The sequence below is a fragment of the Ceratotherium simum genome, chromosome 6, assembly GCF_057802395.1.
Source record: "Ceratotherium simum simum isolate JZ-2026a chromosome 6, ASM5780239v1, whole genome shotgun sequence".
Taxonomy (NCBI): Eukaryota; Metazoa; Chordata; class Mammalia; order Perissodactyla; family Rhinocerotidae; genus Ceratotherium; species Ceratotherium simum.
The window spans coordinates 50,724,401-50,796,489 of NC_141905.1; the positions used below are offsets into that span (position 1 = coordinate 50,724,401).

General features: G+C 42.2%; 2 protein-coding genes across 5 annotated transcripts; both read right to left on the reverse strand.

Annotated features, from left to right (window-relative positions):
• Positions 1-5,936: 5,936 nt before the first annotated feature.
• CH25H (cholesterol 25-hydroxylase) lies at positions 5,937-7,196 on the reverse strand. The gene has a single exon (XM_004439979.3). The coding sequence runs from the start codon at positions 7,173-7,175 to the stop codon at positions 6,363-6,365; it is 813 nt and encodes a 270-aa protein (XP_004440036.1). The 5' UTR covers positions 7,176-7,196; the 3' UTR covers positions 5,937-6,362.
• Positions 7,197-15,673: 8,477 nt separating this feature from the next.
• LIPA (lipase A, lysosomal acid type) lies at positions 15,674-55,136 on the reverse strand. 4 transcript variants are annotated; one of them, XM_087432232.1, is made up of 11 exons: positions 54,965-55,136; positions 51,666-51,708; positions 51,304-51,415; positions 49,415-49,532; positions 32,196-32,394; positions 30,943-31,052; positions 29,382-29,518; positions 25,291-25,437; positions 24,385-24,456; positions 18,011-18,082; positions 15,674-17,119 (listed from the first exon to the last, which is right to left on the reverse strand). In XM_087432232.1, the coding sequence occupies exons 3-11, from the start codon at positions 51,412-51,414 to the stop codon at positions 16,886-16,888; spliced, it is 1,200 nt and encodes a 399-aa protein (XP_087288358.1). In that variant the 5' UTR covers position 51,415; positions 51,666-51,708; positions 54,965-55,136; the 3' UTR covers positions 15,674-16,885. The 4 variants fall into 4 exon arrangements, with proteins under 4 accessions (XP_087288358.1, XP_087288357.1, XP_087288356.1 ...); XM_087432231.1 differs by having other exon boundaries at positions 51,666-51,718; XM_087432230.1 differs by lacking the exon at positions 51,666-51,708.
• Between the last annotated feature and the right edge of the window lie 16,953 nt (positions 55,137-72,089).

Consider the following 72,089-nt stretch of genomic DNA (forward strand, 5'->3'; position numbering starts at 1 on the left):
CGGGAGAAGCAGGAGGAGCACAAGTCCTTTGAGTTCCAGCCCAGTTGTATTACCCAGGCGAGGTCATTTCCCATCTCTGAGCCTCAGTTTCCTTATTCACAAAATAGGGAAGCTGGAGAGCGGTGTCTCAGCTTTAGCTTTCATAGACTCTCCGAGCCTGACAGTGTCAGTGAGCGAGCTGTCTTCCCTCGGTACTGCTGGCTCTCAGGCAGATCAAACCCACTGCCAAGGATGAGCTACTCTTCTTATCTCCACCTAACAGGGAGCTCAAACTGCCTAGTAAGGGGTGACTTTTTCCAGTTAGTGTCCAACACCGAAGGCTTCTTCTCTCAAAAGCCCTTTGCTGCCAAATTCTAGCAGGCTGCACTTCTTGGCTTGGAGCTCATCCTTGGTAGAGAAAGAAGGAAGAGCCCTCTCCTGCCATGTTTCAGATTAACACTACTTCTGATTCTGGCACAACTACTACTGCTTGGGCTATTTCTGCAAACTGCCCTGCCCTGGGGCCAGCTTCCTCTAACTCCCGTCCCTCTGAGGCACCCCTCCTCTCCTATATCCTCCTGAGATTCAGCAGGGAAGCCATGACGGAGAATCATCATGGCAGAGATGGAAAGAGATAGGTGCTGGAACACCTTCCTGCCTTCATACGTGCCTAAGGTCCACATTGTCACAGTCAACATACAGAGCATCCATTCATCCACTCAGCATCTTACTGCTCCAACTCATTTGATCTCACAGCAGCCTGAGGAATCAGGCAAGGCCAGTTATTATTACTCCAACATCCACCCATTTTACAGAGAGGGAAACTGATGTTCAGAGTGATTCTGTGATTTCCCCCAAAACAAAAAGTCAGGCAGCTCGACCCCAGACTCTTCAGGCTCCAGACCCTAGAACCTCACTCCAGAGACATTTATTGAGCAATTTCCAAGTGTAAGATCCTCAAGGAATGAAAGATCTACAAGACACGGCTTCTCCTTTCAGAGAACTTTTACTCCAATAGAGAAAGCAATTGCTTCACGAGAAGGCAGAGAGTGCAGGTACTGTAAGAGGTGCCAGTGGAGAACTGTAGAAGAGAGAAGAGGAGACAAGGAAAATCTTGCTTTTCCTCTGGCCTGCCGTTTCAAGTACAGATCAGTCACACCACCAAGCAAGCCTTCCACAGAAGCTGTGCCAGAGAGACAACTTAAGTTTCTCTTCTTGTTTTGATTAGTGATCAAAAGGTATAGAAAAAGGAAATAAGTGGAAGACATTTAGAGGGAGGACATGCCCTTGGGCCTTTGTCTAAAGAATTTAACTTGCTTTTTTTTAACTTTTAAAAACCATTTAATGCATCCCAGCTGAAAGAGAGAAAAAGAGAGAGATACTGAATGACTGACTTTCTGGTTTGGCACCCAAAAAAGGGTTAACTTTGATTATGTCTGCAGTGGGAATAAATAAGTTCATTGAATGGGGGTGGAAGTTACTTCTTACTTCACACTGTTCTCTAGGGTTTGAAATTTTTCCGTGAGCATGTGTTACTTTTACAAAAAAAGAGAAATCCATTTCTTCCTCCCCACCTCATCTCCATTTGTTTTGGATCAGGCTTATTATCTCTCATCTGTAATCATAACACATTGGTAACTATTTACAGAATGTTTGCTATATGTGAGGCAGAGTGCTAAATTCTCTAAATAGCTCCCTTACTCCTCACATCGATTCTAAAGGCAAGTACTACCACCCTCTTTCTACATATGAGGAAATTGAGCCTCAGAGAAATTAATGAACTTGCTCAAGCTCACAAAGTTCATACGCGGTGGAGCCAGGATTGGAATCCAGGCAGAACTTGCAATGGTCTCCTAACTGGAATCACTACCACCATACTCTTCTGCCAGTTCTCTTCTTACACCAGATCTAATCACATCACTCCTTTGCTTTAAATCTGTGGAGCTCTCACCCCACTCCCCCTCCATTGCCTAGAGAATGCACCTAAGCTTCTTGGAATGTCATTTCCAAGTCCAGTTTTCAATGCATTCATCCATGTACTCATTATAAATCAACAAATAATAGCAAGCCCTAACACTGGCCTCAAAGTAATTTTATATACAATCTCCCAAAGACCCTGTGACACAGGCAGGTGAGCAAACAGTTCCAAGCAGTTTCAATGGCTTGACAAGTGGCAAGACAATATGCTTTGGCGTTCCTTCTTTGTTCGCACAGTGCTCTGAGCTTCCTCCCATGTTTCAAGCATGCCAAGTTCTTTCATTCCTCTCTGATTTGCGGTGCTGTTTCTTCTGCCAGTATGCCCTTCCCCTGCCTGGTGAATGCATACAAATCCCTCACGATTTCTATTACTCAAATGACCCATCTTTCTTTGGGATCCCTTAACAACTTGTTACTACTTCCCATTAGAGCACTGACGACCTTAGATTAGATGCACTTGTTTGCCTGATTCTCTTTTCCAGTAGACTATGACCTCTAGAACAGAGATTATGGGTTGTGAGTATAGCCTTAGTTAGGAAGCTGGGATGGAGGATGGAATGGATGAAGAAAGACATGATTAATGACAAAGCTGTGTTTCTACTGCTTATGGGATTCATGCAACACTGAGTCAATATTTACCAAGAATGAAGCATAGTACTAGGGGCAGAGATAAATGGTAAACAGGACAGAAATGGTCGTATGTGTATGTGTGTGTACGTGTGTGTATAGAGAGAGAGAGAGGAGGGGGTGTATATATATATATATAGTGTGGGTTTACATAGTGTTTCTCTCTATATATACATATATCATGTTTGCATGTGTATATATAGTGTGTGTCTACATAATGAGTATACATACACATGTATAGTGTGTATAAAGTGTGTTCATACATATATAGTGTACATACATGTATAGTGTATGTGCATATATACATATACATACATAGAGTGCAAATGCATGTCTGTGTATATATAAGTGTGTGGACATATGGTTTGTGTGTGGTATGTACATATATAGTACATACATAGTGTGTATGCAGGTACAATGTATATATGCACAAACACATGGTATGTGTACGTATACGTTGTGTGTGTGTACTAGAATGCAATGTAAGTGAAGATTTAGAGAGTGCACAAGAAGATGGTAGGAAGGACATTCATTACATACAATATAAGTATTTTTTAATAAAAAGAGAAGCACTTTGAGCCTTGCCTCCCTGCTGAGGAGAACGTGGAGCCACTGAAGGAAGAAGAAACATCTGGAGAATTAGAAAGGAAATAGTTTAGAGAAACCTCACTAAAACCAAGCAAGAACCACATTCTAAGAAGAGGCTGGTTTGCAAAAACAAATACCTTTAAAAAAAAAAAAAGCCAAGGAGATGAAAAACGAAGGGGGAAAAATGATGGACTTGATAATGAGGAAGATGGCAGTGAACAGGGAGTGAAAGTTTCAGGAAGAGGGGAGGGCGGGTGACTCAGGAGTGAGGAAGTAGAATCAGACAAACACAGACTTCTGCCTCTTTCCAACAATTTGGCCTTGAGAGGATGACGAGAGAAGCAGCTTTGATGGAAGCAGGATCAAAAACTCAGCTTTATCTCATTCTCTGTAAGATAGGAGAACTCAAACACGTTTGTGGACAGGAGGTTACGGTCGTGAACTGCGGGCCTGGTGCTCGCATTGTGAGGCATCAATCATAGCAAACACAGACACAGCCAGACCTCCAACGCATCTAGCACTTCACATATAGTAGCTCAAATTTCTCTCAAAACAACGCTGTGAGGTAGGTTCTATGATTATCTATATTTTACAGATGAGGAAGCCAAGGGACAGAGAGGTTAAGTAATTTGGCCAGAGTCACTCAGCTAATAAATCCTAAAGTCAAGTTTCCCCCGAGGCAATCTGGCTTCAGCACCTGTGCTCTTAGCTGATGTGCAATGAGGGACACAGAAAACAGAGCCCTTGACCTGCCCTATGCTTTCCCAAGGCCTGCTTAGACTGGCCTAGGCCTGCTTTCCCTGGCTTTCTCCCCTCCCAAGCAGAGGCTTTGAGTCCGGGGATATCCACATCACAGTAGTGGGCCAGAGGGATGCTGTGTTTGAGGGGCAGTGGTTGAGGAAGAATAGCAGAGAGAGGCCATTTGTTGGAGTTGCAGGGTTTGCATCTCTCTGGCAGTTGTGAAGATTATCATAAGCATCATCACAAGAGACATATAGTGTACGCTGTAAGAGCTAAGTTCGAGAACTGGCTCCAACTTCTAGTATTTTACAATCTGGAACAAGTCACTTAACCTGTGTAGGGACCAATTTTCCACCCACAATATGAGATGATGATAATAATAACTATCCTACATCCCTTGGAGGGTTGTTGTAAGGAGCAAGTGAAACAATGCGGGAAAGTGCATGTAGATGTGAACTATTTCATCATCATTAGTATTAGGCTCTCAAACTATCTGAAAAATTGGTCATACTCTCCACTCCCCCACTTCCACCTGCCAAGATACTAAAAACTGATAAGACAACCTATTCTGAGAAAGTATTTCTAAACCCAAGTGATTTCCATGAGTACAATTTGCCCCAAATGCAAAACTCCCTGTTACAGTGAGTCAACATGACGCATTTTAAAAATTCTCTGAGAGTGAGCTGTGATAAGCTGTCATTATCCAAGATTTGCAGGCAGCTTTTGGGCGCCTGGAGCTGCTCGAAACAACTAATAGTACATGTTCCACACCTGCCTGTTCATCCTTCTTTTCTTTCTCCACTCAGCATGTTGATCATGATATTAATGTAATACCTCCAACGCAGCATTTTCCCCTTACATTTCACTACCTGCTTTCACGGATTTCACTTTTATTCATCAATATAATCTTTCAGTCCCAGCACGGTCCTGCTGTGGACAGAGGAGGAGGTGACTTCAGCAAAGAAGCCAAGAGGACACACATTGGGAAGGAATATGACAAAATCAGCCAAGCAGCCAGCCATTCTGATTGCATTTTGCCAAAGATTTGGAGGGCCTGAACATATTTCTCAGGACTCTCATTTGGCAGACTGTGGAGACTAGGTCTTTAGATGGATTTTTCACTTTAAACAAGATAGCTTGGTTCATATATAATGAGCCTAGAATTACACACAGAGCTGCTGTTCTTTATACTTTTCTGTCTAAACTGTCTTGATTTTTTAACTTTACTCTAAACTATGTTCCAAAGATAAAATTAAAACAATTAGGCAGAAGCCAGATGGGGTACATGATGGATGACAGGTATGTGGTCAGTAATAGGGACATTTACTGTCACAAGTAATCTACAAGAACATTTCGGACACAATCTCCTTTTACAGATGAGGAACTAGGGATCTAGGGTCAAATTTCACTTTTTTTCCTTTGAGAAAGGGGTATGCAGTTTGCATGTATGTTTTAATTAAGAAAAGTGATATACAAAAATCCCAGATTGCAGAGGCAATGTGTATGATGGTCATTTGTACTAGATGGCTTCATGAAGAGGGGGGTTACTCGGAAGACCTTTCTCTATCTATCAGCCCTTCTAAGGCACACACACGACTTACCAGTTTTGCAAAGCAAGACACTCCACTAATTCTATTCATCCCCCACCACCACCCCCACTCCCCAAATAATCAAATAGTAATTCAATCAGTCGCCTTAGAACAATAGTGTTTTCCCTCTGTGAAATCTCTAGACCAAAGCAGACAAACAGACCCTTTCTCCTGCCTCCTCCTCTCCTGCAACCTCCCACAACACACCCCTCACCAGATTCCAATCTTTCCATGGTAGGAGTGATGGAGGCTCTGAAGAACACCCACCATCCCAGCTCCCTCTTTCCATTCTAATTTTTATCAGTCAAAATGCCAGTGAAACAGGAGCCAGTACTTGTTTGGTGTTATGTTCTTTTTTTCTTTTTTAAAGCACAAATAACATTTCTTTCAATATAAATATACAGTTCTATTAAAAAAATAGAAAAAAAAGGTACATTAATCTTGGTCACTGTCCAGCAGGAACATGGTTCATTGTTTATAGAGTCAGAGATCAGATTCTCCATAAAAATAGGTTCTTTTAGCCTCATTCTAGGACACTTGCAAACATAGGAAATTCCTTGTTCTACAAGAAATTCCTTTTAGAGGTGACTTAAATATGCCAGTGATGAATGTCTGCTACATATCCAAGAATCAAGGCTACTGAAGTGATCTAGACTTCTACACCAAGAATACAATTGTTGATATACAAACATTATATATATTACTTTATCAGATTTTATCCATAAGTTTCCATCAGGTAATAAGTTACTTTAAAAAAAAAAGTTCACATGTGTTTCTCCTGAGTCAAGCATGAAATGCACAGAGTCTGAGGGGCAACCACTGCCCACTGCAGCCACACCACCAAGCCAGGAGGGGTGCGTGTTACTTGGTGTAAGCAGACCGCAGAGTTCCCAAAATTTTGTCCCAGTGTGTGAAGTAAGGGGCAAAGTTGCAGTTAAACTGAGAGTGATGCAAGTCATGGTGTGCCACGCCCCCGTACCACCCGAAAGGTACCAGTCTGTGCGTGGACCAGGGGAAGTCGTAGCCCGAGTGGTCCTCCACCGACAGCCAGATGTTGACCACGTGGAAGACCAGGACGGTGAGCGGATGGCATTCGAGCAGCGTGACGTTCACCATGTCAAAGAAGCCCAAGGAAAACAGCTCCCAGACGCTCATGTACTGCGTCGCCAGCGCAAACGAGGACGAATTCTGGTGGTGCATCTTGTGGAAGGTCCGGTACAGCCAGGGCACCTTGTGGTGCAGCACGTGCCACAAGAAGAACTCGGCGTCGAAAAGCAACAGGCAGAACACGACGTGACGCGCCATCTGGAGCAGCTCCGGGGCTTCAGGTGGCAGGAGGACCGGTCCGCGGGCCCAGTGCAGCAGCGTCACGGGGAACACGAACACCACGTGCTGGTAGAGCGTCTGCCCCAGGCAGGGCAGCAGCTGGCGCGCCGAGGGCGAGAAGTCGGGGTGGATCTTGTAGCGCCGCAGCGCGGGCACCCAGGGGTACAGGACGTCCAGCACCACGAAGGGCAGGCAGAAGCCCACGTAGGTGGTGATGGAGAAGATGACAGGGAAGAAGGGCGACTGGATGAGGGCCTCCCGGGTCCTCAGGCGGTCCCAGAGGGGCTGCAGGAACAGCTGGCCGGAGCTACAGAGGACAGGGAGCTCGGAGCTGTTGCGGCTGCTCATGGTGAGGCTGTGCCTGGCAGCTGCCGCGGCTCGCGTTCCACCGACTTTTCTTAGGACTTGCGGCCCCGCCCCCGAGTGATGTCAGCCGCCGCTTCTCTCCCTTTCCCCGCTACGTGGAGCTTGCATAAATAAATAACCCCAGAGAATTGCGCTTAGTTACTGTAAATACACATCTACAGCTGCACTTAATAGGCACTTATACATGCAATATGCGATGGCACTTAGTAACTTTTCACATGCATGCAGAATTTTGTTCTGATTTTTCCTTTGACGTAGAATTTACACAGAACACAAGCCACAGAACTTCAGCGTAGAATTTCTGTGAGATTTGATAACTCAATTCACGTGTCATCACCATCCCCAAACAAGATAGAGAATATTTCCATCACCACCAGAAAGAGCTCCTTTGCAATCAATGCAGAATTATTTGTATTTTTAAATATACATAATTGTGTGTATCTGTTTTCATAAAGGCGCAAATGTAACTGCATTTATAAAAAAATTTTAAAGCGACATACCTTCTGTATTTCGGATCTTTTCTGTCTGAGCACCCTGTATTGATCTAACCAGCAGCGAGTGGCAAACTAACCTTTCGCAGAGGGAACCGCGGGTCCCCTGCCGTGCGCAGCGACCCTCAGCGCAGGAAATCAGACGGGACCGGTGGCGGGACGGAAACCTCCCCTAGTTCCAGTGTCTCCCAAGAGGAGCTATCCCCGCCGATTAGCGGCAAGCTCCAGAACACGCACGCACACTCGCCCGGCGGAGTCCGCAAACCTGGGCCTGCGGGCGGTCCCTCTGCAGCGCCCCCGGAGCGCCCAGACCAGCGACGAGAACGGGGAGACGCGGTGGCAAGAATGGGGACTGCAACTGCTAGGCTTTGCTTTACCAAAAAAAAAAAAAAAGTTAAGCGCTAGGTTTAACACCCAGAGCCTACCCAGATCTGGCTAAAAAGCAGCTGCATCTCAGTTTGGGTGGAAGCAATGAAATTAGTAAACCGCCCACTTCGTTCCTCAAGGGAATACTTGTGCGGCCCTGAAGACTTCCGGGAGACTGTTGACCAGGATGATGTCGCTCCTACCCTGCCCTTCCCTCGGCTGGCTTCGAGACACCAACTTGCCCCTCGTCCTCAATCCCCATCCCTCCAAGTCATCCCTGGCCCAGAAAGCAGGACTGTGCGGCCGGCCCCATCCCTGCGTTTCTCCGCCATCAAAGGGGTAGACTGACCCAGGATTGAGGGCAGGGAGGTCGGTACTAGGAGAGCTCTGGGGAGACTCCGGACTAGCATAAAAAACGCCCTCCGCGTTTGATCTGTTGGGCTGACACTGACACTAAAGATGCCTAGAGGATAGATGTTTCGGACAAAAACTTTGAAGCCAGGGACCACTCCTAATCCTAGCTTTGCCTCTTCTTGTGTCTGTGATGTTGGGGCCAGCGCTTCACTCCTCCTAACTTTGCATTTTCGTATCTGCCCTGCCCTATGAGAAATAATAATGGAAGCCATCTCATGAGGCTATTTTGAACGTTAAATGGGAAAATAATAAGGCTACCATGTAATGGCTGCCAGGCATTAGCAAAGTGTTTTGCTTGAAGTGATTTCATTGAGTGCTTAAAAGAGCTGAGTCCCTCATGCTGCCAAGAAATAGGCATTATTATAATAGCTGTGATCTTACAGAAGTAAAAGCGTAGTGCCTGGAACACGGTAAACATACAAAATAAGACCCACATTACTTTAAATTTGTACTCAACATTTTACCTAAAGAATAATTGAGGCAGTTTGCAATTAAAATCAAATAAAATTATGTAAGGAGAAATAAAAGTTATAAAGCCATATATTATGAGAAAAGAATAAGCACAACAAAAATATAGACCAATATAAGGGCCTAGAAATATAATAATATATGGATATGTATATATGTAAATACTCTATATATTATGCATATGATATATAATAGGCTATTCACAATATATAATTATATAATATAGGATATATATGGGATATATAGGATATTATATACACACGCACATCTATAATAGGCCAATTCATAATTCAGAACTTCCCAACTGGTGTGTGTCCCTGAACTGCCACTGATGAAACACCGATATCCCTCAGATGCCCATTCTCCAGAGCCCCCAGCCTCTGGCCATACTGAGGCCGTCTTTTTTAAACCTCAGTGTGCCATAAGAATATTATTATGATATTCTGCTTATGTATTGATGAGATAAAGGTTGAGAAACAGCTTTGAGCTTCTTGATAGCCAACGCAAAAAAAGAAAGAGAGTGAATTTTCTAACGGTGCTTGGATATCTAGATGGTAGCAGAGACAGGTATAATGCAGGCTCTTGGCCTCCCTGCTGGTAGGTTTCTTCCAGTTAGACAAGCTGTCCTTCCTAGGCTCCTCTTCAATTTTTCCCTTCCTCCAGTGCTCTTTCCAATTGATTTTTAGGGCAACCCAGGAACTCTCTTCTTTCTCATTCCTGGTTGACATCACCCTGCCCTTGAACTTTGCATGGCTCAAGCAGCATGTCAGAGAGAAGAGGAAGGACTTTTTCTCCTTCACTCTTGGGCCCCTCAGTGCTCCAAAGGGACCATTAAAGCCCACTTTCTCAGGATTACAAATGAATTCTGCTCACAGGTAAAATATTGCTCAGATTTGCCCTCAACAGAAATTGAGTCAACCCTCCAATTTCCATTCAGCACATGCTGTGCTTTTCTTGGGGTGTCAGCTATCATGCTTGGATGCTTTCACAGATTTTTTTTAGTGGGTGACCTTGGCAGGTTTGCTTAATTTGGACTTAGCTATTAGATTGCTTTCAGGACTGTCTCCTTTGAGCCCTCAGCCCCAACCAACCCATTCTTTTCCTTCTTTGGTTCTTCCATCCTCTATCACTAAGAATATTCTCCATGGGCTGGTTACATAAAGCCCTGTGCAGCAAGACCTGGAAGCCACAGCTTCAGTCTGCTTGGGCCAGGCTCTCCCTTTACTCACAGCGCTTTGAAGAAGAGCCACCAGCTTCTCTGCCTTTCCACCCAGGAAAGAAGTTTGTGTCCAATATACAAGAGCAACCATCTCAGAGAAAGTAGCCAGTTAAATCTCATCAGTTGTCCACTCTATGTCATGGAGGTGTTGGGTGACCAAAAACAGCATCTCTTAATGGACCCAAATAAAATTGAACCCTATTTAATCTTGACTAAAGTGGTGTCATTTCTTGAACTGGCAAACATGCACCTTTAAACACTTTACATTTACACAAAATTTATTTAACAGCTTGCTAGATTAATAGGTCTTTTTTTTTTTTTCCTGAAGAAGATTTGCCCTGAGCTAACATCTGTGCCAATCCTCCTCTATTTTCTATGTGGGTCGCCGCCACAATATGGTCACCAAGGAGCAGTGTAGGTCCATGCCCGAGAACTGAGCCTGGGCCGCCAAAGCGGAGCATGCCAGACTTAACCACTAGGCCATGGGCTACCCCCTTAGTAGGTCTTTTTAAGGCACAGAGTGTATCTTCTAGGACTTTCTCCCACAGTGCCAGGCATCATACCTTGCACATAATGAGTGTTCAAAAGATATTTGTGGACTCAGTGCTCATTTTAAAAGATATTGACTCTTGGGCCGGCCCCATGGCTTAGTGGTTAAGTGCACGCGCTCCGCTGCTGGCAACCCGGGTTTGGATCCCGGGCGCACACCAACGCACTGCTTCTCTGGCCATGCTGAGGCCGAGTCCCACATACAGCAACTAGAAGGATGTGCAACTGTGACATACAACTATCTACTGGGGCTTTGGGGGTAAAAATAAATAAATAAAGTTTAAAAAAATAAATAAATAAAAGATATTGACTCTAAATCAAGGCTAAAAAAAACTAGAATCTTTTTTTTCTGGAGCACTACTTGATGTAATTTAGGTCTACTTACCTACTGGGATGGTTTTCCATAGAAGAGGGCGTTTGCTGATTTCTGATGGTATTAGGACTTTGGCCACACTATTTCTTGTGCTTCTCCAGTTGATTATCACTTTCTGTGTATCATTTTTATCTTGGCATTGTCTTTCTGACACGTGTCTAGTATTTTCATTGTAAGCACCTTTGCTGCAAGAATTTTTGCCGCATAGCTAACTGGCTGTAAGGCAATTTTGCTGTAAAAGATAAAGTAACAAAAAATAAAAGAGGGACACTAAAAAGGACACAATAAAACACGTAGTATATATCTAAACTACATTTAAATGTTCCATCATATGCCCAGTCCTTATATTTCACCGAATCATCTAAGCCAAATTCTGTGCCAAAAATCAAAATTCTGTTCACATCATATTCTCCACTATAAAATAGCAAAAAATTTTCACCATTTTCAAGAAACATATTCCTCAGGAATCACATAACCATTTCTTTTGCAGGGGGAATAGGAGGAGGTTGATTCTTCTTTTGCCTCCGACTTCTTCTAGTATTGCATGATAAGTTTACTAGAGAACAAGCTGTTGTATCTAAATTAGCTAAAGAATCAATAATTAATGCTCTTGAAGACTGTTGTGAATGATCAGCCACCTCTTTTGGTTTTTGGGGAGTTTTTTTGGTGAGGAAGATTAGCCCTTAGCCAACATCTGTTGCCAATCCTCCTCTTTTTGCTGAGGAAGATTGGCCCTGGGCTAACATCTGTGCCCATCTTCCTCTACTTTATATGTGGAACGCCTGCCACAGCGTGGCTTGATAAGCAGTGCACAGGTCCGTGCCCAGGATCCGAACCTGTGAACCCTGGGCTGCCGAAGCAGAGTGTGCGAACTTAACCACTACACCACTGGGCCGGCCCCAGCCACCTCTTTTAAATTTGGCATAGCTTAGTAAGTTTTGATGAGTGGGAGGGACTGACTGTGCTCAATGAAGGATTTGCAAACTGATGTGTTATCATTTTCTCATACAGTATACAATCCGGCTTTACACTCTTATTTCACACTTCCAGTAAGTTTTATCACCGTATTTTCTAGATGAAACCAAACTGTCAACCAGTTATTTTATCTTTTATGGCAAAATTGCCTTATGGCCCATTAGTTACGCAGCAAAAATATTTGTGGCAAAGATGTTTATGGCAAAGATGCTTATAGTGCAAGTACCTAGAACTTTACAGGAAAGCTTACAGGGTTGGAGGACAGGAATCTTTTCTTCTCTAGCTATCCCAGAGATCAGATTACTTTTCTGAGAGTACAACAATCAAGTCTGTGCATATTTAACACAATCTCAAAGTTATTTGGTACCAACTCACCAAAAGACTTCGGATACTGCCCCCACCCCCAAAAAATAGAACATGTAGCAGGCAAAGCCCAATACCAATGACATAATCTCTTTTTCTGTGTGACCTTTATGATTTTTTTTTCTTTCCAAAATTAGGTGAGACTGTCTTGGCATCTATCTAACCAAAACGATTATTGCTGGATATCAGATGTGAGAAGTGTTCTAACACCTTACAGCAGTAATACGTAGAGAGTGGAGTAATCTCAAAGATCAGAATCTAATTCCTCACTGGAAAGTTGAATAGTCTCAGTCTCAGAAAAGTCAAGACTAGCTAGGGTTAAATAGCAAGTTACAGCCAAACTGAGAGCAGAACCTGTCAGTTTCAAGGTAGGTACCTCTATAGGAGGAGTTTAGTGGTGGAATGGGGCATCAAAGTTGCATTTATAGGACACTTTACAAAAGACTCAGAAAACATCAACCACCCACACCAAAACAGTAAGGAATGCAAATGAAGAATATAGGGGATTTTAGCTCCCACAAGAGACTCCTTGATGCCGTTTGTCACAGATGCTGCTGCGTATTTGGTTTTGAAGTTTATTTTTTTATTTTTTTGCAGGGGAAGGTTCGCTCTAACATAACATCTGTTGCCATTCTTCTTCCTTTTTCTTCCTCCCCGCTGCCCCCTCCAAAGCCCCACTACATAGTTGTGTATAGTTGTCAATTCTTGTAGTTCTATGTGAGCCGCCACCACAGCATGGCTACTGACAGACTAGAGATGTTGTTCCGTACCTGGGAACTAAACCCGGGCCACCGAAGCAGAGCAAGCCAAAATTTAACTGCTAGGCCATCAGGGCTGGCTCTTTATATTTTTTATCCATCTGGGTCACATGTAAGTGGGTGCTTCTACTGACATTGTTGAACTCTCATCTACCTCTTTAAAATATTTAAAGCTCATAAAATCATTCCCACTAAAAGGCATACCACTGCCTGTAAAGCAGAGAAAATACTCGCCTCACTTCTCAAAAGATTGTTACAAAGATCAAAGCCTTACGAGAAGGCTTTAAAAACCTGGAAAGCACAATGTAAAATGCAAAGTATTTGTTTTAGTAATATTAAAACAAGTTGGCAGAGAGTTTTACTTGCTTAGCTTGGAACTGAACTTGAAATCTGCATCTAGCACAAAACAATACTCAATAAATATCCTTGAATGGATTACTGACAAACTTTTAAAACTTACATTATTACAATAATTATTTGTTGCCTTTCAGGGGTCACATTTTGAAAATCTCTCCATATATTCAAAAGTAAATGACAAGTTAAAATTACAGTATATTTTAAATGTATACACTTAAATTAACAAAAACCCACAAACACAAAATAATCTTCGTTATTTGGAGATAATACCAATAGCCTAAATTTTGGTCCTTAATAAGTGTGAGGTCCAGGTTAAAGCCTTCTTCACTTCCTCTGCCATGTCTGTGTTTACCTATTAGGTAACTTTTTATTTTCATGTCATATTTGGGGCACAGCTATTCTTGAGGACATTTTTCAGATATTATGTATTCGGCAAGAATTAGTAATAATCCTGGATAGAAATGACCACAGACATGGTCGCTCTTTCCAGTCCTCAAATTACCAACTGGCTCGTAAGTCAACAACATTCTCGGCCTTTCCCAGAGGAATGGACTAGACAAAGGCTCCTTATGAAAAGAAAATGTTTGGAAGCAAAGCCATGAGTGCCCTCTTATGGCAAATGAAAAAAATGAATTCATTCTTAATTGTGACTTCATTGGGTGGCTTTGCCCAAGTACACACAGTATTCTTCGAGTTCCAAGAAGGCAGAATATTAACTATCTTCTCCTTGCCTAGAGGTCTGTGGAGATCTTTGTGTTCTGCTCAAAAGAATATATACCAAACCTAGTTGAAAAGAACAGAGTTAGAACTCTTACCAACTTGTTACAGGACTTCTTGAGGCACAAGCTCCAACCTTGTTTTGCACCCTCAGCCAATGATGAAACAAAACTGCATTAATACAGCCAGAGTCACAAGGATGTAAAGGACCTATGCAGCTATGTCAGGAACAAGAGACCACCACCCAGGACAAATGTGCAATGTAACCCAACTGTCGGAAGAACGGCTATGCAATATCTCCACTTCTAGACTGGCCCACACACTGAAGGAAAATCTCCAAAGTTTAGAAAGGAAGAGAAAAGCATGCCAATAAAACGTAGACTCTATAGAATGTGGCCCCTGCTCATTCCTTTCATCTGGTATGTGGGAGCTTTACTGACCACAAGTTCTCAAGGGCATCTATGGGAGCCCCCTAGCAGCAAACAAGGCTAGAGAAACAGGTCACTTACGGCACTGAGACCATTCTCTGGCAAGCTCTCTCCCACTATTGGTGGAAAACAATAAACAAAAACAACTACTTACTGTCCCTTTGTTTCTGGCCCTACCCAAGAATCTTGTAGCTGGTTGGCCAAGCCTATTTGCCTTGGTCAAAGGAGAAAGAAGGTTTTTTAGGGGAGATAAGGGCCGCGAGGAGAGTGGCATCCCCCTAGGAACGTATATCCTTTGCATCTAGTACAGTTTTACTCTTTCCTATGAGTGCCACGAAAAAATAGATTCCACTTCAGTCCTTAGACCCTCCCAGACGTTATTTGTGCATCTAATTTCCTTTAGCTAAATGGCAAAGTCCATCGTTTTTCGCACATTTTGCCAGTCCACATATATTTATTGACTCACTATACTCCAGGCTTTGTGTTAAATTCTGGGTATACCAAGATAAGTAAGATATATCTTCTGCTCTCAAACTCACAGGGTAGTGGGAGAGATCCCATTAGACTCCCAAATCTATAGTTTGGAGGCTCTATGGCATGACTTGTCTCTACCAACTTCAGTTGCTTCATTTGTTCAAGGAGGGAGTTGGATGGACAGTCCCTGAATCCATGGTCCTGCCTGCAGCAGGCCACTCCCTGCAGATGAAGTTAATCACTGCTTAGTCTCCACTCACAGCCTTGCTCAATGGACCCTGCAGGATAACGCTGAAAGCCAGTATTTCCAAACGGTCCCCCAACCCTCCTGAGGTTTGAGACCACTCTCACCTCACCATGGGAAAGGATCAAACATTCATGGGCAGTATCATTGAAATTTACAAAGAGGAAGGAGAAGGAGGAGAAGATGAGAAAGAAAAATCTAAGTCCTGCTAAGAGAGAAAGGGAAGTAGAGAATGGCTATTAAATAAAGGAGGCCGCACACACACACACAATCCTTCAGGGCTGTGAGGCTCATTGCGTTTTATTGAAAAGTTTAAAAAGGAGTTTTTAAATGTTACAAAGTAGTAGTATGCTATCAGCACATTTTAGCCAATACCAAGTATTATTTATTATTGCAGCTAAAGCAACTATATCAGAAAAACATATCAATTGTCATTTTGCCCATCTGACAGTATTGTAAGGAAATAATGCCGCAAAAAAAGCAGGTAAATATGGGCTTCCTGACATGGGGACGCAAATCAGGAGCATTAAAAATATGGACATATACAAAACTAACAAAACAAGTCCCTGAGCTTTAATCTTAAAACATTCACGCTCGCATTGCCTTTGTGTGAAAATGAATTAGGACGCTCCTCATGGGCAGCCTCGGGGCTCCTGCTTCACATACGTCATCACTGAGCTATAGCAGCTGGTTAAGACAGTACATTAATTTCAGGAAAAATAGTGATATTGTCTCTCCACAGGACTTTTCTTCTCAAACAAGGGGTTTTATGGCCTGCCATACAATTAAGAGTTCATGAACACAGATGGTTGAATGCATCAGTCTTCAAGCTATTTAAAATATAGTTGTTTTTTTAATGAGTGTAATTTATTTTTGAAGACTCCAGCAAATTATTTTGCTTGAGCTGAGCAATTTAAACATTTGCTAAATAACAGCTATCACAATTAGGTTGTTAACATTCATTACGGAATCATTATAACTGGCACAGCTGGGGGGTCACTGGATTTGATGCTGCACCTACTGCATGAGAACATGAGAAAGTGTCACTTAGATCCCTGAACACAAGGCCATTCAACTGGAGAGCCCTTTAAGGCAAAGAGATGAGAACTGGGTACTTATACACCACACTTTTTTCAAGTCAGTGCCAGCACACAGCTTAAAAATTCCAACACATATGTCAATGCGTCCTGTGTGGGGGTAAAAAGGCAATATAGCATATATTTTAAATTATAAGGTTAAAGAGAATGGTAATGACCTTTTCACAAGTGAGTGGTTTTATAAAAGACTTAAAGAGACTACACATTGGTTGAGACACTAGCTTCATATTCGGCCATGATTAAACAAAAAAGGCAAGTGTGTTTCTAATCCTAACTAGAGAGAATTGAGCATCTTCAACATCATAATTTTCTTGGATATAAAAATGCAAAAGAAAAACAAGTATTTTAGAGAAATTAACTTGATCATTGACTTGATGGTAAATTTCTCCAGCCTGGCTTTCACTGGTATTTCCTCATGAGATTCACCATTTCATTATAGAGCCGCCATGGAGCATCCAAACCCCAGATAAAGTCGAGATGCTCCCATTCAGGAATGTACTTGTGATACACCAAGTTGGTGATCTGGGTCAGTAGGACACTGATGTCCTTGACGTCCGCGAGACGATCCTGGCCCCCGCTCCAGACGGCAGTCGGCACGCACATGTCTTTCACGTTGTAAGTGGGAGGGGAACTCTATAGCGAAAACCCACAGAAAGCTTTGTTGTTATTTTAATTTACTAAAACAGAATCAACACAATCTCCATTAAGCACTGATTAGTAAATTTGATCTGAGAATAAAAGACTAATTTTGAAAATCACTCTCAGTTTACTTTTCAAGTTGCTATCATAATTACCAGAACAAAAAGAAACCTAACCCACAATGAAAGAATATTGACTATAATAAGTGCCAGCTCCCGAGCTGTTACCCTGTGCTGGGCACGGTAACAAGTGTTGGATCCCCTGAGAGGAAGGTGCTGTTCTCCAGAGAGCAGATGTGAAGCCACAGACCGAGTGGTCAGGAAGGGGCTTTGGAGTCACATCCTCCTACTTTTCCTCCCTCTGGCGTATAACACAAGTCACAGAAATTCTCTAAGACTAGTTTCCTCATCTTTAATAATAATAATAATCACATCTGTGCCACAGGGATTTTGTGAGAATTAGGTAAGAAAAACATGGGCAAAGCGCCCATTTTAGAGGACTTAGCTTCTAAAGATGGTCAATTCATTTATATACAGAAGAAAAGCCTTAGGCATTGTAATTTGGCCAAGGCCCCCTAGCTACCAGGTAACAGACGTAGGCTTGTCTGACTCTAAAGCCTGTGTTCCTGACCACTATGAATTACATATGACAGTGACAGCTGTTATACAGTGCCAGAGAACGTCAGAGGGGAGGCCCAGTTCACAACACCAACCGCAAAGCTTGGGCTGTTCTGAAATTGACTTGAGGGAAAACAAATGCTATCCCATCAACTCCCTCCAACATTTCCACAGCACCTGAGCCCAGCCAGAACCCTGATAACTCAGGCTGGCTTCCCTGATGAGTCTTCAGGGTCCAATTTAATTCTATAGACCTTTAACACTTTACCTGGTTGTAATGAAAATAATTCTTGGCACTGCTTCCCCAGTCAAAGGCTTGAAAGTTGTGGAATCTAACAACCTAAAAAGAAGATAATTTGGAAAAAAGTTATCTGACAAAGAAGTCTGAGATAACATCACAGGTTGCTAGAGTTAGCCACGTCCTCAGAAATCAATTTTACACTAATATCCAGATTTACTCTTCATTTCCAAAGTGTAATTTAAAATAAAATGGCATTATTTTGCTCTCCTTTACTAAATGACTCAATTTCTCTTTGTATGATTGGAAAGTAGCTATTACATGACACAATACAGCAGCTACACACACATGCTGTGAATTATACCAGATCAACGTCTGTACCCATTGGATAAACTTTATGTTGCGGTTTTTTACTGAAATTTGAATCTTAAACTTAGAGTTAACTATCTTACTTAGGAAAGAAATAGATATTACATATAATATATGGATTAATATAGATTTACATATGGATTAATACATATTTCTATGGATTAATATAAATACACTTATGTTAGTATGTAAATACATTAATTATCTATTTACATACCTTAGGGATTAGTGTAAACACTATATTTATATTAATATATAAATTAATATATTTATATAAATTACATATAATCTCCATATTTTCTATATATCCACTCTACTAGTTATATTATTTAATATTTTAATGATTATCTGACACTTTTTCTTGAATACCAGTATAATCACCAAGTTGTACCGCACACCAGCACAATTCTAACTAGTTGGAGATACTAGAGCCATGGGATGATATTGTATATGAAATTTAAATTTATGCATATTTAGAACAGTATGATATAAAAATATTAAAAAAAATTCACCTATTTGTAAATTTTGAAATAATGGAAATCCATACTCCCTCGATACCCCCAAATTAAAAATATGTCAAGAATTAAATCCAAAATTGGCAACCCAAACGAATTAGAAACTGTTTAAGCTTTGGCCAGATGGTGGCGCCTGGTAAAGAGGAAAAATCTAGACATTCTTTGTCAGAACTGCTTTTAATTCATGTGAAGTTTCAGTTCTTATCAATTGCACAAAATTCTCCTGTTTGATGTAATAAAAGACAGTGTGAGATTACACACTGCAGGAGAAATGTTTAGCATCTGCTTTTGTCATAGGGAATGACAGATATTAATCCCTGTGGCATATTGAACAAGCAGAACCAAGTATGGATTTACAGTACCTGTCAGTGTATCCGTTCCCCAGCTCTAGTTGTCAGTGAAAATAGATCAACGCAAGCTGTTCTGCCACTGTAGGCAGACATCAATTTATCACTTTCTCACACACATCCTGGGGCCTTTATATAAAGCACCCAGAATGAGTATAGAATACAAAAGAAAAACTTGCCTAGAGCTCAGACTAAACTTCAGACTTGACTTTTGTGCTCAGAGGCATAGGACTTCAGACTATCCATTTGAAAGGGCATCTCAGAAGGAGGGAAATGTGAAGATTATTTATAGTAACAAAAACCTGGGAATAAGCTCAAGTCCAATAAGAGATATTTGGTTAAATACATTGTTACATCAATATACACAACAGTATGCCACTGTCATAAATACAAATGTAATAAAATAGAAAAACTGTTTATAAATAATATTAAGTGGGAAAAAGTCAGAAAATAAAGTTGAACACGCACTACGGTTACACTTATGGAATAATCACATGTGGATGAACACCAGGAGGAAACACTTACAATATTAGGACAGACGGTTTTTAAAGAGACATTTAAAAATTATTTTTAGGTCTTGAATGGTAATGAAAACTTAAATAGGTTCAACCTTTGTAAAGTACAATACGTAATAGAAGTCTTAAAGATACACCTTCCCTCTGACCCCTAAGTCTACGTCTATGACAGTATCCTTAGAAAGTAATCTGCCTAATGTATAAGGACAGATCTCTAATTCAAGAATAGTTGTCCTAGGATGTTTTACTATTGCAAAAAAAACCCTATCATACCAAAAATAATAATAATAATAATAAACTCAAGAAACAGGAAACTGTCCTAGAGTACAAATATTTTAAAATTTAGTTACTGACCTGGAAAGGTATTTTTGACTACAGCAGAGACTGCTAATTCCCCCCACTCTCCCCCTTCCCCCCTGACTCCCGGTTCCCATCCTTGCCTTCTCCCTTTCAGTAGCAGAATCCCTACAGCTTTCACTAAGCATATGGCTGCCAGGATAGGAACCACATCCCTCATGTGCTTCCACCCTGTGGGCTGGAACAGACGTGGAGGTGACCCAGCTTCAGCCAGGCAGAAGAGGACAGCATCCCAGGGATGGCAGAGCTACAGTGTGGAGGGAACTGAGTCCCTGCACAACTTTCTGGAGCACAGTCACGCCTCCTCCACCACAATCCTGTGCCACCAATGTCTGGACTGTTTTATGAGAAAGAGGAACTACACATTTAGAGGCTGTATTTTAGAATCTCTGATACAGTAACTTAGCCTGTATCTAACAAATATAATGTGTTTAATTAAATAAAAAAGAAAGTTACCTAAAAGTGCATGCAGCATGATCCTACTTTTGTAATGGAAACAATTATACCAAAAAATTATAATATTATACTGAAAGAGTTCAGAACATGCCACGCCAAAATACGCCACTTTGGTATATTGATTATTTTGAATTAAAGGCCCTTGAAAAAAAGCAGATACAAGGAAGGCACTCTGACCTTCCTTTTCCTTTCTAAAAGCAGGAGATCAAATTCCCTTGTGAAAGAAGCCCTCCCTATAACAGGAGTAAGAAACATTCTGATCTCCAGAGACAGAGTGGAGGCTGAGAGAAATCTATACAAAAAGACGTTGTTAAAATAACTCTTATTACCTTTAAACCTCCCCATATATTTTAGTTACTTTTCCACAATTGCTACTCTTTGTTCAACCTAGTATATAATGTACATGTAAATAAAATTTGTATGCTTTTCTCTTGCTAATCTGTTTTATATCAGTCCCAGTCAGAAACCCTAAGTGGGTAAAGAAAAAATTTTACCTCCCCTACGATACCAAAATACTGATAGTAGTTATCCCTGGTGGCAGACATATGGGTGATGTATTTTCTTCTTTGTACTGACATATTTTTACAAATTTCATAATGAATATAAATTACATGTATAATAAAAATTATACTAAATGTCTTTCTACAATGTTTTAAAGATCCTACCTAATGTATATTTTGTTTTGTTTTCTCCAATAGTAGGTTTCAAACAATAGAGAACATCACATCATATGAGGTACTTATTAAAAAGCAGATCCCAGAGACACACCCCCAGGAATTCTGATTCCCAGTAAGTCTTCAGTAGGCCCAAGAATCTGTATAGCACCCTAAGTAATTCTGAACAACACTGTAAAGATATGCTAGGACTGGCCTTCTTCAAATAGGAGAGAGTGCCTGGGCTCTGGGCATAGCTGGTAGGGGAGCTAGTGATAGTAACGAGAGTCTTGGCTCTGGGGGTCTCTGAAACTTGTCAGGTTTATAAGGAGAATAAGAAGATTTGGAAACTAAAAACCCAGTAAAGAACTAGGTTTTAGAACTCTTAAAAAGAATGCTAATTATTTAAACTAAAAGTAAACTTCTGAAGGTGCCATGAATAAAATGCCTTTTAAGGGCACCCTTAAGCCCCTAACACAAGAACCTCCAAACTTCACTCCTGAATTGTAGCCCTCAGCCTGCAAGCATCCATGCCCAGTACACCTTCGCAGAAGTCTCTCCCAGCAGGTACCGGGCTGCCTGTGTCAGCGTGTCCTTGATAGGCAGAGAGTGGTAGCCCCTGGCCAACAGCCCAGAGGAGGGAGAATAGAGAAGATCCTACAAAACAGCTGCACAAAGCAACTATTTTCATGCCAAAGGGATGACACAGTGAGCAGAAGAGCAAAGGTCAGGCTGCCTTCTGCAATGAATCTGGGCTCCGGCAATGTTCCCGAGGCACATTCCAATGTGGTTAGGACCTAAAACCACAAAGTCACAACTGGGCCTGAGAGCAGTGCTCTGAACCTCAGCCTTCAGCCTTTGACCCAGCCAGCTGCTGGATAAAAGGGGTTGAGATAAGAGCAGAGGCCTGGACTGCAGCCGATCCAAGATCCACTGCAAGCCGATCTACTGCAAACCCAATGCCCCAGTGGAGGCCTGTGACACAGTAGGGTGAATTATCACCACTCTGTAATATACAGCAGAGTAGTCTTGGATGCCACATTCCCAAAGCCCCTGAGAGGCGGGCTCCGGTGGTCATTTGTACTTTGCTGAGGCATGTGGCATACCGTATGTGGGCTGCAACACTCACTAAGCTGCGTGGTGGCTCAGCATCTGTCTTCAGCCATCCTTCACGCAAGACTGCACTAAGTCAGGAGGTGACAGAAACTGGGCCTTTTTGAAAAACGTCCATTATGTAAGAGGGTAACAATGCTCAAAAAGGCAGGAGGATTTTGATGACAGGGGATACAAAGAAAACAAGTGACTGTAAACAGACACGTGGCTGAGGAGATCAGCCGGGGCCTGATTGAACACTCGTGAACCTGAGGACTTTGGAAGGTTCCAGGACACTCCTGAAGAGGTAAGGCTGTGCTCTTCAGCATGTCGTGAGCTGCCCACATCCCAGAAGCCCCTCTTCTAAGCCACAGCAAGCTCCAGCACTGAGTCACTGACATTTAACATTGGGCCTTACAGTCACTACACGGGGCTAAAAGCCTCAGGCACGCTCCTGCCTGGTTCCTTAGGGGCGAGCCCAGGGAGAGGTGAACTACAGCACTCCTGACAGACAGGGTTTCTGGGACAACTGAGGAAGGATACTAAAGCGCCAGTGATGTCCCCGATCAGTGCTTCCCAAATCCGGTCAGGCAGAAGAAGCTACTGGGCAGAGTTTTTTAAAAATACAAATTCTCACCACTCAGCAAAAAAAAAGAATAAACTACTGAAGCACACGACAACATGGATGAATCTCAAAATAATTATGCTGAGAGGAGCCAGACAAAAACAAGTGCGTACTGTATAATTATACAAAACTCTAGAAAATGCAAACTAACCTAGAGTGACAGAAAGCAGATCAGTCACAGCTTAGGGATGGAGGAGGAGAGGCTGGGGAGGACGATGTTAAAAGGGGGCATGAGAACACTTTTGGGGGTGATAAATATGTTCACTTGATTGTGGTGATGGTTTCGTGGCTGTATACCTATGGCAAAACATACTCAATTGTACACTTTAAATATCAGATGCCACTTATACTTCAATAAAGTTGTTTTAAAAAAAAGAAATTACAAATTCTCCAGTCCAAATGGATTAGAATCTCTAGGGATGGGACACGGGAATCTTTGTTTTAGAAGTCCAGAATGTAGCCAGTACAACTGCTCTACCAAGAACCCAACTCCCTTTATTGTTTTTAAGCAATATTTTATTAAAAGGTGTACTTTTAAAGGCAACTCACGTGAGTCTGACGCAGGCAGTGACTGCCCGGTGTTTGGAAATTGCTATCCAAGACATCCATAACATCTTGGTTTGGAGCTTAAATAGTGAGTTATTTCTTATTTAAAAAGAATTTAAAGGGAAAACAATTGTACAAAAATATGTCCTGAGGTAGAAATAAGTCCCTGATATACTGTTAGGTGGAAAGGAAAAAAAAAGCAAGTTACAAAAAAGTAGAAGAAAATAATTTAATCTATTTCTACAACTATCATTCCCATCTATACCTTTAACAACTTCTTTCTGAAATGATATGCAGCAAGAGGTACAGACTAGAACTCAGACATCTCATATCTTTGGATACACATCCTCTATCTCTGTGTAAGATTATAGAATAATTTTATTTTTTACCTTAAGAGAATTTTTATTATTTTTTTGCCTATATGTAATTTCTAAATTTTCTAGAATGAACATGCATTACTTTTGTGATATGTGATAAAACTCTGTTTTAAAAGTTAGCGGCTCCCACTTTCGTCCATGATTGGTTTAGCTCCACTGATATTTCAGGCTTATTACGTCCGTGGGTTAATGTTGAAATAGCAGCTTCTAGGCTAAAGCTGCTCTAAAATCTGGCTTTATGAAGCAACACAGAAATAAAATAAACCTGGGACTCAATGAAAAACTGACAGAGGAAGGGGAAAGAAAAGAAAGAAGTCAATCCCAATAGCTGTTTGGTGAACTCACGCAGAGTAGAGTTTGCCCCAGGAAGGATAACAAAGGAACACAAACACGACGACAGGAATCCAGAACTCTGGGGAAGGAAACCAGCTCAGATTTGTAAGTAGACTCTTTCCATTGGGGAAGGGCTTGCAGAGAGGTGCTTCAGGAAATGCACAGATCTTTCTAAAGCTGATTTTACACAAACCCCAAATGCACTCCTGGAATGCCTACCTGGGCCCAGTGTATCATGTTTTGCCCAGAAGTTCCAGCAGGAGAGTGTGTTGTATACACAGCCACTCTAGACTGCAAAATAAATTGAAATAAAGAATGAAAACAGCATTAAGGAGGCATTGATAATAACATATTTTGCACTTTAAAGCATTAAAGACTATAGAGCCACAATATCAAATATATGAGATCAAGAGCAAGAAAACAATTTTGTCCTATAAAACATGTCCAACAAAAATATGTACAACCACACACATACAGAGTACATCTGAAGGAAATATAGCAACATGGTAACCATGGAGCTATATGAGTTGAGATTATTGATCATTTTTATTTTCTTCTTCATACTTTTCTGAATTTCCAAAATTTTAAATAATAATCACACCTTGCTTTTATCATCAGAAACAAGAAAAATTAATATCATTTAAAAAAATTCCACAGAGCCTTCATTCCAGAATTTTAAAACCTGTTTTCAAAATGCTACATTACAAACTACAAATATCTTTAGAAATACCAGCATATTGCTGGCCAAGGGTTTACATTTTATAAAGTAAATAAATGTATAAATAAAAGGCCATTCTAAATTTAAACACACATAGTAATTTTTTTAAAGAATCAAATCACTAGAATAAATATAAATATTGGGACAAAGTATGACAGACCTCCTCATTCAATAGTTTCAATATAGGTACAATGTAGGAAGTTGACAATGGCTGGCCTGAGGATAGCAGCGGATGGTATTCCAGGCACTTGCCGAAGTTGATTCTTGAGCCTCTTAAAATGAAACCCTTTAGAGTTCTAGTGAGGTCCTGCCTGCCTCTCCCATATCCTCCAACACAAATAAGCACATTACCGGTTAGAATAAAATCAGTGAAAATTTAAAGCAAGTCTTATTATAAACATACATACCATATTTAAATTTCTCTCATTAAATCCACACAGAATGAAAAAGATATTTCCACAGAGCTCCTTCAGAATGACATGAGTGCAAACATGTATACTGAGCCACTTCAAAAGCTTACTCTGGGGAAGAAACTGTTTGACCCCAAATAAGTCCTACAAAATAAAAAGAAATCCAAGAATACCTCAGCATTTCATTCTAGCACACTGGCCTCCATGACCCACCTCAGAAGCAGAGACATGTGCCAAGTATCTCCACGGATGGCCCCAGGAGAGAAAGGATAACCAGTGGACGCTCAAACTCGGAAACTTACGCAACATGTTTACTAAGGTAAAAGCAGACATTATAGGTGTGTATTTAACGTCTCAAATGAAGAAAAGGAGGCAGAAAATCAAGTAAGTTCACAGCAGACTTTTACAAGGGGAAAGGGCTTCATGATCACTCACCCCAGGGCCATCCCCAAAGAGTTTCATCTGACTTGGAAGGACTGGTAGTGACTTCCGAGAAAAAGTCGAAACTATGATTGGTCAGTGGTATGCCTAGAGCACATCACCTAATCCACTTCCACTGGCCAGTGGGCCAAATCCTGCTACTGTTTCTTTTAATACTTTTTTTTATTATGGTAGAACACACATAACACAAAATTTACCATTTTAACCATTTTTAAGTGTTCAGTTCAGTAGCATTAAGTACATTCACATTGTTGTGCAACCATCTCCACTATCCATCTCCATAACTCTTTCAACATCTCAAATTCTGTACCCATTAAACAATAACTCCCCATTCCTCCCCAACCAGCATTGCCTGTTTTTATAAATAAAGTTTTACTGGAACACAACCACACTCATTTCTCTACACATTGTCTCTGGCTGTTTTCACGCTATGATGGCAGAGTTTAGTAGTCGCAACAGAGACCATATGGCCCACAAAGCTAAAAATATTTACCATCTGGACCTTTACAGAAAAGTTTGCTGACTCCTGGTCTATATCAGCCCTGACCAATAGCCACTGAACTCATGCTCAAGTATTTCCAGACCAATCACTATGCCCTCAAGGCAGATCTTCATGTACTCGTGCAATAATAGGAAAAAGATATTTTTTTATATTGAACCCAAATTTGTCCCCTTATAATTTAAACTTTTGGTGATGCCTACCCTCTGCAGGGACAAGCAGGAGTGAAAAATTCAAATGCCTATAAAGGCACTTTTATTGATTGAGTTGTGTTCCCGCCCCCGCCCCCAAAAAAAGATATTCTGAAGTTCTAAACCCCAGTATCTCAGCATGAGACCTTATTTAAAGACAGGGTCTTTATAGAGGTAATCAAGTTAAGAGAAGTCATTGGGGTAGGCCCTAATACAATATGACTGGTGCCCTCATAGAAAGGGGAAATTTGGACACAGAGGAACACACACACAGGAAGAACACCACGTGAAGATGAAGGCCGGAATTGGGGTGATGCTTCTACAAGCCAAGGAACACCAAGCAAACCACCAGAAGCTAGGGAGAGACACAGAACAGATTCTCCCTCGCAGTCCTAACAAACTAATACAGGCAGGCATGTAAATATAAATGAGTAATGCAGAAAATGGAAAGTGCCACCCTGCCCAGAGGGATGATTAGGGAGGGTGGAGAACTGCGGTGAACTGGAAAGCCTTTGCTCAACCTAACGAGTACAACTGCTTTGTGGCACACAGCTTCCTTTTCCTTCCCCCCAAAAGAATCTATTATCAAGATTTCAATGTTAAATATCCTGCTTTTTAAAACGTGCCACTAATTTAAAATTATAACATCGTATGGACCATATTCAAGACTTCTTCAGGCAATTTCTATCCACGTACACACAGCCTGTGATCTCTGTCAGATCCATCTTCTACAAGACAACCAACAGATACCAGGCCTCCTCGAATGTTCCTCTTCTCCAGACTAATCACACTAAGATTAGCTAGGGAGAACCAAGTAAATATCACCTGCAGATGTCATGCAACAGGAAAAGGCATCAGTATTTAAAACCCCTGGCTTTGAGACTACATAATGGTCACATGTGACAAATGCATATATCTTTGAGGTTGTCTACTAAAAACAATAGGATAATACATCATTGACTTAAATCGCAATAAGCCAAGCTTTCCTTTTGACCAACAAAGTATGTGAAGTTGACCTTGTACTTCAGAACTGTTACTCAAACACTATTACGGCAAACTCCATTGAAAATTATGTCAAAGCAGGACAGCATATACAGAAAAAAAAATTTGCATTACACATTTATAGGCCTCCTCATATCAAGTGTGATGTCTTTACAATTTGTACCTTTGTATTCTGATAAAAAGTTAAGATATTCAACTTTCATGGAGGCAACATATACTTAGAGCAGCTAATTCCAAAGTTTTATGAACATTCATTCTTTCACTTGTCACTGTCCCAGGATATTATAAAACACTGTTGTCTGGAAATATCAGTCTGTTTAGCCTACATTAGAATCATGTAGGGTGCTTTGTAAAATGACAGATCCTGGGCTCCACTCCAGATTTAACAAAACACCATCTCCAAGGGAGGGAGCGGGAGTTTGTGTCTTTACAAAGCCACTAAATTACAGTCTCCAAGGATTAAATTAAATTAAAAACATTCCAGGGCCAGCCCCATGGCTTAGCGGTTAAGTGCGCGCGCTCCGCTGCTGGCGGCCCGGGGTTCGGATCCCGGGTGCGCACCGACGCACCGCTTCTCCGGCCATGCTGAGGCCGCGGCCCACATACAGCAACTAGGAGGATGTGCAGCTATGACATACAACTATCTACTGGGGCTTTGGGGGAAAAATAAATTAAAAAAAAAAATTAAAAACATTTCTATGACACAGCAATTTCAGTTCTCCATTAAAAAAGGCACAAGGATACAGCAACAGCAAATTAGCAACAACCTAAATGTCTACCACAGGAGTCTGGTTAAAAAAGCAGTAGTTCCTTACAATGGAAAACTTACTATGCAGCAGTTAAAAAGAATGTGATAGCTTTATGTATTACCATGATAGCTCTCCAAGAATGAAAAACGCAGTCTGCAGAACAACATACATAGTTGGATACCATCAATGTTAAAACAAAATGATACCTTTCTCTCTGGACCTATATATGTATGTAAATTCACACACAAGGTCTATAGGAAAAGATCCCAAACTGAGTACTGTGCTTTATTCTGAGGAAGGCACTAAAAGAAGCCTTGCTAGTTGAAGGGTACTATTTGTAACCTCTGAGTTGCTTATAATGAAAATCCATGCTTCTATTACCCAAGACATTACAAATAAACTTAGTTGGGTGGCCACATCTTATCTGCATGTCTGGTCACCAGTGCAGAGAATTCCATTTTATGTGACAGTCAGATTCTGAGGTCAGAGTATAGTCTGTATTTCCTGTGGTGAGAGTCTCTTAAATGGCTAATAGAATATGTTATACTTGATTTTAAGTATACATTCCTATAGGATATTTCACATGTGGGTGTGTGTATAAATATATCATACACAAAACATATGTAGTACATGCATAATGGACCATCTGGCCTCAGCTGATTCTCAACTCCTTCTTGTAAAAACTGCTTCCTCCTTGAACAGAGTTTGGGGATCACATAGCTCTAGGGCTGAGCCCTGATGAAGTTACTGGCTTGTGTTTAGGGACCACATTATAAAATATAATAGTAACCATGTCTTTAGATTGCCCTCAGCGTGGTCAGGGTCAGCCGTGGGAACGGCACATTTCCTGTCTCCCATCTTCCGCCTACTCCTATGCACTGGCTCCCCACCTGGAATAAAGGTTTAAGCTCCATTCTCTCAGATTATCTTGTGTTCTCTAGTGGCGGGTAGAGAGTTGCGCTGATATGTTCACCACGACAATGTGGGGCTCTGGTGTAGAATTAATGATATGCCTTCCCTGACTCCCCAGGATCTGGAAGTAGGGGGGAAGAAAAACCATGCAGAGAAGAAATCCCACTGTTCCACTGACAGAAAATATACAGGAGGAAGGCACAGATTCTTCCTTTAATGGCCAATTCTTCAGATCTGAAAAGGAAATTTGTGAGGCAAGGCAGGGGTGGGGATAGGGGGTTGGAGTCCAAGTACCTTAAGGAGAGCATCTGGTAATTGTCCTAATTTAACTATGGGGCTAGTACAGAACTTGACTGAAGTCACAGGAGCCAGGGCAAAAAACATTTTAATCTTTTTGGCCAGCTCAGGGATCCGTGAAAATGCTATAAAACCTGTGGGAACAAAAGGAAGATAACAGAAATTCCATCTTCTAGGACTTTCTCTGAAAAGCTAACGACAGTCATGCCTTTCGCCCTCTAGTGGCCACCTGAAAACCATGCATGCAACATGGCCACCAGGGGGCAAAACACTTCAAACACCGCCCTCCGAACTTCCATGAGCGCAAACACTGACTTTGATTAAACTAGTAAATCAGGTATTTGTTAAGTGCTTGTTTCAAATTTCAATGTAGATATGCACTGGAAGAAATCCAGGTTGCTGGAACCAGAAGACGTTCCATGTACCTTTAATAGTATAAGGCGATGGAAGGAAAGACGGTACTGTTCCTAACAGCTCTAACCCCCCACCGCCACGCCCCACTGCCCCTCGGCCTGTCCCTGAGAATGATTTACAGAGGCTTTCAAATAGATCACCAAAGACTCAAAAGGACCCTACACATTTAGAATGCTCTAGCTTTAAAATATCTTTTAGCTTCCTCTCAGGTCACTTCTTGCCTTAAACTTGGCCCCAGAATGTCACTTTAGAAAGCAGCGGGGCAAAGGACACAAGTAGACAAGTCATGGAAGAAGGAATATAAATGAAGAAGAATGCTTAACTCCATTAATAAGAAAGGCAAATGTATCCACATTACTTTTTGTCTGTAGCCTCTCAAACTGGCAAAGAGTGTCCGTGACAGTGAGAGGCAATTTTACCATATATATCAAGACATTTTAGAAGTATTCACACCTTTCATATAGTAATTCTCCTTCTAGGAACGTATTCTAAGGAGATCATGTGATGAACACAAAGATATTAGTCATAGTAAACACCAAAAAGGGGAATTGAATAAATTATGGGACAGGCCCCAAGTCCCTAATCAGAGGAACTCTTATTTGCTAGAATTATGGGCAATTTTTATTTTTTTTTAAACTTTGCTAAGTATTCTATTTTTGTTTATAATGAACACACATTACTTTTATAATCAGCATAAATAAAAAATGCATATGACTTTTAAAAACTGTTTGTAAATAAAGTGTAACACGGCATCCTAGTAGTTTTATTCCACTTAACTTCAAAAATCAGTGTATTTTTTTGTTTTCTATATAAAAGTCTCTGCACTGATAAAACTTCTTGTTTTCTCCCCTCTCACATCCCCATATTGCTTAACTAGGAAAATACATAATAGGCTGTCTTAGGTTAATTCCTTCCATTTCAAGAAAACCATACATCATGTTTACCTATTTATGTTAACGTCTGAATTTCCAGAAAAGACTAAATACTACCAAAATTCCTTACCCTATTCATTATTTCTGCTTGGCATTAAAAAACAAAAACAAAACTGTATTTGAACTAACATTATTTTTTTATATTTCACTTTTAAGAACAAATGCAAACTCTGTAATAAGACATTAACTTCCAATCTTTATTAAATACATACCTATCGTGGTGCCTTGAGAATGACCCACATAATACACTTGTTCTTGGCCAGTTTTATTCAGAATGAAGTTAATAGAAGCTGGTAGGTCATAATTTGCCATCTCATCAAAACTGTAATTCAAAAAAGCAACTCTTTCATAGAGATATTGCATACAAATACAACAGCACACAAATGGTAAGTGTGCAGTCTGATGAGTTATCACAGACTGAACACAGCTGGGTAAGCTGGCCCTGAGTGCAGGAAACATTACCAGGACCGCAGAACCCCCCCAGTGCTCCCTTCTAATCGTGCCTCCCAAAGGTAACCATTATCTTCATCTTTTCACCATAAATTAGTTTTACCCATTTTTGAACTTTTCTATAAATGGGATCAAACATTATGTATGTATTCTTGTATGTATTCTTCTGTATCTGGCTACACCTGTGCTGTTGCACATAGTTGTAGGTTATTCACTGTGTAAATATACAAGACAATTGGTCCATTCACTGCTGCTGGGCATTTGGTAGTTTCCAATTTTTCACTATTACAAATAGTGTGACAAATACATTCTTGTATGTGCCTTTGGTAAAAGCTCTCATTCTTGTGTTTCATATCCTTAGCTAGGCTCTGGTTTTACACATGGGAAGCCAGCCTGAGGGGCCCACAGTACCGACCTTCTCTAATACCTGGTATTGACACAGCCCTGGACCTGTGCACATGTGCGTGTGTCTGTCATCAGGAAATGGATGAGCTGATTGTTACCCCCACTTACGATGTGCCAGGCTCTTTCCCTGTATCCTCTCCTTTAATCCCCCAGTGACCTGATGAGATAGGTATTTATTATCCCCATTTTACAAAAAGAAAACTGAGACACAGAGGCTGATACAACATGCCCAATATCATATGTGATTAACTGGCAGAGCCAGAAGTAAGAGAGAGGAGAGTTTCTGGAAGTAAAAAAGTGAACATTTGGAGTGCATGTTTATGGAGGAAGGAAGAAGGTTACAGGACACAATTTACCAAGCAGCTCCCATACCACCAGGAATACCAAAATAACTAAAAATCCCAAATTGAATCTAATTCTTAAATGTAATCATTTACTTATAATTTACCTTACTGTGATTTATTAAATTCCTAACAAGGTTTAAAATCTTTCACGAGCCATCAGTCTCCCCTCTCACATAATCTTGAGTTACCCATCTATCTGCCTCCCCGTGTGACTGCGTTAAGGGTCCTAAGGAAACAGACCCCTGTCATAATCAATGAGAATATACCTGAAGGCCCAGAATTCATTCTGAGAAACTGAAAGAGTTTTGTGTTTCCGAGACCAAGTATTTCCCCTGCTGTTCCCCATCCACACGTCAAAACCAGCATCTGCGAGAATGAAGCCCAGGCTGCTGTCTGGCAGGTTTGTGACCCAGTTACTGGAATCTGCCAGCAAGCCATGCTGCAGGAACACAACTGGTCTGGGACCTGAAAAACATTCATGTTTAAGAGTTAGAAGCACTAAGCTTCAAAACAAACATGGTACCTTGCTAAACAGGTAGTTCATAAAAGATCCCAAAGCAAATAATGAAACAGAAACAAATTAAAATACTGAGGTAGCAATGTACTCTTACATAAAATTAGTAAAGAATATTTTTAAACAGTGCTGACAAGTAACAGTGACACTAGACTATTTTTGCATATCTAGTAACAAGACACACTGACTTGAAGCATCAAAAAGTACTTTTAATGTATAGTCTTAAGAACTTATGAAATGTTTCTACAATTTGCCTCAGCAACTGCATTTCTTACAATGTATCTTGACAAAATAAATCAAAAGAAAGAAAAACATCACATATACAAACACAAATTTATAAATATATATTCTTTTGGGTGTGTGTACACATATATGCAAATTTATTTTCTACTCACCTATACCTGAGACAGTGATGCAGTGGAAAAACAAAGACTAATTGAAGTCTTTGAAGGTGAAGAAACCTGATCTCTGGCTGCTTACACAGTGTTAAAACCATTCAGTCATTCGTTCAACAAGCATTTATTAAGCACCAACTATGTGCCAGGCATTCTTCTCAGCACTGGGAACACAGCCAAGAACAAAAACAGGAGGAAAAAACTCACCCCCATGGAGTGACCGTGAGTTTTATACTGACCATGAGTTTTACAGTCAGACAAACCTGGGTTCAAATCTGTCCTCTCCAAGTTCGATGTGTCACCTTGGGCAAGGTATTTCAACAAACCCTGAAATTTTAACATCCCCTGCAGCGTGGAAATGTAATATGTTCTTCATAGGGAGTAATGAGATGTGAGATATTATACGAAAAGGTCTTAGCAAAGTGTCTGACACATAGTAAGAGTTCAATAAACATTAGCTCATATTATTGAGTTGCTTAACCAGAGTATCAGTTCCATAAATAATTAAGCGGAATAAATGAGATAATGAAGTGTCTGGCATAGTGACTGACACATAGGTCAAAATGAACAGAGAAGAGCTCCCTTTGTCTTCTGCCCATTCTTTATAACAGTGAAACAATAAAAAGAAGCTAATTGTTGAGTGGTCAAATAATTAATTGTAATCCACTTGGTGCTATAGTTAAGCCGTCAACAACGACAAAGACTGCGGCAGCCCAGAAAAGCTTATAACCTCACCTTGAAAGGGCAAAAAACACCAAGTACAAAATTATAGCCTACTCTAGACTCCAGCTATGCAGCAATGATGTCTGCAAGTGAGGAGTATAAAATATCACAGACAAATGGGAAGAATGATTCATCAGGATAGTCAGATGGGAAGGGAAGGGACAAATTTTTATTTCTGTTTATGCCCTAATATGGATTCAGTAAGTAATAAAGTGATTTTTAAATGACAGCTCCTCTGATACAAGGTGGCCTCTACAGACAACTCCAGGAGCTTCTTCAAAACCTGACAAACACACACGGTACTGCTGAAGCTCTGCAACACGGGGTGCCACTCCCCTCATCTCTAAAAATAGTGGGGTCCCCTCCCAGCAAAATCCCCCTATGATTTCTTAATCACAAAATGGCAGCCCTCTGACTGCCAGGGACACGTGGTGAACTTCTATTAGTGGGGAGAGAATAGAAAGCCAATAGGCCAAGATTGGGGCAGCTTTCTGTGTCCTTCTTTGACTTCAAATATTCATTGTAGGGCCAGCCTGGGGGCACAGTGGTTAAGTCCACACGCTCTGCTTCGGCGGCCCGGGGTTCGCAGTTTCAGATTCCGGGCGCGGACCTACACAGCACTCATCAAGCCATGCTGTGGCGGTATCCCATACACAAAATAGAGGAAGATGGGTGCAGACGTTAGCTCAGGGCTAATCTTCCTCAGCAAAAAGAGGAAGATTGGCAATGAATGTTAGCCTTGGGCCAATCTTCCTCACCAAAAAAAAAAAAACAAAACCCCAAACAAACAAAAATGTTCATTATAGTGCTCCATTAACAGGACTAAATTTACTGTGAAACTTCTATGTACAATGCACTGTGCTATATGTGGCATCTTATGAGCAGGCTCCCAGCCTTCAATGAAGATTATAATCCAGTTGGGGAAATAAGAATAATCATAAAAACTTAAAATTACAAACTTCACCGTAAGTGACAATAATAATTACTGAAATTAATTCATCGTCAAATTGTAGTTGATGAAACGTGTTTTAAATATCACTTCCTCCAAAGCAGGGCTGCCTCATTGGGACAGTCATCTTTCAGGGGTAACCACACAATACTGTGCAAAGGGCGTCCAGGAGCTGCATGAAGGTGCTAACATTATCCTTCGGCACGTTAAGACACTTTTCACCCATCACAGGTGCTTTGGGGCTGGGCCATGAGGAAGAAGATTTGCTCTTAAAAGATCAGAAAGTCAAGCTGACCAAGGAAAGACTTTGGCAGCATATGGGGACCACTGGGACAGGACTGCCTTGTTCCAAGGAGCACTCCTGCTGGGCATCAGTAACATAACACCTGGTGTGTGCCATGCAGTCGTGTCCCCTGGAGAACGGAGAGTGAGAGTGAGGCAGAAGGAAAGCATGACAGGTGGCCAACCTGCGCCTCTTCAGACACTTAGAGGAAAACCTGAGGCTGCTTAGCTGACTTCTCAGGGCAGACTACTGAGAAAGGCAGGAACGGTCTGATGGGGGCGTGAAAATGGAGGAGGGGCGAGGAGGATACTGAGTGGGGCAGCCAGGCCGGGACTGCGGCTGGAAGGGGAGGCAGCTGCCAGTTTATGAGCATCAGGCATCAGCATCCTACCTTTTCTTGACGGCACATGTTAAAATCTCCCTGAAACCTCTCCGTACTTTCCTCCTTAACCCCCAGGAGCTTTAAAGGAGAAATGTGGGAGGTGGCAAGTTCAAGATACACCAGGGAACTCTTACCACCAATAAATAACTCCTGGATTCCCACAGCAACAGGGCAACGAAGAGCCACTGGCACACTCCTAGGAGGTGAGGGTGAAGCCAAGGAAATGCAGGCGGCCAGCTCAACCAGTGCTCCCATATATGTGTGCTGCTTATGGCACCTCTGGGCCTTCTAACAGCATCTGTAAATACCCCTATTTCAGCCTGCACCTACCATTCACTCCTGCACACGGCTTACCTCCAGGAGTGACTTGATCCTTCAAAAGAACGTCTTAAAATAGTTCCAGACCCCTCACTCTACACTCCACGGAAGGGTTTCCCAAAGCTCTTATATTTGCCCCATACATTAAATTTCCATGGACTTAGCTTTGCCTAAAATAACCACTACTGCAACCCAGGTTATAAAGGGTCTATGTTTAGCAGAAAAAGGAACAAAGAAAATGACAGTTTAGTTACAGTCTAGTTATAATTTTGATAAACTATTTACATTAAGGGGTAATCTGTGGATACTCATTGCCTCTAACTCTACGCCACAATTAGCTGGATCCTACAGAATGAAAGTGACTGCCCACCAATAAAGAGAACACGGCTACACACACACACACACACACACAATCAAGCCCCTTGTGTAGACCCCAGAGGGACAGCAAAGCCATTCATGGGCGGGGGCGGGGGGGTTGACAAAACTCAAGGATTTTTTTAAGACATCTGCAACAGCGAAAGGGAGTGGATCAAAGTCACTTTTCTTCCAATTCTCCTTTTTGTTTGTTGGGGTTGCCCCATCCCTCACTTCAAGCTAAACGCAAAAGCTCAATGAACAACAGATACAAAAGGTGGTACCAGATAGGAAGAAAATAGTGAATCTGTTCTTTAAAAGGTAGATGTTTTCGAATTGGGAGGATGTGGGCCGAGAACTGCAAAGGGCATCACAGACCCCATTATTTTCTCACGGGAAATGCCAGCAGGCGAGGAAAGGAGCTGACACTGGAGGTGAATGGCTGATAAACAGCATGGCCTGATAGCAGCCTCAGGCCCTCAGCTGTGTCCTCTTCATTCATTTGAAGAATTGTTACTGGGAACCTGCTGTCTAACAAGCAGAGCACGAGAAGTTAAAATCAAGAAGTGACTCATGTGCATTTGAAAAGAACGTGTATTCTTCGGTTTTTGGATGGAATGCTCTGTATATATCTACTAGGTCCATCTGTTCTAGTGTGTCGTTTAAGGCCAATGTTTCCTTATTGATCTTCTGTTTGGATGATCTATCCGTTGGTGTAAGTGGAGTGTTAAAGTCCCCTACTATTATTGTGTTACTGTCTATTTCTGTTTTTATGTCTGTTAATAATTGCTTTATATATTTAGGTGTTACCAGAGGGGAAGGGGGGAGGGAGGAGGGTGAAAGGGATAATTGGGTACATGTGTGTGGTGATGGGTTGTAATCAGTATTTTGGTGGTGAACATGATGTAATCTATGCAGAAATAGAAGTACAATGATGTACACCTGAAATTTTTACAATGTTATAAACCAATGTTACTGCAATAAACAAAAAATTAAAAAAAAAAAAAAAAAAAAAAAAAAAGTGACTCAAAATACACGTTACGTTTTGTGTAAACCTCTCCTGGTGCCTACTACGTATGAGCCACGGTGCTAGATGCGGGGGACACAAAGGTGGGTAAGCCACGCTCCCTCCCCCAGGGAGCTCCATTCTGGTCGAGGAGACAGACACACAATTACCCTCTAGCCCAGTGTGCAAAAGGCCAGGCCACCACCCAGGAAAGCTCATAGGAAAGAGCAAGTCACTCACCCAGGGGGAGGAATATTTGAGCCAGATTGTGAGAGAGAGACTGCCCCATAAAGCCTTCTGGTGAAGAAACGGGGGCCTGAATTTGTAGAGAACTGCACCCCAGGCCGCAGCTGGGCGAGACCCCGAGCGTACATTAAACACTCCCTGCATGAGTCTGATGTGCAGGCAGGTTGGGGAACCACTGGTCAAGTTCAGTGCCTTGTCTGATCTGGGAATAGAGGGGATCTCAAGGACTTCGTGGGGTGCACATCCTTCCAGGCTGGGCCAGTTTCCTTTCTTCCCAGAACAAAAGGGCCCCTCTGAGGAGGGGGCCTCTATCAGACATCACAGGTCATCGCAAAGAGAAAATATTAACACAGCTGGGCCTGGGGTGGAAAATGGGTGCTAAACTGCTCGTCCTTTCCCTCTGGCATTCAGTGAACAGACAAGGGCACTGGAAACAGGCCTGCCCACCTGCCTGCCAGCTTCTCTCACCTGCTCCCACCAGGGGGAAGAAAGGAAGGTATTATGTCATTCTTTCCCATCCCACTCAAGCAAGGACTTAAGGATTTGCTGCCAAGAGACGTTTCTCTCTGCTAGGTTTAAACCTACCGCCATTCACATCTTCCAGTGAATTATTTTAATTGGATTTCTTTTCACCCTGCTGAGAGGCAGCTGATTGAAATAATAGCTAGCTATTAGTGTACACTTATATGCTCTAAGGTACTGTGCTGAAAATCCCACGAAGTTGGTACTATTCCCATTTAACTGTGGCTAAGAGAAGTCAAGTAACTTGCCCAAGGTTGAACAAGAGCTAGTAAACGGGGGAGCTGGGATTTGAACCCAGAATGTCTGAGGCCAGGGCCCATGCTCTTAACTGCTTTGCTATGGGAAAGAAGGTTAATCAGAGAGAAGTCATTCCAGAACACAAAGGAGGCCCTCAGAGAATGACAGGCCAAAGAGGGGAAGCTGTTTTGGAGGGAGTTGGACCAAGTGCTTGGAAGAAAGTGATCTCCAGCAGATGGAGGAGACAGAGAATGGGAGGCAGGGACACCACATTCAAACCTGCCCACTCAGGCAGTGAGCGCAAAGACCAGCCTAGTCCACGCACTCCTGAGGCCTGGTGTCTGAGCAACAAAGCAGTACGACAGGACAAGGGCTGCCTTCCCCGGCTGGGCCCGACAGTTGGCTTGTTTGTCCCAAACTAGTTCTAGCAGGGCTGGGGCTGAGTGAAAGGCCTAAAAGCATCTTGGCCCAGAGAGCGCCAAAGGCCCCTAAAAAGTTAGCACACAGCCAGCAGAGAAGCAGCTGGTGACTGCCCACCACAGTGCTGCCGGCCTGATTAGGCCCAAACGTGGGTGGAAGCCAGGAGGGGATTACTCCAGCTCCGAAAACGAATCTGCTGAGCCCACAGTCTCACAAGAGGAAGATGGCCGGGTGGAAGGGGAAGTTCCTCCCGCCTCCCAAGGTACTGGCCTTCTCTACAAGGACAGTGTCTGGACAGGCCTCCGCTATGCTCTAAAACGGCTGTGAGAAATCAACTGAGGTCTAACAAAGAACCAAAAGAAGAACAAGGAGGAGATCACAAGGACGAGGGCGTTGGCATGACACAGACCTTGGTTCTCACTAGATATGAAACCTTGTAGGATTTACGCCGTATTTCTGAAGCCAAGAGCCCTTTTCTAAAGGGGGAATCACACAGTGGCTTACACAAAGTAAAGCTCAATAAATAATAGTCACTCATAATAATAAATACATAAATGCAATAAAATGTTATTAGAACACAAGCACTGTGAAGAAAGATAAAATGAAGCGGCATTCTTTAGCCAAGAGAATGTAATCACAGTTACAGTAACAGCATACTAAGTGTTGACTGTTAGGTACCATGCTAAGCACTCTGCATGAACTGTCTCAGATGAGTCAGCTGACAGCTCTCTGACTTGGTGTGGCAGGCTGAATAACGGCCTGCCAGAGATGTCCACATCCTAATTCCCAGGACCTGTGAATATGTTACCTTACATGGCAAAAGGAACTTTGCAGATGCGATTAAGGATCTGAAGATGAGGGTACCATCCTGGATTATCCGCTGGGCCCAATGTAATCACAAGGGTCCTTCTAAGAGGCTGGCAGGAGGGTCAGACAGAGACTGGAAGATGCTACACTGCTGGCTTTGAAAATGGAGGATGGGGCCAGAAACCAAGGAAAGTGGGCAGCTTCTTGCCACTGGAAAAGGCAAGAAAACTGATTCTCCCCCAGAGCTTCCAGAAGGAATGCAGCCCTGCCAACACCTTGATCTTAGGACTTCTGACCTCCAGCACTATAACATAGTAAGTTTGCATTGTGTTAAGCCACTAAGTGTGTGATAATTTGTTACAGCAGCAATGGAAAACTAATATAGTTAGGAACAAGTTTTTACCCCCATTTTTCAGATAATGACTCTGAGGCACAGTGTGGTTAAGTATCTGTGCCTAGTTGCACAGCCAGCAATCCCAAACCAAGACTCAGAGGCGGGCAGTATGTCTCCTGTGCCTAAAGAAGAGAGAGGCCTGATCCTTGCTGGTTTGGGAGAAGCCTGTATAACCTGAAACCTTCTGGAATGGCTTAGAAGATAGGCTATAAGTTGCATAAGGGCCCCCTTCACCTTCTGCAAAGGCAGGTTCTAGACAAAATGGCAACAAGGACCTAGCTTATGGCACACATACACTCCCACCACTTCATACTGAGTGACGCAAAGTCAGAAGCCCCCCTCACTTTAGACTCCTCTGCAATCATCCACGGGGCTGGACAATTCAAGGAAGCTCAAGACTCAGCAAAGTATGCCCTTGGCTCTGCACAAACCCAAAGTCCAACAGCGGGTTCAACCATCCCTAAGACAGGCTTTAGATCACCCAAAGCTCTGGGCCTGGGGTGCTTCCCGAACCTGTCCCAACCACTTAAGATAAACCCTAGTAAGCATTCTGGCCTCCGACTGATTTGCTGTTATTACTAGTATTCGTCATAAGAGCTACCAATTATGTGCCCGGCACTGTGTTTCACAGGGATTACACTGTTACAACAGAGATGTTACCATCCACCCACACGTTAAAATGAGGTAGCTGGGACCTGGAGAAGGAGGTTAAGTAACCTGCCCTGGAACACTCACCTAGTAGTGAGTCAGAGTTGAAACCCAAGTCGGCCTCATTCCGAAGTCCTTACTTTTAAGCACTATTCTAAAAAAATGTCATTAAAAAATAAAATGGTGGGGGACAGGAGGTATAAGTACTCCATTTGCACCCAGCCATTTCAAAGCAAGCCAAGCCTTATTTCCCAAAACTGGCTGCATATCAAAACCACCTGGAGCACTTAGACAACACACCCATTTCTGGCCCTGGCCCTGATTTAGGGAATCAGGAACTCCAGGGACGGAGCCGGGAAATACTTACTTTTGACAAGCTCCCTGGCTCTTCTGATGCAGCCCAATCACAGCTGTGTTCAAAGTGGACTCATCTAAAGGGAGCATGTCCAGTCCTCAGCTGTACCAGGCTGGCCCAGAGAAGTGGCCAATCAGACATGGAGATCCCTGGTCGGCATCTAACAGGCCCCTCAAGGTAGTTCTAGAGCCTCCTTCTCAAGAATTATTGAGAATAGACTTTCATTTATCCAAAGCAGGGGGCTACTGAGAGAATTTAGTAGTCCCTTGTTACTAATTTGGTCTAATTCTAGTTTGAAGAGTTGGCCTCAACAAACAGCCAAAAACATTAGAAACAAATAACATTAGTGGGAAGCCTCAGCCATAACACTTACATTCACTGGAGAAAATAAGGAGAGGCTAATCTCCAAAGCATTTATCACTAGGAACTTAAGCAACAGAAGCCGGTATACAGGTTATATAAGCAAGCACTTGCTACACCGTGGCTTTATCAGAGACATCGCTACAGTCCCCAGAGCCAAGTGGTTAGGAATTCAGTCACAAGCCATGGGAATCCTTTCTTTACTACTGACCAGCTGTGTTACCACAGGCAAATTAATTAACCCCTATAAACCCTGGTTTCCTCAGCTGTAATAGGGGGATAATGAGAGTTCTTACATTCAAGAGTTGCATGAGAATTCATTTGATGATCTGCAGGGACCACAGCACTTGGCCCATCCACAGGAAGTGTTCAGAAAGGTGTGCACACTTTGCCACTGTCCACACCACCGTGCTCACATCTCACAGTCACCCTGCTGCAAACGGGTGACCCTCTGCAGGAGTGAACACAATAGTGCCCAGATCACAGAGCCGGGAAGAAAACCATCCCATCCCTCAGAATGCTGTCCTCCCCACCACCAGCAACAGTCACTGATTATTAAACAACATAAGGCAGTGACCTGGTCTGTCCCAGTCACTGCAGTGTCAGTAGCACCTCACACTGAACCTGCCAATGGTGCTTGCTCCATACAAATTTGATGAATAAATGCAATAACGAAGGAAAGAAATAAAAAACATTGCACATTCACACACACAAAGACACAAAACCCATGTGCACTCTCCAGCACACTGCCATAGTTAGTTCACTCTGTACCCAAGAGGGCGCTAGGCCATTTTTGTCATTCTTCCCACTTTACAGATGGGGACTCTGAGGCTTACAGAGAAGAATTTGCCCCAGGACACACAATTGGTACATGGTGGAGCTGGGAACCAAACCCAGGTCACGTGACACCAAAGTGCCCGTCATCTCCATGCCAAACCGCCTTCCTGCTTTCCCCTGCCCTTCTCTGCTACCACAGCCCACCTTCCAACAGCTTCACAGTGTGGCATCTTGAGCTCTTGGAGCCTTACAGTTGGACGAATGTTGGGAAATTATCTAGTGCTAGTCCAAAACACTCACTTCACAGAAGGCACAGAGAGGTCCAGAGAGGCAGGCACATACCGGAGGGCACCCAGCCAAGAGGGCGACGCTGACCCCCAGGCACGGTTCTTTCTATCACATTCTCACTTCAGCACCTTCTGCCCACGGTAAATAAATCCTGACATAAACTCCTTCCTCCTTTCCATATAGTTTAGAATACATTCTGTCCTAGTCCATTCAGCCTGCTGTAACAGAATACCATAGACGGGGTGGCTTATCAACAACAGAAATTTATTTCTCCCAGTTCTGGAGGCTGGGAAGTCCAAGATCAAGGCACGGGCAGATTTGGTGTCTTATGAGAGCCTACCTCCTGGTTCACAGACGGCAGTCTTTTTGCTGTGTCCTCACATGACAAAAGGGACAAGGGAGCTGTAGGGGCACTAGCCTATATGCCCTTTAAACTATATGTCCTTGAGGCTCCTTGTCTGGCCACGTGCCAGCACCAATGATGGTAACAGTCCGGGGCTTGGTTAAACCAGCTGTTTTCTCCTGGGAGAGTTAGCACAGAGACCCTCGCAGTCTGAGGGAACACGGAGGCCCTCCAGGGGGGGCTCTGGTCCTTGGAAAGTGGGTCATACAGGGACGATCCCCCTTGGCAAGCATGGAGCCTCTGGTCCTCTGCCTACTTAAGCAAGCTTCTCTCAGGGGGCGGTAGCGGGTGCACATCTCCTGTCCAGCCGGCAGCCACTGGATCTTCTCTGTAACTCACTCCCCAATAAACCCATATTTCTCATTCACTGTCTCCAGGTCTTTTCTTTGGTCTCTCGGCAAACTATCCCACACTGCTCACTCAGCCGGGCATGTGGCGGAACGGGAGCTTTCTGGGGTCTCTTTCATAAGGGCACTAACCCCATTCATGAGGGCTCTGCCCTCATGACTGAATCACCTCCCAAAGCCCTACCTCCAAATATCATTGCATTGGGCATTAGGTTTCAACATGCAAATTTTAAGGGGACATAAACATTCAGCCTATAGCACAGTCCCTGTCAGGGAGGTCTGGATACTGCGGAAGCAGACATCAGAGACTGCCATCAAATCCATGATGATATATAAAAAGTAAAAACGGAAACTACAGCTCCATTTGTACTGAGTGAGATGCTTTATAGGTCTTATTTCATCTAATTTTCACAACAACCTATGAAGTAGCAAGTATTATTCTTCCCATTTAATAGATGAATAAACTAAAACTTAGAGAGGTTAAATAAATTGCCAAGGTCACACAGTAGTTAAAGTAGTAGAGCCAGAACTTAAACCCAAGGCTGGCGCTGTTAACACGCTCCCACTTAACCACTAGGTGCACGGCCTCTCATTTCACCCACCACAGGAAGCCCTTGAGTTGTGTCTGTGGGTGCCTCCGAGCTCAGGAGTGGGGACTCCTTAACGCAATGTTGACCTGAGCAAGGCACACTGTAAAGCGTCGACGGTGTGTACGGTGTGTTTAGCCCAGTCCCAGGAGGGCTGCAGGACTGTAAGAGCGCTGGACAGACTGAAGCCTTGGGCCCGAGTGATTATCAAGTAATCAATCAGAAAAGGCTTCCACCCTCAAAGAGCTCAGTCATGTGGGGAAGACTGAGGTCACACACATCATCACCTACATAATAAGTTATTATTTATTGTCTTAACTGCTATGAAGGAAACACACAGAGAACTACGAGAATATGTAGCCAGGGGCCTGACTTGGTGTAAATGGCTGGGGAAATCCTCCCTGAAGAAGTGACACTGAGTTTGAGGACAGAGAACAGGTAAGAGTGGTTAAGCAGGAGGAAGAGAAGGAATACTGGAGGAGGGAGGGGTGCCGGGTAGAGCCTTCTCTTCCTGTCCACTCTGGCTCTTTGCTCCAGCCCCTACCTGCATATACGAGACAAACTGTGCAGCTGACACTGACTTATGTGGCTCCTTTGGCAAAGGGTCTGAATGTAGTCCCCTACCCACTGTGCCATCAGAGCGCCAAGCAAGCCTGGGCATGAGCTCAGTCAGCCAGAGTCAACACGCCTGGGCACTGATCACTGACCCCACTACTGTCCAGCGCTGCCAGCAGGTGAGGAATGACATCCCAGCTTATCAAGGCCTCTGTGTAGCTTGTTATAACACTGCACCTAGGAAACAGTTTCTTTAGGAACCACATGTCAGGGAAGAGCAGAAAATCTAGAAATCAGTCAGAATCCTAAGAACATAATCAAAGGAAAACACAGGCCAATGGTCTTTCCCCGCAAGCCAGGCTGTGAATTTTCAATTATGACTCAAAAAGCTCAATGGGCAACACCTGAGGAGCCTTTGCCTAGGCCACAGGTCAAAAGCCTGTTTCTGCATGCTGAAGGCAGTTATTCACATTCCAGAATGCCACTTCACTCATCTTGCCATCAGACATATAACTTGTCAAATATAAATGTTCCACTACTAGTGTTTTATTTGATGCTTTATTTCCCAGTTAGGCAAGGAGCCAGTCTGCCTTGTTATTGCTGATTTATGTATTTTAGGAAAAGCCTACATGTATTTCCTTGTTTTAGCCAAATAAAATAAATATTCTGACTATCATGGGATCAACTTGCTCAATACCTATGACATAAGGCCACGTTCTCTAGTTTAAAGAACAGTGAATCTGCAGTCAGACTGGTTGGGCTACTATCCTTATCCTAAAGCAAATCCCTTTCCTTCTTTGGACCTGGCTGTCTCATCCAGTAAAACGAGGGTGTTGATCTAGACCAAGATCAACCAAACTCCCAAACCCAAGGATTTGACGTTGGAATTCAACCAGGGAGTATGTTAAAAATACAAGCTCTCTAAATCCTCAGCCCAGGCAGGACGGAGATCCTCCTAGTGCTAACATCTCATGACTTTGTGAAATAGGGCTGAGTAGATGAAAACAGAACTACTTCCCCATAAGTGATGGATTTCTGAATTTCAATTCCCTTATGGAGTCAGTGCAAAGCAGAGGTAGCTCAACACTGATAGAGAAGTTTGCCAAACACTGGCAAATAGCACGCATATACTCCACAGGTCACCAAGAGCCTTCTAAATTTGCTTTCCAAGCTGCCTAGTTACTAGAGGTTTAACCAGACAGGCAAATGATTGTCTACACAGGGGATTCTTCACAGGGTCCATAAACTCTCTGCAACTATATGTAAAATTTGTGTGTGCACAAGTGTCTATTTTAATAGAGAGAAGGTCGACTGCCATCATTCAGTTAAGAACCCCAATTCTGAAGACTGTCCTGATATAACTCTTAGGCCGGCCAGGCAGAGGACATGGTGCTGCTGGAATGCAAAGGGGACAAAGACATAGCCTCTGCCTTCAAAGAGTGGCTGCAGGGAGGGATGGTGGGGAGGGAGAAGTTCACAAGTAAGTCAGCCCCAAAGCAGAATAAGAAAAGCACCTTCAGAGGGGTGTTAGCAAGGCATTTGGGAGTGCAGAGGAAGTGTGTGTCTCCTTCCTGCTCAAGCAACCAGGGAGAGTTGGCAGTTAAACTGGGCCTGGGAGCATGGAAAGAATTGTTTTGAAAAATATATAGAAATGAATATGGTGGGCAGGATGAGCATCATTCCAGAGGTGTCACCAGCTGACGCCCAGGGAGAATTCAGCAAAAAGGAAATAACTCATTTGGATTACAGAGTGTTGGAGAGTAGTTCTTTGATACTTCTTAATATAACAGACGCAACTTCAATTATACCATTTGTAATTTGGCTATGACGCCAATTTAAACCTGTGTACTTGATAAATAAATGTTTCTTAGATAATGAGTAAACACAGCTGGCAACCAATGGTTCTCAAGCATTCCTCATAAACCTTGTGAAAGAGGTTTCTACCCCATTCTACCGAGGAAGACAGCATAGACAACATAGCCTGTAACTGTAATCACTAATTTGGGGAATCATGAATTTCTTTGCACATGTCCATGGTGAATGGCAAAGGTCTACTGCTGTATAAAAAGAGAGTGAATAGTACAGACAACAGCTAGGACAAAATATTAAAGAAAAGTGTTATCTTCATTTATTAGGCCCCTGAAGATTGTTGAGTGTCAATACTACATAATTATACTTGGGCTCTAAGAAGCTTAATCCTGCAAAACTATGTAAAATGGACAAGAACAGGGAGGGTGGCAGAAAGGGAAGCAGTTGCCATGGGTAGAGGAGCCACGTGGCCAAGTGCTGTGACAGGAAAAAACCTCCAATGAGCTCCACGTGAGGCTCTACATACAGTCAGAGAGGACCACTGAGACAGGACTGAAAGATGCTCACCATACAGCTTTAAACTCGGGCTCCACAAGCAATGTGGTACTGATAAATAAATAATGGAGGTGACATCAGCAAGATGGCAGAATAGGAGGTCCCCAGCCCTAGTCCTCTCACAGAAACACCAATTTAGCAACTATCCTCAGACAAGAATGCCTTTGTTAGAATCCCGGAACCTAGGGGTAAGGTCACAGTGCCAAATTAGAGCACAAAAACTGAGAAAAACTACATTAAAAAGGGTAAGAGGAATGGTTTCACTTTATCCTTGATAAATGGATAATGTTTTAATGTATCTTGTAATGACTTATAAATAGTACAGATGTATGGCATTATCTTTGTGTGCATTAAAAGCACTAATCTCTTAAAAGATAAGCAGACTAAATTTTCATATTCCTGTTTTGAAATTCTTTCTTTTTTCAATATATGGGAAGTCTCAAAAAGGGAAGTGCTCAAGCCTCCCTCAGGTTCTGAGCTTATTTCAGATGTCCAGTTAAACGGGAACGAGAGCATAAGGTAGGGTGGTGCCTGGCAAAGCGAAGAAAGGGATGAACTGAAGCCATGTAACACGGGTAGCCTGGAGAGGACTTGACAGCTACTTGAGGATGGGAGTCAAGAACGATTCTGCAGTTTCTGGTCTAGGTCACTGGGAGGACAATGGTGTTATTAATAGAGGAGGTCAGAAGAAGAAGTGTCATGGACGAAAAGAACATGAGTTCCACGATGGGTGTGAAGGACCTTCTGTATTCTTTTTGTCTGTCTGGCTTAAATGAGCCAAAGTGACACCACTGACAACACTGCTCCTGAGCAGGTGTGACGGACAGTGAAGATCCTCAGCTCCCTCTTCTGCCTTGGACCATGGAAATGTAAACCATCAGAGAAGCACCTCTGCAGTTCTCAGGAAAATCACAAATCCCTTTAGATAACTGAGTCATTTGTCACAGATTTCCTTTAAAAATCCCCCTCTGAACTTAGCTCACAGCAGGTGTTACATAAGCAACACTGATCCCCTATAGGGAGGCCTCTGCAGAACAGAGGAAGAAGGTGGGGACCTAATGCCATGGCCAGATTTAGTTTATAGTCCATGCTCCCCATTCCAAAGACCAAGGGTATTCACTGTCCCACACCACCCACTCCTGCCAAAAAAAAAAAGAATATAGGATATAACCCATAGAATCAGAGAGTGAAGAAGACCCTGAGATCATCCCAGCCAACCGACTGTTTTCACACATGAAGAATCCAAGCCCTGGAGGAGAAAGCACACAGGTACTTAGGGGCAGACACAGACCTAGCACTGGGGTCTCCTAACTCTTCTTCCTACCACCTAGGAGCAAATCAAGACTCATGCTCACTTTCTTCATATTCAGGGCACAGCACCTTCACCTGCAACAGTCGAGATACATACACGCAGGGCATGTAGCACTATCGGCTTTAACTGTTGTATGGACAGAGAAGCCTGGAGGTGGATACAGAAAAAGAAGAGGAGGCACATTCTCCACGCATGTTTTACTCAGTTTCCCTGCATCTTATAACAATGACTCACATTACTAATTGTATTAGTCAACTAACCACTTTTAAGAGAATTAATATCAGTAAATATTTTTGTTTATATGGGATCTGAAATCAGTATACAGGGTTTAATTTGTTTAAAGAAGGAAGGAAACCAAAATCATATGTTCACTCTGGAATAAAACATGTTTTGAGCAAAAGAAAAAAACAGAAGCCCTCACTGTGACTCACTACTCATTTTGTAACATGCTCATAAGAAGGAAGCTTTTTCATGATCCGTAAATCACAAAACCTCAAGTCAGGAATTAAATTTCAAAAAGAGCATTGACTGTCTTGACCATTTAAGCATTATTAAAAGCCTTATTAAGGCTAGAATTTACAGGAGAAAAAAACAGATAAATCAGATTATGTTAAGAAAAAACAGATAACGCTACATAGCTCACATTAACATAGGGTTTTTAAGTTTGCTTTGAATAATAATCTGGGAAGGAACCGAGGCAACCAAGGCCCTTCTGCTCATGTAAAATTTTAATTGAGGAAGAGAGAATTATCCAATTACTTTCATCTCAACCTTAATTTCCAAAGGAAAACTTCTAGAAACAGACAATGTTAAAGAAGAAGCTACATCTGGAGATATGATTGGATAAGGATCAGATCCTTATAATGACATCTGCTTAATAATTTCAAGTAATCTATCTAGAAATTCCTTAATCTGCATTGGAAACTGCAGTTTTGCTTGAGTTATACGAGAGAGAGAGAAAATATATGTATACATTTTTTAAGCCAAAGCTATAAGACCTTTCACATATTCCTAGTGAGAGTAATTACCAGAACAAGACCATATGGAAAACAATTTAATAACATCTATCAAAATCACAAATCCATATATCCTCTGACCCAAAAATTCTACTTCTGGAAATGCATCTTATAAATAAACTTGCATACATATAAGGTTATTTACAGCAGCAGTATTTGTCAGCAGAAAACTGGAAATAGCCCAAATGCCCATTAATAGGACACTTGTTAAACAAATCATGATACAGCTCTACAGTGGAATACCATGTGTCTGCAGAAATGAATGACGAAGTACTCTATGTATTATATGGAAAGATCTCCAAAATATTAAGTAAAAAATCCAAGGAACAAAAATATGTGCGTTATATGCTACCTTTTGTTTAAAAGGGAAGCAGGGAAAAATAATAACCTATGTTTGCATTTTCTTCTAAAGAGAATTTTTTAGACATAAATTAAAAATAAAGAGATTTTGGAAGGATACATAAAAAACTACAGCGGTGGAGAATGAGAAGGGAGGGAGGTATTTCATTAGGTATCTTGTCATTCTCTTTGATTTTTGAACTATGTGAATACATTACCTATTGAAAAAATTAATTTTCAAATAGCAAAAGCTATTTAGTTAATGCTCAAAACATTTCATTAAATAAGGTGCTTTCTTATAACAAAGAAAGCAGAGATTTCAGCATATCCTCAACCAAATCTGACCTTTGAATGTTTAAGCAAAATATGAAATTAGATGACTCTCGTCCTTACTTCTTTAAAAGAAGTATTCTTTATATGTCTTGCATAAATGTAACACTTTTAGTACTTCAGTCTAAAAATAATCCCATTTCAATGTTTTCAAGTTAAATCTGAACTTGGTTATTGGCATAAAAACTGGTCAAATTCCAGCAATGCAGTTACTTTTCAGAGCTTTCCTATCTCGCCACAGCAAACACACAGACCTTTGTCAGAATGGTTCTTCCTCCCATGAGGGATTCGGTGAAGGCAAAGAATATACCCATCTTTTGTCTCGACCAGATGTTCCTCACTAGGGAATCCCCAGTGAGAGATAATTTCACTCTGTGGAGCAAAGGAGAAGGCAAGATGTCAATGATATTCTCCAGGTTTTATTTAAGAAATCAATTGTTGGGGCCGGCCCCGTGGCTTAGCAGTTAAGTGTGTGCGCTCTGCTACTGGCGGCCCCGGTTCGGATCCCAGGCGCGCACCGACGCACCACTTCTCCGGCCATGCTGAGGCCGCGTCCCACATACAGCAACTAGAAGGATGTGCAACTATGACATACAGCTATCTACTGGGGCTTTGGGGATGAAAAAAACGAGGAGGACTGGCAATAGCTGTTAGCGCAGAGCCGGTCTTCCTCAGCAAAATGAGGAGGATTAGAACCGATGTTAGCTCAGGGCTGATCTCCCTCACAAAAAAAAAAATCAATTGTTATTGAAATTTTAGCCTGCTCAATCTAGTAGCCAACATCCCATCACAAAAGCCAATCTTCCACTTGTTTTACCTATGTGTTCTACTCACAGGTGTTTGGTTAAACCTTGGTTTCACCATTCTAGCATGTTCCACACCAAGTGTGTCTAATTTTACCACAGTTTTGCTCTTCTCTGTCTCCATCCTGGCTCCCAGGCACAAATAAACACTCATTTTTCTTTTCTAAACATGACGGCTAGTACTGTGATCTACCACTTTCCTTGTTTTAAGAGGTCCTGTCCTGGGAAATAAAGCATAAAAAGTATTCACCTGTTTTTTATCAACGGACTAATAAGATTACACTAGAATGTCAAGGTGGAGTTGAACAAGAAACAATGAAATGGTTTTGGTAATCATTTCACAATATGTACACATATCAAATCATTATGTTGTACACCTTAAACAAATACAATGTTATATGTCAATTATATCTCAATAAAACTAGGGGGGGATGAAAAATAAGGAATTATGATCAAATTCACCACTCCATAAGGAAAGATCCATGGGGCAATTGTTAATCAGGAGTTCAGTGGGATACGGAGAACTCAATTATCCAGAAGATTTAATGCAAATAAGTGCTTACTATCCTCTTTACCATAAATACTTGAAAGGATTTAAATTTATCACTCTTACAGGAAAATAATTAAAAGGGGAGGGCAAAAAAGAAAAGATTTGGGACAAGAAATAAAATTTAACCTTACGACTCTGATATCAGGTCAGACTCTCTTGGCTCACGATGAATTTATCTTAGTCTCTAAGGCTGCCTAATTCTTCAGTTGGGTCACTTCATTGTTTTAAAGTTGCTGTTTTCTTTAGCAATCTGTATTTTCCCGATATTTTATGCCTAAAAGAGGTATTTCCAGGTTTTTTTACTTAAGATTAATAACTTTGAAATGTTTTAATTACTCAAGGGATTATTTTTGCTTATTTGTTCTAACAGAATTTTTTCCAGATACTTTGATTTTTGTATTGAACTGTGCTCCCTGGACATTGCTAATCATAGTCCTTACTCAATGTATCACTAAAGCAGCACTCAATATTAACATTCTTGCACAGTTCTGACACTTTTTTATTGTTGTTTAAACAAATTCAGTGAGACTTAAAAATGAATTTATAAAAATATCACTTATCTTATTAAGAAGTATATAGTTTTACCAGTAAAATGAGGTTTGTAAAACACACATTACCTAGTGGGAAAAGTCTAGCAAACTGAACCTAAGATTCAGAGAACATGAAAAACATAATGAGATATAAAGAGAATAGAGTTTGTGGCTTCATGTAGCCATATAACTGGATTTAAGAAAATCATGAACATTTGTCACAGATGCATTTTAAAAGCAGATAACTTTGAGAAACTTACCACAGTCATATTTGTTTCAGGATCCACAGTTTTCGGCCTCCATCTGGACGCCTCAGCATGCAGCGTCCCAAGGACCAAACAGACCACCAACCCCAAGAGCCGCATTCTCATTCTGTTTGAAACAGTCTATTGTTATTTGTCCAACTTTTACTACACAAAATTATGTTGGTATATAACACTCCCATATAAAGTTCTGAACCTGGTTTAGGTCAAGTAAAAGTTAGGTGAACAGCAAATATGAAACAAATGACTGCAGCCATATCTGGAATTTAAAACATGAGGAATTCTTTTTTACTAGCAAACCTCCTCACCCACCACCTCCAGTTAACATGTGACGTTTGAAGCCCAGCACACCCACTCACCTCCTCACCACAAGGTTGCACAAATTATTTCTGGAGAAGAGACCTAGAAGAGACTAGGTTGAGGAAAAGGAAGATCAGCAAAATTCTGGAGCCTGTTAACCCCCCACCTTTTCCCCTGTAATTGTGATTTAAACATTTTTAAAGATTTTATTTATTTAATTTTTTCCCCCCAAAGCCCCAGTAGATACTTGTATGTCATAGCTGCACATCCTTCTAGTTGCTGTATGTGGGACTCGGCCTCAGGATGGACGGAGAAGTGGTGCCTCTATGCGCACCCGGGATCCGAACCCGGGCCACCAGCATTGCAGTGCGCGCACTTAACCACCAAGCCACAGGGCCGGCCCATGATTTAAACATTTTTAAGTTTGGCTAATATTAGTTCTTGTCCCCCACTATCTACTCACTTCCATTCTTCCCCAAAATTAGACATCAGGATACAAACTTGTCATCCAAGGAAAAAAAGTGAAATGAAAAAAAGAAAGCCTACAAGAGAAACAGAAGGAAAGAAGACCACTCCCCTCTCCTTCTGAGAGCCTCCAACCATCAACAAAGACCATCTAGCTCCTGGAAGTGATGGCATAACGTCAGAGCATAGCAAAGACCTTGGAGATGGATGTTACAGGCCAAGTGGAGTGAGTCTCCCAAGGACACCCAGGAGGTTAGAGGCAAAGGTGGGACTACAGCCCAGGCCTCCTGTGTTTTTTTATTATTTATTTATTTATTTATGGCAAGGAAGACCAGCCCTCAGCTAACATCTGTTGCCAATCCTCCTCTTTTTGCTTGAGGAAGACTGTCCCTGCGCTAACATCTGTGCCAGTCTTCCTCTATTTTGTATGTGGGTCGCTGCCACAGCATGATGAGCAGTGTGTAGGCCTGCGCCCGGGATCCAGGCCTATGAACCTCAGGCCACCAATGCAGAGTGCAGGAACTTAAAACACTACACCACCCGGCTGGCTCCTCCGGCGTTTTTCTAAACAAATACAATCACTTAAAAAGATACATGCACGTACACCCATACAAAGACTTGTATAAAAATGTTTATAACAGCTTTGCGTGTAATAGTCCAAAACTGGAAAAACCCAAATGCCCCAAATGAGTGAATGGATAATGCTGAGTACCACTATAACAATAACACGGATGAATCGCAAAATAATTATGGCGAGTGAAAGAAGCCAGACCAAAAAAAAAAAAGGAACAGGTACGATTCTGTTTATATAAAACTTGAGAAAGTGCAATCTAATCTATATTGACAGAAAGTAGATCAATGGTCTGAGGAGATCAATGCCTGAGGAGAAAAGGGACGGGAGGAAAAGATTACAAACGGGTTTGCACAAGGAATCTTCTGGGGGTGATGGATAGGTTCATCATATGGAATTTACTGATGGTTTCACAGGTGTATACATGTGTCAAAACTTTTATAAAATTGTATGTTTAAACTATATCTTGTTGGGGCCAGCCTGGTGGTATAGCGGTTAAGTTTGCACGCTCTACTTCGGCAGCCCGGGGTTCACTGGTTCCGATCCTGGGTACGGACCTAGGCACCACTGATCGAGCCATGCTGAGGCAGTGTCCCACACAGACCAACTAGAAGGATGTACAACTATGACACAACTACCTACTGGGGCTTTGGGAAGAAAAAAGGAAAAAAGGAGGAAGACTGGCAACAGATGTTAGCTCACGGCCAATCTTCCTCAAAAATATATATATATATATATATATATCTTGTTATTCTATGTCAATAATACAATACAGCTTTTTTTAAAAGACTTGTGCTTAAACCGAGTATTCCACAAATCTTAAGAAACTGCTTCTCAGAAGATTGCAAAAGTGAACCGACTCCTTTCTGTTGATGCAACTCCTGCTGGTGCTGCAGCTATCTTCCTCCAGGCAGTGGTGAACCCTGAACTTCCAGACCAGAGGGAATGTAATCTTGAGTCTGCACTGGCACAGCAAGCCCATTGCCTTTCCTCACCACTTTATATTTCTTTAAGGTGGTTGGGAATGGCTGTACAGTCCCGGGCTACCTTTTATCAAAAATACAACCTCCCAGAAGTTCATTACTACTAGGCAATAAGAAGTAGATTGAAAGGAATAATGAAAGGTTATAACCACAATTTAAAAACAACGAAGCATCCGGCAGTGGCTGCTTTCCATTCAGCGCCTATCCTACAGACCCTGGACCAGCTGTCCACAGAGGAATCGCCATGAGGGTACAACAGCTGAAGCTACTCAAATAGAAAAGTCACCCAATTAACTTTCCCTTCCAACACAACACGAAGCAAGTTTCTCCACCTACTAGTCAAATGATTCTCATAAGGATGATGACTGAGAAGTTCAAACGGAGAAAACCCCCCTCCAGCCTGGATTCCGCATGCTCTTCTGGGCTCTCTAAGCAACTTTATCTCAGTTCCTTCCATATTGTAACAACCCAGTTAAGTGCTTGTCTGCCCTCTTTTCACCCCAGCCCCAAGGCAGAGCAGGTGACTTAGTCAACTTTGAACCCCCAGGACCTACTGAAGTGCCACGCACATATTAGAAGCACAATACAGATGTTGAAATACGGGACAGGGGCAGTCCAACAGTTCAGTGGCTTAAGAAGAGCCCCAAAGCAGCTTGTCATTTAGCTTTCTAATAATAATTATTATTATTATAACAACAACAATTTCGGCTCCCATTTAATCTCTTGCTATGCGCCAGACACCGCTTGGGACCTACTATGTTAATTACTCCTCCACCTACTCTATGCAATACCATTAAATCCTTTTTTCAGGAAACTGAGGTTAAGTACTGGAAGCAAAGCGCCAACTGGTTAAAGAGATCACCAGGACCGATGCCAAAGTCCGCTCCCGACCACGCCGCAGGCTAACAAGTTAGAGGTCGGGCAAGCTGCCTGAAGGAGCTAACGGGAGCAGAGGACGAGGAAGGAGAGGAGCCGGGAATCAGGAATTCTGGCTGTCACCGCAGTCCGAGAGCTCTGGCAGCTTCATCGAGCGGCGACTGCGCTGTCCAGGAAACCGGAGGGCGCCCGGGCAAGGGCGGGCAACTTGAGAGAGCCCCCGACTCCTGCTCATTGGGAGATGCCTCAGGCCACCGCCCGCAAAACAGGCATCTGCAGGTGCTCCAGGAAAGACGCGCGCCGGGGGCCCAGGGCCTTGGGTCCTGCAGGCTGAGCTGCAGAGGCTCAGGGGCGGCGGGGCTGACCCCCCGGGGGCGGCGCACGGCCCTCCCCGCGGAGCCCGGGGAGGCAGGCCGCGGCGGCCGCATCCGCACGCGGCGGCGCAGCGGGAGCAGACACTCACCTGGAGCCGTGCTCCCCCGCCGCAGTCCAGAGCCGCAGAGCCCGCTCGCGGGGGCCGGGGCGCGGGGAGGGCACCTGGAGGGGGCGGAGACGGCCGGGTTGGAGGACAGGCGTCCGCACGCCGCTCAGGCTATTCGCGACGCCCGTCAGAGCAGCCGGCCAGCGGGAAGCGCGCGGAGACTCCGCCCCCGCCCAGCGCCGCCGCTTCGCAGCAGGTCCGCGGCCCCCGAGGAGCATGCGCCGTGGGAGGGCTCGGGGCTGCGCAGCCAGGCCTCAGACTCCGCGCCTGGGGCAGAGCCCGAGCTCCACCTGCACGCGCTGCGGCCTGGTCTGTTAGCGGCTGCCCAGGAGTCCTGCAGGGCCGGCGCCTGGCATAGAGTACGTGGGCTCTATCGATGAAAAGACATTATATGCTCCATGTAAAGCGCTTAGCATTGTGCCTGATGCACAGTAATCTTGCTGTACATTTTATTTTTATTACTAAAATGCCAAGCATTATTGAGACACTCGGGGTATAGCAGGCAACCAAACAAGGTCCCTGTTCTCCTCCTTACGTTCCCATGGGAAGAGACACACCACGAATAAATAACCATATAATAGAAAGTAGTACAAAGTGCTATGAAGAACAATAACACAGACTAAAGAGATAATGGAGGAGGATGCTGTGTTATGTGTAGGTAATTAGAAAAGCACTCTCTGATGAGGTGCCATCTGAACACACATAGAAAGGTGACTGAGACCCATGTAGATACTAGAGAAAGAGCATTCTAGGGTGAGAGAATAGCATGTGCAAAGGCCCTGAGGCAGGAACATTCCTGGTGGGTTCTAACAAGAGCAATGAAGTCAGTGTCACTGGAACAAAATGTGCTTGGTGGAGAGTGATAGAACATGAAGTCCTAGAGGTAGCTGGGTGCCTTGGGGGCCAATTGTAAAGACTTTATTCTTTCTTCAGATGACAAGCCAGGGGAAGATTTTCAATAGAAAGGCAACATAATCTGGTTTACAATTTAGAAAGATCACTCTGACTACTAGAGTCAACTATGGAAGCAGGGAGACTAGTTAGAAGGCTGCTGTAATAATCTGAGCAAGAGTTGATGATGGCTTAGACCTGAGTGGTGAGAGCATTGGAGATGGAGAAAAGTACTCAACTCCAGGTATGTTCATGAGGTCCAGCCAACAGGATTTGCTGGTGGTTGGATATAGGCATGAGAGAGAAAGTGGTATCAAGGATGGCACTAACAGGTTTAGTATAGTGGGATGGCCATGAATTCAAATGGAGAAAGTACCAAGAAGAGCAACTTGGGAAAGAAATCAAGAGTTTGTTCTAGATGTGTTGATTTTGAGACCCTGTTAGAGAACTCTATCAGCTAAGGCCCCGTCAGGAAACAGAACCCACTCGGTATTCCACACAGAGGCAATGGTCACACACTAGCGGAATTTCTGGGAAGACAAACAGGGTTTAGGCAGGCCCCACAGAGACTAGCAACGGCAGGAAGGGCTGAGGCATTATTGGGGGAAGATGTCACCACAGACCAGAGGCTGTAGTGTTGAGCAGCAGATTCTGCCAGAGACACTGCCCAAGGCAGAAAGAAAGGAACTCAAAATACTGTGGCTTTTCCTTCTTGCTGCCCTCTGATCTCCCACCAGCCCCTCCTGCGGGTCAAATGCGGCCTGGAGAGGGCTGACACAGGAGCCTAAGAAATGCAGCCTGCAGGGGTCAGACCCCTCCCCCCTCTGCAATACAAAGTAGAAGAGAAGAAGGACAGAGAATGGGTCTGGAGACAACATGTCAAAGATCAGCACTAGGATATATAGGTCTCATGTTCAAAGTCAAGTTCCAGGCGAGAGAGAGAATTAGAGACAGTATTTGAAGCCATGAGACGGAATGAGGTCTCCTATAGAGCAAGCATAAATAACAAAGAATGTACATAGAGATTCAGAAGAGATAAAAGCTTAGAAGACAGTGAGGTTGGAGGAGAGCTGAGTGTTGTACTTGACACCAAGTGAAGAAAAACATTTCAAGAAAGAGAAAGTGATTGGTCTACACTAAATGATAGCTTGAGTGAGGTGAGCACTGAGAAATGAGCATCGGATTTAGCAACATTTCTGTGTATCAGACATTGTGCTGAGCCCCTTACATATCATGTCTCATTCAATCCTCAAAAGTACCTCCATATCCCCATTTTACAGGTGAAGAAATGGAGGCTTAAAAGGTGAAATATATTGCCCCAAATCACAAAGGTAGAAAGACATGCAGCCCAAAATGTACCCCAGGCAAATTAAATCCAGGTGGTCATCTATGAATGGATGAATAAATGAGAATCAAGAAGCTCCTTCACCCAGGTAAGGGGGGATTTTCCCCACTTCCTGCTTTGGGCCATTGTAATCCACAATACGTGGTGGATGACCCTTACTTTTACTATCAAGAGAAAGCTTTATAGAAGACAGGAGGTACAAGGTGTTTTGTGTGTGTGCGTGTGTGTGTGTATGAGAGAGAGAGAGAGTGTGTGTGTGTGTGTCCGCGTGTGTGTGTGTATGAGAGAGAGAGAGTGTGTGTGTGTGCGCGTGTGTGTGTGTATGAGAGAGTGTGTGTGTGCGCGTGTGTGTGTGTGAGAGAGAGTGTGTGTGTGTATGAGAGAGAGAGAGAGAGAGAGTGTGTGTGTGTGTGTGTGTATGAGAGAGAGAGAGTGTGTGTGTGTGTGTATGAGAGAGAGAGAGAGTGTGTGTGTGTGTGTGTGTGTATGAGAGAGAGAGAGTGTGTGTGTGTGGTTGTGTGTGTGTGTTTGGGATGGGCACCTTATAAGCCAGACTGGTGGATCAAAGACTGAAACCATACTAATAGCAGTTCTGCTTCCAGCCGAGTTGAAGTAACAATGACAAGATTTACTCTCCCACCTTAAACAACTAGCAAAATAAAGTATGAAACAATGGTTTCAGACACTGTGTAGTCTGAAAGACAGTATAGGAGAGCAATCCCTGAGAAAAGGAACACAAATGAAGTGAGCTCTGCAATTGCCCCAGATTTCCAGGCTGCAGTTCAGGGAGAGGGGAACCAAGGCAAAATCCAGTGGCTTCTCTGAATGAAGGAGATGGATGAGAATTCAGGGAGACTAAAGCAGTAGAGTCTGCAGGGCAGAGTCCTGGAGTGGAGAGAGCTGCAGAGAGAGAGAGAGCGCTCCAGAGATCTGCAGAGGGTTCTTTCTCCTCAAGTCTTGGGCTGAGTACTAATTGGAGCTTGCATGTGAAGAAACTACACAAGACCAGAGAATAAACCACCTGAAAGAAACAAATGGAAAAATCCCCCAAGTCCACACAGGACTGGTAATAGTTCAGGTTACACCTGGCCGGAGTGTGAAAACCTTGTAACATACAAGGCACTAGGTAGAAGATTCATAAGAATATTGCCTATTAGAGCAAAATTAGCCCTGGAGTAAGGCTGCTTAAAAATGATACCTGACATAGACCCCCAGTTGACTTTCACCAGAGTGCCAAGACAATTCTATGGGGAAAGAATAATCCTTTCAACAAATGGTGCTTGAACAACCAGAGACCTGTATGCAAAACAGTGAACTTTGACCCTTCTCTCATATCTTATACAAAAATTAACTGAAAATGGACCATAAACAACTTTGAGAGCTAAAACTATAGAATTTCCAGGGGAAAAAAAAAAACCAGGAGAGAAAGTCTTGGGTTTGCCAAAGATTTCTTAAATACAACATAAAAAGCACAACCCATAATCGGGGCCGGCCCCATGGCCTAGTGGTTAAGTTCAGCGCACTCCGAGTTGGCAGTCTGGGTTCGGTTCCTGGGCACAGGAACAGCGGCCATGCTGTGGCAGAGACCCACACACAAAATAGAGGAAGATTGGCCACAGATGTTAGCTCAAGGCGAATCTTCCTCAGGAAAAAAAAAATCACACTCTATGAGAGAAAAAAATATCAATAAATTGGACTTCTTCAAAATAAAAACTTTTGTTCTTAAAAAGACACTTTATATCCACAATGAGATACCGCTTCATACCCACTAGGTTACTATAATCAAAATGATAGATAATAACAAGTGTAGGTGAAGATGTGGAGAAATTGGAACCCTCATATTCTGCTACTGGGAACGTAAAATGGTGCAGTTCCTTTGGAAAACAGTTGCTTTGGAAAACAATCCGCAGTTCCTCCAAAGGCTAAACACACAGTTGCCATATGACACAGCAATTTCACTCCTACATATTTATCCAAGAGAAATGAAAATTTATGTCTGCATAAAAACTTATACATGAATGTTCATAGGAGCATTATTCATAATGTCCCAAAAGTAGAGACAACCCAATGTCCAGCAACTGATAAACGGATAAATAAAATGTGATATAGCCATAAAATGGAATCTTAGTGAATAATAGAAAAAACAAAGTATTGATATATGCTACAACATGGATGAACCCTGAAAACATGGTAAGGGAAAAAAACCAGTCACCAAAAAAAAAAATCGGTTGACATGAAATGTCCAGAATAGGCAAATTATGTATAGAGAAAGTAGATTAGTGGTTGCCTAGGGATGGTGGGGGTAGGAGGGATGGGGAGAATGTGGGTTGATGGCTAAAGGGTATGAGGTTTCTTTTGCAATGATAAAAGTTTTCTAAAATTAATTGTGGTGATGGTTGCACAACTCTGTGAATAAACTGAAAGCCATTTAACTGTACACTTGAAATGGGTGAATTGTATGGTATGCGAATTATATCTCAACAAAGCTGTTGTTGAAAACTTTATAAAAATGATGAGATGTGCTCCTTACAATTTAATAAGAAGGCCAAAACCCAATCAAAAATGGGCAACAGATTTGGACAGGTCACCAAAGTGGATATATAGATGGCAAATAAAGACATGAAAGTGTGCTCACTATCATTAGTCATCAGGGAAATGCAAATTAAAGCCACAGTGAGACACCACTATTCTACCCACCAGAATGGCTCAAATTAAGAAGTGTTGATGAGGATGCAAAGTAGCTGGAAATCTCACACATTGCTGCTGGGAACGTAAAATGGTACAACAACTTTTGAAACATTCTTAAGAGTTTATACATATGCCTACCATATGGCCGAGCTATTTTACTCCTAAGTATTTATCCAAGAGAAATGAAAAGTATTTGTACACAAATGATCATAGCAATGTTATTTGTAATAGGCAGAATTTGTTTAAAAAACTGGAAACAACACATATACCCAACAACAGGTAATGAATAAACAAATTTTGGTATGTCCATACAATGAAATATTACTCAGGAATAAAAAATAATAAACTATTGATGCACACAGCAACATATATGACTCTTAAAATAATTATGTTGAGATCATTGAGATGATGACTATGTTGAGATAAAAAGCAGACATACTGTATGATTTCACTTATAGAAAATTCTAGAAAATGTAAATTAACCCACACTGACAGAAAAAAGATTAGTGGTTGCTTTGGGAAGGAATTTATTTTGCAGGGGAGAGGAGGTTGGATTACAAAGGGGCGTGAAGGAACTTTTGGAGGGAATGGATATTTTATTATCTTGATTGTGGTGACATTTTCATGGCTATATACATATGTCAAAACTCATCAATATGTACACTTTAAATATGTGCAGTTTAATCTTCATCAATTATACCTCAATAAACCTGTTTAAAAATACTAACTACCGTTTACTAAGCCCTTGCTATGTGCCAGATACAATCGTAAATAGTTCACATTCGTTATCTTGTTGAATCATTAACCACCCAACAGAATTATTTTTCCTCTTCTGCAGATGAGGATACAGAGGCTAAAGGCATGAAGATAGCATTCAAACTCAAATAGCCTGATGCCAAAGACCCAGTTCTTATTCGCTACCAGAGAATGGCAACCTATTTCCATTCATCACTCCTTTTTGAGTGCCAGGCACTCTCTTGGGTGTTGGGGATTCAGAACTGAACAACACCTGGCTTCTGCCCTCAGAGTGTAGCTGAGGAGGCAGAGAGTTGGGGTACTGGAGCCTCAAAACAAGAAGGCCCAGCTCTCCTGGCCTAGGTAGGTGGGAGAAAGATAGGCTGAGCTGTCTTCCGCCATTAAAACTGAATCTTGTCTCACCCTTTGTTGCCAGTAGGTGGCAGCAGTTCCCCCAAGAAAACTCCGGTTCTACATTTGGGCCTCACCCGGAGAGGTCCTGCCCCATTCTGGTAATTAGGGCCTTGGGGTCTGAGAGGCCTTTGGCCCTGCTTTTCCCACCCCCAATCCGTCCCACCCCCCTTACCCTTACACACATTTCAGTGCTTAAGAGTCCCAGGGACTCCATCCCTTGTGCTCAGTAAATTCAATAAATTCCCAAAAGGAGGCAAATTTAAAGGTACCTAGTTTTGTTCTGTTTCCATTGGAAGCTCTGGTAAAAGGCTTATTGGCACGCAGTTGAAAGTACTAGGTAAAATAGATTTGAGGGTGAGGGGAAGGAGCTGTGACAGGGAGAATCAACAGAGTTCAGGAATCCTGGACACCCCAGGCTTTGACCTGAGAAGGAGAGCAAGGGCTGCTTCTTCCTTTTCCTATTCTGGGCTTTCTCATTACTTCCATCACAAAAAGTGAATGGTGGCTGGCAGTGGCACATCCCAGCACCAGAAGAATTTCTAGAAATGATTGCATAAGGGCCCATTAATTCCCCACACTAATAGCCTTTGATTCCCATTAGCAACATCTATGGACACCTACTAAAGACCAAGCCTTGAGCTGAGGACACGGAAATGACTAAGTCTGAGCCTTCAGTGCCCTCCCACGTGACTGGGAGTAACTGGGCATGTTGCCTAATCCAGAGGTCATATCCAGAAGTCCTCAGATGTGTTTCATTTGCCAACCCAGCTGGGCCCTCAGAGTGATCTAGAAATTTGAATTAGTGGCCATCAATTAGAAATCAGAAGAGCAGGGTGGGCCAGTGGTACAGCGGTTAAGTTCGCGGGTTCTGCTTCAGTGGCCCGGGGTTCACTGGTTTGGATCCTGGGTGCAGACCTACTCACCACTCATCAAGCCATGCTGAGGTGGCGTCCCACATAGAAGAGCTACAACTCTACAACTATGATACACAACTATGTACTGGGGCTTTGGGGAGAAAAAAGAAAAAGAGAAAGATTGGCAACAGATGTTAGCACAGGGCCAATCTAAAAAAAAAAGAAATCAGAAGAGCTCACATAAAAATCCATAATATTGTCTTCTCTTGAAAAACGTAAAGGGCTCCTGGGCCCTCCTTCCCGCATGACAACAATGTGCTGAGTAGCAGATGTCACTTTCAACTAGGCATGTGCTCTTCCAAGTGCCACATGCCCACCACTCTTCTTCACTCTGGGAGGATATTTTGCCTGCCTCTATAGGTGCCTGGGCTTGTGGTGTCTAGACTCACACAGGGCATACGACAGTCCTCCATGGTCTGCCCTTGCTTATGTCTCCATCTCATTTCTGGTCACACATCCCCTCAGACCCTAAATTCCAGCCATGTATAACAATTTATAGTCTCTCAGAGGTCACCTCTTCTACAGGTTGTGTCTTCTGCTCGGAATGCCTTCATCCATCCCATACCCCTGACCCACAACGTGCCAGCTTGGTGAACATCTCGTCACCTTTTAAGATTTGGTTCAAACAACCCCTTCTCAATGAAACTGCTTCTCCATTCCCCTTCCAGATGAGTTGGTCAAAAACAAATTGTTAAAACAAAGCCCTGGTCAAAAACAATATTTCCAATAGCTGATTTCTTTTAATGCATTAGTAATTTGGTGGGCACCATGCACATTTTTCTACAACTTTCAATGTATCTTTTAGTAATTTTTGTTCACTTTTCAGATATTTCTGGGGCCTTTCCTTCTCTCAGTTTCTTCATCTGTAAAATGGGTATTATCAGAGTACTCATTTAATATGGTTCTTAAGAGTTTTAAATGAGTTATTTATTTCCATGTATTATATATAAAAATCCATGGGAAGTGTTTAAACATTGCCTGGAAAATACTAAGTACTCATTTATTTGTTATTATTTCTGTTTTTTAATTACACAAGTAATATTCCTGTAATTTCAAAAGTAATCTTAGTGGAAGAAAAAAATAGAAAATGAGAATAACTAAAACAAAAATCTACAATAATCTCGCTAAGATAAAACCTTTGATAACATTTGCTCTATGTTTCTCCAGACCCATTTTCTGCACACATATAATTATTTCATTTTTATAATAACAAATCATTTTATATATAAAATTTTGTACCCTGCTTTTTTAGGATTGTGTGACTATGTTTGTGTGTGTGTCATTTCTGATTTGTTTTGACAAATCAGGTCATCTGATTTTTTTGGACATATTTCTGAGATTTAAAAACAATTATACCCAGTGTATTGTCTGAAAGTAAATTTATTGAAAATAGAGTTTATAACCATTGATTATGGTATGCACTCTGAGAAAAGTTTTAACCTTTTACCCCTTTTTATTTTAAAGCAACTTTTTTCTAAGTTATTTTTATGTTTAAAATGTATAATTTACCTAACATTTGGGAAGATAGTTTTTAGAGTGTTGTGTTAGAATAATAGTTCACCAACCATGTTTATGAAAACACCAGAGTTCTATCAATTGTTAAATGTTTTGCAGAATATATTGATGCCAGTGGCATTTTTTTTGCTAAAGTTTCTTTTTAATACATACACTTAAAGTAAGAGAAATACCAGATGCTTATCACTTGGAGACCTTTAATTTTGCTAAGAGTGCAGTGTTTGTATCCCAGCTCACAAGCAGACACTGACTAGCATGTAACCTGAGGCAAAGCACATAACATCACTGTCCCTTAATTTCCCCATCTATAAAATGAGGCTATTGCTAGTACCTCTTCCCTCATAGCATTATTGAGAAGATTGCACAGAGAACATCCATGTGAAGTGCTAAGATGGTGCCTGCTTCATAGCAAGCACTCAGTAAATGTTCCTCTTGTTTGATCCTAATCACCATGTGATAATCTCACTTTAAGAAATGCTGCACTGGAAAATAGTTGGCAGTTTCTCAAGGCTAAACATGAAGTTACCGTATGACCCAGCAATCCCACTCTTAGATATGTACCCAAGAGAAATAGAAATTTACATTCACACAAAAACTTGTTCATGCATATTCATAGCGGCATTATTCACAGTAGCCAAAAAATAGAAACAACCCCAATGTCCTTCAACTGATGAATGGATAGATAAAATGTGATATATCCATGCAACACAAAGTTATTTGGCAATAAAAAGGAATGTGGTATTGATACATGCTACAAGGTGGACGAACCTTGAAAACATTATATTAAGTGAAAGAAGCCATTCATAAGTACACACATTGTTTAATTTCATTTATATGAAATGTTGAAAATAGGCAAATCAATAGAAACAGAAAGTAGATTAATGACTGACAGGGGCAAAGGCAAGGGAGAAATGGGTAGTGACTGCTAATGGGCACAGGGTTCGGGGGATAATGAAAATATTCTGGAGTTAAATAAATTAGTGGGATTGTTGTACACTACACAATTTGGTGAATATACTAAAAACCACTGAACTGTGCACTTGAAAAGGGTAAATTTTATGGTATGTGATTTATATCGCAATGAAGCTGTCAAAAAAAGACATATGGGTCTAAGCAAACTGGTGTTAAAAGACTCTGAGCTGTGATGTACATCAAGGTGTGGTCTGGCAGTTTACTGCTTTTGTGAGTCAGGGTACTTATTTTTCCTTCTTTTTTTTTTTTTTTTTGTGAGGAAGATTAGCCCTGAGCTAACATCCATGGCCAATTCTCCTCTTTTTGCTGAGGAAGATTGGCCCTGGGCTAACATCCGTGTCCATCTTCTTCTACTTTATATGTTAACATCCGTGCCCATCTTCCTCTACTTCATATGGGATGCCACCACAGCGTGGCTTGTCATGCGCTATGTCGGTCCGTGCCCAGGATCTGAACCTGCGAAGACCGGGCTGCCGAAGCAGAGCAAAAGAACATAACCGCTACCCCACTGGGCCGGCCCCACAAGTCAGGGTACTTTTAAAGTTGTGGTTTCTGTTTCAATTTTCCATTCCCTCTTAATAGTTTAGCTGCCAGCAGGCCATTTTTCATTTTAACACAGAGAAGGGGACAATTGAGTCAAGCCCTTAAGGAAATGGGGGAGCCAGCCCTGTAGATATTGCGGCAAGGGAGCATTCCAGGTGGAGACCCAGCAGGTGCCCCCGACTGCCCCTGGCATGTGCAGTCACAACCAAGGGGCCAAATTGGGTGGAGGGATGGAGGAGTCTATGAAGAATGGCCTTGTAAATCCTTGTGAAAACTTTGATTTTTACTGATTTAAAAATGTTTTTGTTGTTTTATTGTAATAGTGCTTATCACTGAGGATTTTGTGGTTGTTCTATTATACACTTATACAATATTTTAAAACAATGAAATCGTACTTATGTCCTTAAACAATTTGCCTTCTATCTCCCTATCACATTATAATTCACAAATTGCTATTAGAGTTCTGGGAGATGTTATCATTTAAAAAGTGATCCGTGGTTAAAAAACAAAACAAATGAAAAAAGAAAAAAAAACTCAGGGAAAATATTAAAGTAGAGAGTGTGGGCAATAACACCTTTTGTCTGCACCGTTCATTTTATTATAGAGAAGGAATCTTCCAGAGAAGGGAAGGACTGGGCCAAATCCCTAGGACTTTCAGGAGAAAAGAAGGAGTGAAAGGGAGCAGACTGAGACCCGAGTAAGGGCCACAGCGGGCTTACGGACCAGCAGGGCTGAGTTCTCCCACAAGATCCTGGTTACACTGTGAACCCTGGGAATATATGGAATTCAGTGTCAATTCTCAATTCCACCCAACTATAGACAATCAAGCCGGTCTCACAATTGTGCTCAATAAGATGAGTCCTTCCAGGCATTACGGAATTTATTTACATGTTCCTAGAAAGCACAGATCTGAACGTAGTTAAGGAAGCAACTACAATACAGATGGAACTAGCATATGCAACATTAGCTTTAAAAGATGTTCTGTACCTTTATGTTTATATCTGCTGGCTTGTTTCTTATGTATATAGGCAACTTTCTAGAATCCCTCCTTACCCTCCAACACTTCCCCTTCCTGTGTGAGTCAGAGCTTAAACTGTCAGAGCAGAAAATTAAAGCCCTCATGTCTTTAAGTCTTCTGTGAGAGCAGAGAGAAATCTAGCTCCTGACTACAAGAGAGTAAATCTCTTAGAGTTGTGGGAGAACCCCCGGTTGAGTTCAAGTCCAGCCACCCTACCGTACAGAGGAAAAAAGGCCTCTCCTTCTCCGATCCTTCACCTTTTCTGATCTGTTCTTGTTCAAACCGGTGCATCTGATACTAGTTTAAATTGAATGGGCTGGACTTGTTGGGATACATTGGGAAACAACATTCTTTCTCTCCCATTACTCTGCTCCAATGTGCTGTTGTTGAAATCCCCTTCCTGTTCCTTAAAAATCGCTTGAGCTGTTCCTTGCCCTGACAGGTCCAATTCCAATCTCAATTCCCAATTCAGAGTTTCTCCCCTCCGCCCATCTCAAACCCACCTTAAGATGGATTCCAGCCTTGAGAAGGGGATGTGATCTGTTCTTTCCCCCTTCCCTTGCTTTTCTCTACTTACCTACCTACCCCCCATCCCTGCTGCTGGCTTCTCCAATCTAGAATCAGATGAGATTATAGGAAAGGGAGATTTTTTTTTTACTCGACTGGTGCCGAGGACTTACATACCCTTGGTGTCCTCTATGAGCAGGCATACAATTGCTACCTCTCATTTAGCACACACCATTGGACTGAGCTTCCCAAAGCAAAAGTTCAGGACACACCATCTGATATCTGCAAACCATCATGCAGGCAAAGAGGCATTAATTAAATGGTACTGAGTCTTGGTAATACTTTCCTCCACGGCCTCAGTCCATCCCTAGACTCTACTCACAGCTGTTCTCATGGCCCCTCCATTCTCCATTCAGCACTTGTTGGAGTCTCTCTTTCCTGGTCTCTATCTTCCCACAGTCTAAGTCTTCTATACGACCCCATGATGAGCAAAGTGTCGGATAATTGCCATATCTTTTTTCCCTCTGAGTCACAGCTTTTCCAAGCGCACCTTGACTTTTTCATATCTCCGTTTTGCTGGTATTATCAGGCAATCCCAACATTTACAACCTTGCTACCTAATGAGTGGTCCATGGACCAGCATACTGACATCTCCTGGGAGTGTGTAAGAAATGTAGAACCTCAAGCCTCATCCCAGACCTACTGAATCACAATCTGCATATTAACAAGATTCTCAGGTGACTCATATGTGGAATGTTTGAAAAGCACTTTGCAAGATTCCAATTCAGAGATTCATGTATATATTAAACACATTTTCCATTATTCTGATAAATTCCATTAAAACAATTCCAAACTCTTTGTTCACATTTCATAAGAAATCCTAGTGGGCCCTTGTCTAGTATTTCTTCTCAATTGACCGTCACTTTTTGGGAAAGGGACAGTATAAACTGGCAAGCCCAAGAAGAGCATTTGCAGTTATTGAAGTCACTTAAAGCACGGTAACATGTCACTGTTGGCAGCTGAGGCACAATAAAGGCTAGAGGCAGCAAGAGATTCCAAGTCTTCACGAGTTTCTTCTCCCTTTTCTTCCTAGAACTGTTCTTCCCATACAAGATAGATATCAGGGTATCAGGACCACTTTGGCTTTTCCTGTCCCTTCTCTTCCTCCTAATCATCCTCCATCACCTCTAAGGCTTCCTCAGTGAAGCATCCTACATAAAAAGCAAGCCCATTTGATCCAGCTGTAATTCATGAATGTATGAGGGTCTAGCCTGGCCCCCAATGCCGGATGGTGACAGGTCACAAAGATGGTGACCTTACTCCAATTTTCTGCCTTGACATAGCAGTGAACTTATAGCTTGAAAATCCACTGTTTCAGGAGTTCTCCCTCCTTTCCCAATTTGGGAAAGGAGCGACTAATATGCCCCATGCTGGCCCACAATGTGATTGTTTGGGCAAACCCAGAAGAACCATTCCCTATGAGCTGGTCAGGGAACCGACTCACATCATGACAGGGAGATTTAATGCAGCTTATTTTCTATTGGAACCAAAGATGAAAAAGATCACTGATGGGTGAGTAGAAGCTGGTCTTGGCAAGTGGGAGTCAGTCATCAGAAGCTGGGAATATTCTTGGATATTCACCATTCACATGGTGACCAGGCAGCTGGGGCTTGTCAACTTTGGGGAAGGGTGCTGGTGGCTGAGAAGAAGCTGATCTGAATTTAAAGCTCAGAAGCTGAGTCTTCTCTTCCAGCAATAGTGATACCAAGCAATGGGTTCACTCTGCTCACTGCAATCTGAGTCAATTAATCACAATGAGTTAGAGATGGGGAAAGGAAGCTTTAATCTGATCAGCCAGCATAATTGGAAGACGGATGACTAATGTCTCAAAAAACCCTATCTTCAAGAATTACAGAGTCTCGAGGTAGTTATACAGGGACAACGGGCAGTAAGGAGGGGGTTTAGAAATGTCAGCCTTCAGGCATGAAGGACTCCAGGGTCTTTCACTGTTCTTTTCTTCTGTCAGTGAGGATGAATATCTTATAAGTGTGTTTCTGTTACCAGACACATACCCAGGTTCTTTACCCACCACACAAGAGGGGCCAAATGAAATTGGAATGCCAGGCTTATGGCAAAGAAAGAGTTTTTATTTCGGGTGACATCAGCCGGGAGATGAGAGCTTTCAAATTTGTCCTGTTTCCCTGAAAGATGGGAGGGAAGGGGTTTTAAAGGTTGCGAGGGAGAGCATGTGCTGGAGTTTTAAGGAAGGGAGCTGGAGCATGCGGCCATGCTGGTTGGCATCTTCCCACCGGCCTTTCTTTGGCCTTGAAAACTGAATTTCTTTTCCTTGACTGGACTTTTCTGGTTAGTTTTCATCTTCAGCCTGTGTTTGGCCTTGTGAAGCTGAATATTGATGTTTGGACTTTGATTTCCTGGGAAAGGTAGAGCTCACTTATGTATTAAGGAGGGACAGAAAGACCTGGTTGATTTTAAACAATAGTTGATTATGCTGACTATGCACAGCTGCAGTTAGCAAAGCTTATCTCCAAGATTTTGCTCTCTTCTTCTAGCCTAGGGAAGATTTTTTTAACCTCTTCATGCTTAGTTTCAATCTCCGTTGTTTTATGATTGTTTCTTAATCTTGGGGAATGGGAGCAAAGACCACTCTAGCTACTTCCCTGCTGTAAAAAGGCAAAGATCAGGATCAGAGGAATGAAACCATTTTACCTTTATTTTAAAATATTTTGGGGGTATCAGGTGGGGAGAGCAAGATATGCTTTGCATGACTAATATTTTAGTACTCTGATCGTTGGCTTTGGAACAACATTTAAGTTCATATTTTATAATTATATAGATGACCACATATATTAGCAAAATAGACAGCCAAAATTTTAGTATCCCCTCCATAATGAACCTCAATCCTTAGGGAATCTAGGAAAAGAGGCCTGTAAACCAATCAAGGTTAGTAGCCTAGAACCTCAAGTGAAATCTGATGTAGCCAAGTAGCCTGCCGTCTATAGTCCAACAAATAAGGTAAGACCTGGGAGTCATTTCTTACTTATCTTTAGAAGACTGTTTTTTGAACAGCAACTTGCAGTCTGTCAGGGGTTCATTTAACCATTCAGAGAAGTCATTGTCTAGAGTATAAAGTCACCCAAGGTTTGGGTGATTCCAGTTGTAATGTTTTTGTATGGCATGATTCATATTCCCCGTGGTGTTTTTCATATGGTCCCGTCCAGAAGGGATGTGTCGGGGGAAGAGGAGGAATCTCCCTCTGCCCTTTTCCTTAAGGTTCTTATGGCTGGCCAAATAATTAACAAGACAGGTTAACAGGAGAAAATAATACCAAGTTTAATAACATGTATACATGGGAGAAAGCAGGGACACTGCGTTTCTCAACACAATAGCAGAAATTCTCGTCTTAAATACCATGTTCAACCAAAGACAAGGAGAATGTTGGGGGTGGGGGTGTCAGTTACAGGAGATTATCACTAAAGCACTGTAAACAAGAGTAAGGTTTATTATACAGTTTTAAGGCCTCACCTTCCACATTGATAAGTCTCTAGAAATGAGGTCATCCCCCCTCTTCCCAATACAGAGAGGGAGATACCTTTACAAATGGAGACTTCCCTTGTAAATGATTGTCTGGTAACTCCTCGCAGGGCCATCCAGAGCATGTGGCCAGAGAGACAGAACTTCCGATAAGATGGGCTTGTTGGTGCCTTTTCTATTGTAACCTCTATCCTACATTATCTTTATAGCCGTCATGATAATAACTCCTTCCTGAAACAGATCTTTTGCTTTAAATTCTTTAGGCAGTTTGGGAGGGGAAACTCAAATATTCTTCCTGAGTTCTCTGAGTCCTTATTGTCTTCGGCTCGAAGTAATCCGCATACCAGAGTGGTGCTTCCTGGGGTAGCTTGCCCTGAGCACCATCAGATGGAAGTCCAGGATTTCAATAGGACCCAGTCTCTACAACAAAGATGGTGCAGAGAAACATCTGACAGTGTTTAGCTCTTTAATTTGAGTTCCCTCCAGGTCTTTCGGATCATATCTAGAATACAGAAAGGGTCTCCCAAAGTTAGGCCTACATTGTGTAAGCAAGTAACCAGATATATAAGAAGAAACATTTCTAGAGAACAAAAAGAAAAACAAGGTTAATGATTGGAGAAAATTATAAACCAATTTCTGAGCCCAGGGGATGGTCAGTCCAGAAGATCTCTAGATGTCAGGGTTGAAGCATCCCCTGTAGTTTGAAATGTCTCCAATGATGTCACCAGCCATTCAAGTAAACCTTTTGAATGGCTTACATAGCAACAGGCATGAAGATTGCCCAAACATGGGCTATCATAGTGCTCTCTCTTAGTTTTATATCAAGTTATCCAGCTTCAGTTTGCAGGGCTTCAGGAAAAAGCATGGTTTTAGTTCTCAATGATTCCAAATGAAAAGGACTGAAAATGTTAATTTGGAGATCTGTACCAGATATCTGAGGAAACTAGAATTCAGGATCTAGTCCAGTTTACAGATAGAAAACAAAAACCTCAAAGACAATTAACAGAACCTGAATCCAACATCCATAAATATGTATTATAGTTCCTGTTGAAACATAATTTTTCTTTCTAAAATCATCCTCATTTGTATCAAAGATAACCAAATTAAGACTCACTGGTTTGCAAAATAAGCCTAGTTTTCATAAATTTGGCCCAATTATTCTGTACAGCAAGAATAGCAACTGATCATATAGGATCTTTTAAATCTGCTTTGCTGGAACTTTTTATAAGGAATCTCAGATTGAACTTAAAAGGCTTCTCGAGGCCAGGAAAGCCAAGCCAAGGACTTTGTCATCCGACTTTCCTGTAATACCTACAGATTTGGGTGAATTCCTCTCTTCTTTTGAGGTTCCCCAAAATACTGAGGTTCTAAGCACCTGCCAGATAAGTGACCATCCTTATCCAGAAGGTTGCTGTTTGGAACATTATGAACAAGGTACCAGGCAAATATTTTCAAGGGGCTTTATTCCATAAAGTCCAATTTTTGTCTCTCAAAAGCCGTCTGGTCATATCTGAGTCCATGCATGTTTTTCTCAAATATGATATTCCAGTTAAAGCCTTGTTAATATAACCAATGTTTCCAATTATGTCCTGCTACAAGGAGAACAGATTCTTATTGAACTTACGCAAATAATTATATTGCCATGAAATAAGAACATTCACTTACTAAGAGCTTTCAAATTCCAGAGGGATCAGGTAGGGAGAAAAAGGTAAATGTTTCAATTCTGTTTACAAAAGTATAATTTACCAAATTGTTATAAGTCATAGTAAAAGAGAAAAAGTTTTCCTTAAACCTGAAAAAACAAAACAGTAAAAAAATCAACAATATTTCAAACAAAAAGTCATAAAAATTATCATCATTCTGGTCAGTTTTCTTAATTTCATGTAACCAACTCTTGAGCTTCTGTTAGCAGTTTCATGAGGCCATCAGTTTTTCCTTTACAGTTCTGTAATTTTTTTACCCAGCTCAGTTTCATCATCTGAAAGTTTATCAGAAATCTGTATTTTAGAGCAA

Coding starts and splice junctions, on each gene's coding strand:
- LIPA (XM_087432230.1), bottom strand. CDS start 51,414: ATGAGAATGCGGCTCTTGGGGTTGGTGGTCTGTTTGGTCCTTGGGACG. Junction 49,533..51,303: donor CTGAAACAAATATGACTGTG/GTAAGTTTCTCA, acceptor TTTGCTCCACAG/AGTGAAATTATCTCTCACTG. Junction 31,053..32,195: donor AATGAATTCTGGGCCTTCAG/GTATATTCTCAT, acceptor TTTGAATTACAG/TTTTGATGAGATGGCAAATT.
- CH25H (XM_004439979.3), bottom strand. CDS start 7,175: ATGAGCAGCCGCAACAGCTCCGAGCTCCCTGTCCTCTGTAGCTCCGGC.